The 60,948-nt window shown below is 40.0% G+C and overlaps 1 protein-coding gene across 2 annotated transcripts; it reads left to right on the forward strand.

Moving 5' to 3' along the window:
- Positions 1-27,295: 27,295 nt before the first annotated feature.
- atp10a (ATPase phospholipid transporting 10A) lies at positions 27,296-59,753 on the forward strand. Of its 2 annotated transcripts, XM_044361624.1 has the most exons (21): positions 27,296-28,245; positions 32,065-32,269; positions 33,510-33,595; positions 36,514-36,620; positions 36,710-36,841; positions 37,030-37,160; positions 38,714-38,966; positions 39,084-39,301; positions 39,382-39,576; positions 41,285-41,843; positions 46,378-46,481; positions 46,930-47,056; positions 47,234-47,418; positions 48,578-48,932; positions 52,253-52,329; positions 53,504-53,629; positions 53,799-53,999; positions 55,748-55,828; positions 55,954-56,058; positions 57,520-57,707; positions 57,893-59,753. In XM_044361624.1, the coding sequence occupies exons 1-21, from the start codon at positions 27,821-27,823 to the stop codon at positions 58,533-58,535; spliced, it is 4,503 nt and encodes a 1,500-aa protein (XP_044217559.1). In that variant the 5' UTR covers positions 27,296-27,820; the 3' UTR covers positions 58,536-59,753. The 2 variants fall into 2 exon arrangements, with proteins under 2 accessions (XP_044217559.1, XP_044217560.1); XM_044361625.1 differs by lacking the exons at positions 27,296-28,245; positions 32,065-32,269 and adding an exon at positions 33,319-33,421.
- The last annotated feature ends 1,195 nt before the right edge of the window (positions 59,754-60,948 follow it).

Below are 60,948 nucleotides of genomic sequence, written 5' to 3' on the forward strand. Positions count from 1 at the left end.
AGGCCAAAGAATAAAGATAATTGAGTACAGCTTTAATCAAGAGTAACTGCAGAGAAATAAGTGAAGGAGTTCATTTAATACATCATAATGAATTAGCTTTTTTACCAACCTCCTGTACTATTTTAATTGCCACAAGATTTCTCAAGCCTGGAGAATGGTATGGGTAAATAAAACTTATACTGTATGTTCTGAGAAAGGCATAAGTCAATGTCAGCGAGGGTCAACCATTCCTATTGGAGCACAGACATGATGTACTGTGAAAACATTAGTGTACATGTTCACAAAGCAGGAAGACGCAGATCAAAAATTGCATCTTGCTCAAAAATAGGACAGGAAACATTTTTCAGGCTTCATATTTTTTGATTTTCTGAATGTCAGATTCATAGGATTCATAATTAAATAGAATATTAATAGAAAAAAGTTCTATATCTTAAATGATGTCTTGACAATAGAAAAACTGCTCAATTCACTTAATTTGGTAGTTTATACACAAACATATTAATCTTATCTCAAATGTGATTTTTTTTCAGTAAGATTCAGACTCAAAGGTTAGCTTCTCTCTTTATACGAGCGCACTGTGAGAAACGTGGTCATTTTACTGAAAAATTCAAGCTGGAGTGAAATGGTGTGGCATTAAAAAGCGAGTGTGCAGTGCAGCGAATGTGTTATTTTGCGGAGTTAGTGTTTCATGTGCAGTCAGAGCACAAAAACAAAATATCAGTGGTTTTTGAGTTCCCCTCAGTTTCAAGCGTTGAAGTCAAAAAGGGCTGGATAAGCAGTTGGTGCGCTCCAGAAAGCTTTGCAATTAGTTCAAGGTCAGTAACCAACATAGGGAGTGGACTATGATGGTGGATGTTTCTAATGAATTTCACACACAATTCAGTGATGAGGAAACATGAATGATGATCAATTGTTGTAGGATTTAAATTGGTTTATAATAGATTAGTGGTGGTGGTCTTGTTTTTAAATGATCACAGTGTGCAAGCTGTTGTTCGGTTTCATGTGGAAGTAAGAGGAGATTATCTTAATACAAGATTTGACAGCACAAAACATCTCTCCAACTCACTGCTACTGTGATATATTTCCCCCTTTTTTCTTTACAATTGATTAGATATCTCTGAGTGGAACCTTTTTGGACTTGACTGTGCACTGTCAGCAGTCTTTGGCAAGCGCAGCAGCTTAGCTTTTCACTGCATTCTCTCTATCGCCTTCGTCTCTCTCCCACTTTTAACTATACAATCATTATTACAATCAAGACTCTTGCCCAGGTCTTTGAGACTGTTTTGCGTAGACATTTATACGTTTGTGTTTATGTGTGAGACCTGATTCTGGCAGGAGGCTGTGAATTTGATTAGTCAAGTGTTTCTAAATAACCAATCCATGCATCCAGAATTGCATACCCCCATACCTTAATGAGTTAAATTATTCACTGTATCATGTACAGTAAGAGCTGCTTCAATCATTGTGACAAAATTAACATGTCTTGTCCTACAAACATCCAGCCTATAAAGTCATTTTATTCTAGCAAGGCTCTTAGAGGCAAAAGCCTTCCACCAAAATAGAATATAGGTTCTGTATCTGCAGCGCTCTCATTACAGAGGGTGTTCTCATAAATTAAAAAAACAAAACATTTCACATACATATACACTCTTACCTCTAGCGATATCTAGCCATGCATGTTTTATGTGCCCATGTTTTGATATATTTCTAGTATTTACTTATATAATAATATAACATACAGTATAATATAATAATATTAATATGTAATTATAATAACTAGACCTGCAAGCAGGTCTACTGGGGTCCAAACACATCTCTGAACCAATGACACAGCGACTCAGGGCGAACAAGAGGCTGAGGCTTAAACAGGTGGTTCATGTGTGTTTGTATGCTTGGCCAGCCTCAGCTGCACTTAAATGTAATATCTGACACATAAACTCACTCAGCCAACAGAGTCCGTCAATAATTTAGTGTTTGTGGACCAACAAACAAAAGTGTCACCTAATGCTGTCAGCAATTTAAGCCTTGATCATCTGATTTCTGGCTGGGAGAGACAGTTGACTGAGCATAATCATTGGTTTTCCTGTCTCAAAAAATGGAATAGCATTATGTGAACTATGTTTTGGAGTGTATTTTTCCTTTAAAGTGCTCCATAGTTTAACATCTCATGCAGGCAATGTAGGTGAGGATTCTGATTCATGCTGTCTATGAGCTTGAAACATGAATTAAAACAATACATCAGTTAAAGATATGAATAAACAACACACACACACACACTAGTTTAAGTGTGTAATCTAGCTTGTCTTGTGGTCTACTTTGTGTCTGATGACTATAAAAGCTCAAAGCTCAGAGGCAGTCTACAGTCCACATCGACTGCTTAGCTGAGGCTTGCCCTGTCTATAGCCTTATTTATGTAATCCTAGGTCCAGGGAGAGGTTTTCCTACTGAAAGGTTTCCCATTCTCTCTGGTGCGGAAGAGGAAAGACTATTTAACACATCAAAGATCACAGATTTGTTCTCTTGTCTTTAAATGGCCCCATGACACCAAATAACTGGATGATATTAAACCCATGCGACCACCCTACCTGCAAATGTCAGCACTGAAAGAGTCAGCCAACTAAGCAAAGTCATCCCTGGACAACACTCACCCTTGACCCTGCATGTAATGAAGCATACTGTATATCATTGAAATATCACTAAATAATATTAGCTCTGTGACGCTCCACTACCTTGGCATACTCCATCGGAGCTGGCAGAACGCTCAGAAACCCTTTAAATTAATGAGATAACTGTACATATGCTGTGTTCACCTGATTTCCTAGGCCGGCACTGATACTGCAAGCACTCACTTCTCCTGCAGCACCACTTGGCCTCAGGGTTAACTTTGCACTTTGAGAATTTACACGTCAATTATCGGGTTGAGACTTGCATGTAGGATCAGGAACAGAGAAAGTAGGGCTTTGGGAGAGCAAGGGTGTCAAGATAAATCTGAGGGTTTGTGGGATAGGATAGAAGAGAAGCCTGCTGATGTGCTCACAATGAGACCATTAACATGCTGATACTGAGCAAGTATGTCTACCATGTTCTCCATCTTAGTTTAGTGTGTTAGCATGTTAACATTTGCTAATTAGCACTAAACACATAGTGTAGCTGGGGTTGATGGGATTTCTTTTGTTTTTATAAACCAAAGTATTAGATATATTAAAACTTTGACCTCTTAATTACCATCCAATAGCTGTTGAGACACTTCACTTAAAACCACAAATGTAAACCTCATGGTGGCACCATGCCTTGAGCCATGACGCTAGCATGGCTAAAAAATATATTTCTGCCACACAAAATTATGTTTTTATGCTCTTGTCTAATCTTTGTTTTTCTCTTGTGCCCTTCTAAAATAGGCTATAATAAGTAAAACTCTTTGAGAAGGAAGGATCACTTGTACATATATGCAACCTGTGGCAAGCAGTCACAAGTAGCTTCCTAAAATGTTGCAAACTACAGCTGCAGAGTTACCCCATATCAGGACTCAAAGGTACTAATGAGTAAAAAATATTGTACCTCCAGTAGTTTAACCTCTCACTCTCTCTCCTTGCTAAAGTGATGCACAGGTGTACTCCAGGATTAGCATGACATCAATGTTGGGTGTGGTTACAGGTGTAGAAGAGTTGCAAAGTGGGAGGCAATTGTAGGTGCCCCTAATTCTGGAAGTAAAAGTCCCATTGATTTCTCGCTTAGACAATATTCCGTTACTCACAGTTAAAGCACTTCTATGGCTTAGATTGGTATGAAACTCTCCCGGTTGAATCATCAGTACAAAGGATGAACAACTGAGTTAGAGAATAACAGATTCCTTGATAAAAAGGCAAAGTGTTTGGTTCCAACCCAATCACCAGAATAAAACGTTGGCATTGTTTCTGCAAAGCACAGATTTGTTGAATCTCTACGTTTCTATTGCTTTTCATGTGTCATTTAAAATCGCGTTAAATGGCGGTTATCAGTTGAATAATTATGTTTTATGTTGTGACAACTCTGTGGTTAAGGTCTGTTTAGGGTTAGGAAAAGATTGGGGTTGAAATACCCAGTTTTGTCGCAAGAAAAATATCTGCAAATGTCCCAATGTCTCGCTAAAACTACGCGGTTTTGTTGGTTGAAATGAGAGGTGAGTAGTGGTCTCAAACTGCGGTCTCTGCTGCTTTGATGCTTTTGCAACTTTGTGCCATGCAACCAACTTTCTAGCCAGCCACCAAATATGCCTCCTTCTAATATGAAAGTCAACTCATATAGATGTCATCTGAAGTACATCACTTTCCCAGTAATCCATATTATAGAAATGTTGACATACTAAATGTATTAAATGTATTGAAATATAGAGATTCAACGTATCCATCATTTGCAGAAAAGGTACAATGCCAACATTTTATTCTGGCCACTGGGCTGTTGGTTCCCAACTGCAAAGTTGACGCATTGTGACTTCATTACAGCTCTGATTCATGCGTCTGATCAGATGGCTCCATCTCCATTGCAACAGCAGCGGAGGCCCATACCAAACTGAGCCATTCATCAACTGACAGACCAAACGTGACTTTTCATTAGTTTCAATAATTATAACAGAGGGCCATAACATAAACACATGGGATTGTGTCATTATGCAGGAGGATACTATTTGTCTATGATAACACTGGCAATATTGTTTAAAGTAAAATTTTAAATAAGAATACAGAATGGGTAAAAACACTTCACAGTGTTCACTTCTGAGCTCAAAAAAAATGCCTGATCAGCTGAACTTTGAAAACACAATCCCTTTTATGAAATTACTTGTTTATGACTGCTTAAGCAGAGAGATCTGCAACTGGCAAAGCTTCTTTTCTCCTCTCTCCTCTGAGATGTGTCCAAGTCAAACCCAGTCTTTACAGAGGTAACTGTATCAGTAGCACAGTGCTTCCTCTGGGACAGCACAAACAGCAGAGCCAGAAACATGATGTTAGAGGTATGAGGGACCTCTAACACAGGTCTCATATAGGGAAATGGAGATACTCGCAGATGCTATTTTTCCACATTTTTCCTATGCTGCATCACTTGCTCTATGACTCTTCACATGAGGGACTTGCAGTATAAAGCTGTAACCCCCTAAGGTAAAACCCTGGCCTTTGTGTCCCCTGATAGAAGAGATTTACAGCAGAGTTTCACTGGTGTCTGAATGATTGCCTTCACAAATGAGGTACTGACATCCCTGTCCAGGGAAGCCAAGTATTAAAATTATGGATCTGCATATTTTACTGGTGATAAAACATTTTTTGTGTGTCTGTTTATCATGGAACACTTTGAATCTCTATCCTGCCATTGCATGTAAGCTTGGCCCCTGGGATTCATTGAGAAATCAGGATTACTAGATTCCCCTGAGGGTCAGGACTCTCCCTAGTGTGACACTTTGCCCTTAATATCTTTATTCATCCAGCCATGCTTCAGCTTGTGCAGGCGCTCTACATTACATGACACAACATAACACCTAGAAAATACTACATTAAATGACCCAGAGTTTGAGTTTTTCTGCTAAGTATGTCAAAACATAAAATGTTGTCTTTTCCTTTATTCCCTCACCTATTAGGAGTTGATGGAAGTGAGGTGAGCAATAGAGAAGAGGAGAACACAGTGAGGGGGAGAGAGGAACATTAATGCAGGATATGCCCTTTGGCTCATAAATCAGACATTAATTAATGACTTCATGCCAATAAATGTCCTGTAAAATGAGTTTCATTATAATTTTACTACATTATGCAGGCCTCAATACGCATACTTCCAAACATTTTGAATATACAGTTTGCCTTATCACTGATTGCTATTCAGAGAGTGTGTCTGATCAGATCAGTGTAGCAATGGACAGTTTAGACTGATGTCCCTTTAGCCGTTTTTACTGTAAAGAGAAGTTGATTCTTGCAGTTATGTCTCTTACCATAGCTGACACAGTAAATGGTGCACACTGGTTAGCAGGTAGCTTACAGTACACTACATTTAGACCAGCATGCATGTGTCCAGTTTATTAACCATGTGGACAGCTGGATAACTATGTTGCACTCCCCTTAGATTAAGGATAAATTAAGGTCTCTTCCCTCTTAGCTTGTGAATGAAATTAAAACTTTGTGAATGAAATACATGCTAGCTTTAGCGATAGAGCTGAATCAGCAGGAACAAGAAGTGGTAATGTACTGGTTACAAGGTAGGTATACCTGTTTTATACCTGTTACAAGTATTAGACAAGACACAAAATACAGGCTGCATGGTTTGGTTTGTTGTGGTGAACCAGAGATGGACATATGTGATACGCTTGTTTTAACGTTAGCTTTTAGCCTCCAGGTTATTGGTTTCTAGGATAATAGGCACTAATGCTAAAATACACATTTTTTGTTTCAGAGTGCTTTTTACTCATGAAAGCAAGCTCTGAATCACTGTGGCTCAATCTTTAATGTTATATGTACTTTAATACCATGTATGGGAAGCGTTATGTGACACTAGCTGCTGTACAGAAACGACAGATGGGGTGCAGAGCACCAGAGTTGAAGACATGCTGACTGTGGATGGAAAAAAACACACATGCAATTCGTAGCCTGACACTATGATTTATTAGTATTGCCACTGTTTCAGCAACAAAGTCTTTTTCAAGTCTTTACAGTAAGATTTTTAAAAAGAAACGTTGGCTCTACTAACATCTGCAAGGCTATTGTGCTATTGCGATTTGTAGGCTGCTATATAATTATGTTGGTTGGACTAATGGTTACAAGACTCTTGATTATATTATTGTGTGTGTTTTATCTGCATTTTGTCATTAATTGTAGAGAACAGTGGGGGCGCATATTCCTATTCCCTCCCAAAAACACTTCTATAGCCTCTTTGTTGTAGGCCTATAAAGCCGTAAGAAAACATATAAATATTATACTATTTCTGTTTCAGTGGAACTCCTTCACAAACAGCTATACTCATTCATAAATATGTAATACTTAAATATTCTCATACATACTATAATGGGATGGACAATATGACAAATATCAGGGTACAGTTGTGATTTATGATTACAGGAGCCTCTCATAGACTGTCTCCGACCAGAAACATGGATTTTCCACTCATTACACTGACATTCAAAAGGGAGAGCTTCCATCATCTGTGTGACTTATAGTGAGATTGTGCAATTTTACATTAGATTAACCATAATGACATATAAAGTGTCATTAAGTAAGAGTGACATTAAAGCCAATAAGACTGATGACCAGACAGACAAAGTAATCATCCAACCTGACTTTGGTCTGGAGAGGCTCCCACAGTATATAGCACAGTACTCCATGGAGAATATACCACAGTGACACTGAATGTTTTTGGTTTAGACATGTGACTCCTTTTGACCCCTCAAATTTCCCAAATGTGCTTAATTACTTAATTGCACTATTTTTAATGCTTTTAAGAGCACATATAGACAAGTTTTGTGAACATTTCACTTCATCTTATAAACAAGATAATATAGTTTTTTTTATAATTTAACTCTACAGGATAAGAAATTTAGGAATGAAATTAGTTTGAATTATTAATGCCACTACACAGCCAGTGGGTGAAATTCACAAACCTCATTATAAGATCAATTGTGGACTGACTTGGTGGATGTTCTTGTTGATGTCATGTTACTTCAGCATTGGTGGTGAATAATGCCATTTTTTCAGTTTTTCTGTCTTTCAGGGTCAAACATTCATGCTCTGGATGGGTGTGAATCCAGCCTTTCCCTCGCTTTCATACCTTAGCCTAGAAACAGAAAGTCACTACAGTGTCAATTACGTCCCAAATACCCTGCCCCAATGGGTCAGCAAATAATTTTTAATGATTTGTGTGCAATAACTCTTCCTCAGGCCTATAAAATCAATAGCTGCCCAAGAACAAACTGCTGTTAATTTGGAATTAAATATTGATTCAAGTTACTCAACAATGTCATGGGAATCAACAGTGCTCCTGCTATTTCTCATTTGAAAAAACAGCTAAGTAATATTTCAGTTCATCGCACCACAATGTTTATTCATTACAGGTAGTATGGGGGTCTATTGTAGATGCTGTTCATTGTATGTTTTCTTTTTCATATACAGAAAAGGTTAGTTGGGATGCTTTTGTAACAAGACAGACATGCAAGCAGTTTTGTGACACTGTACTTAGCCACAGCATTGCTTTCAGTGAAATGCTAACATCAGCATGCTAATGATGCTAACATGCTCAAACAGGTACAGTATAAGTCATGCTATGAAAAGGAGCAAGTGTTGTGACGTATTCTCAGGAGGAGGTCAAGCATGTTCTCAATGGTAGTTGTCCTTTGCCAGAGTTGTGCATTGTCACTGATTCTGTCGGTTCAGTTTCAATATCATGAACAGAATCTCCAGGTGAAGACGGGGTAGAGAGTTTACGGTATGGTGGCCTCAAGATTGCATCTCTGCTGTTCTACTGGCAATATGGACATATGAATCCAGCATGTACTGAGATGGTTTGCAGCTGGGTGTGAAGTGGCTGGGATTAGTACCAGTAAATGGAGTAGCTGCCTGAAGTTAAGGAGTTCAAGTATCTTGGAGGGTCTTGTTATTGAGTGAGGGTAAGATGTAACGCAGGATTGACAGGCAGATTATTGCTGTGTCAGTAGTAATATGGTTGTTGTACCAAAGTCTTATGGTAAAGAGGGGTGCATCTCTTGATTAGGGTTAGATCAATCTACATTCCAACCTTCATCTATAGTCATGAGCTTTGTGTAGTGACCTGAGGTATGAGATTGTGGATACAAGCAGTGAAATGAGTTTCCTTGGCCAGAAAGAGCTCATAGTGGAACCGATGCTCCTCTGCATTGAAAGGTGCCAGTTGAGGTGGTTCGGGCATCTGATATAAGTATGCTTCCTGGATGTCTCCTCTGAGAGGTTTTCAGAGCATGTTCAACTGGGAGGAGACCATGGGACAAACCCAGAATAATGCAGGGATTATATATATCCCTAGCACTATATAAACATATACCTACCTACATATATATGTATATGTATATATATATATGTGTGTGTGTGTGTGTGTGTGTGTGTGTGTGTGTGTGTGTGTTTAGCATGCTAACATTAGCTAATTAGCACTAAACACAAATACAGGTGAGGATGCATGGGAATGTCAGTTTTGTAGGTATTTGGTAATAAATCCAAACTGTTGGACAAATGTAACTCTGGGATGATGCCGTGAGAGGTAAAAGTCAGGAGATCACCAAAGTTATACAATTATTTGATAACTTTTAACCTCTGTAAAGAACATCTGAACATTTTCTAACAATCCATACAATAGTTGTTGGGACTTTTCACTAAGAATCGTAAATATCAAAATCAATGAAAGGAAAATTAACCAAAAGGAAAAGTCAGGGGATCACCAGAATCAGTATGATTCATCATTTGGAGACCATGAATATCTATACAAAATTTTATGGCAATCCATCTAATAGTTTTTGAGATATTTTAGCCATGCTACACTGATAAATGCCCTTATAATACAGAATACATATAAAAACCATTAAGCAAGCAAACAGTAACAATGAACTGTAACTATGATAAGTCCCCCACAAACCCTGCCTCTCTCATATTCTTTCTTTCTGGAGGCAATGCAAATCATTAAGTGGAGGCTGTGTGCATCTACAGTTATAATTATAAAGAAGATGCTCATTTTAGGAAAATCACATTTGAGAATGATCATTATCTGCTTGACAGGAGGTGCCGTCCATTCTCTCTCTGTTTTAATTTTCACATCTGACTGGCATGTATCCACCACTCAGTCATTAATTAAAGGGTCTTTTTGTGGCTGTAGATTCCAGTGTCTTGTAATTAAAAGTGACTTACCCCCTCTGGCACAATGTGCCAATTGTTTATGCAAGATCTTTCTCCATGTGATTTCCCCAAGCCCTACCAGCAGCACATTTCTGCAGATGTAGCAAAAATCTTTTCGTTTTGCAGGGAAATTCATCAAATCAATTATTGAGTTAATTACTTTGATTTATTTGGGCCTCTGCACAGTGAACTTCTGAGTGCATTATACATTCAAGAGGCAGTCAGCTAAATCCTTTGATAACGAGATCGTGCACGTACAGCAGAGAGTGACTGGTGTTTGTGTGCTATGGATCAACAGTAATAACAAAACAGAAACGCTGTGAATAATTAAGCAGTATGGGTTTTTGTGAGAAAAAAAACAAACCTTGTATGTGCAACTGGTAGCTCATTAGCATCTGTACCTCTAGTAACTCAAATAAACACTGAAATACTAGTTTGTTATATTTGTTTCCTTAATCTATTCTTCAATGTGTCATTTTTCTTCATTACTTTAACATGTTCAAACACAACTCAGAATGTCTCTTTTACAACATATCCATCAGGTAGCAGAATTTATCTTTCAAATTTTCCTCTTAACAAATTGTTACAGCAGTCCACATTCTCCGAGGTGCAGAAAGTAAAATTAGGATGCTCAGTCGTAGCTCAGGGAGATACTAATTTTAAACTAATCTACATCAAAATGGCAACATGTTTCTTTAATTAAGCAGACCAGTATCCACTCCATGAACTCTCAGGAGAAATGTTCATTCAATGAGCTTTCTCATTAAACACCAATCAGACCCCCACATTCTTTGTACACAAGCTTTCGCCTAATGCTGCTGCGCTTTACGTTTGCTGATAAAAGCACGCTACTACAGCTACAACACCCTGAGGAACCCGGGAGAAGTCTCTGACTTTATTAAAGTTAATGTCATGCTGTTAATCAGACTCTCCGCCAGCGCCTGAGGGTGTGCTGGTAATGCCTGGTGGAAGTCTCTGTTTGTGATGATTTCAACGCTAATTTCCAAACAAGCTTCTCCTGTTTCCCAGAGCAATTTGGGGATGATTTGGTTTAAAATGAGTAGGTGTTGGTGATGTGGCATCCTAAGAGGGTGAGGGTGGGTATCACAGATGAGGAGGTGTAGCTGACATGATGATTTGTTCTGACAGGAGGAGAAAGCTACAGCTGTTGTAGTATAGATATAAAAGCCATAGTATGGAGTTCTCCATCGTCTGGATTCTTCTTTTTGTGCTTTTACAGATAATAAAAGTTCATGGTATCTTGCTTGTCCTTTCTACATGTTTTGAGGAGGAAAAGGCCAGTGTCAAGGTCCACAATGAGGAGTCAAAAGGAGGAGTATGAGGTGCCAGAGCTGCTGCAAGCCTTTGTCTTTACATACCCCCTGTAAGAGCTCAAACGTGTTCAAATTGGGCATTAGACAGGGATGTCCCATGCCCCCGATCTATTTCATATATTTTCGTGAGAGTTTGGACACATTTAGGCATCATTCCTAAATATGGCTCATTGTCTCATTAGACTTTGAAGGATGCAACTATGCATAAAGTCACCGAATATAATAGAGATTCTGTTACAAAGACTTTTTAATTGGCTGTGAAGCTCCCTGATATAGAATGGTCTCGGAGTCACATTTTGAATGCAAGCAGCAAGGTGAGTTCCTCAAAGTGTCTTATCTGCTCTTAATTGGAAGGCACACAGGTTCCTTCTGTTTGTGGGTAGACCAGGTCCTGCCAGCTATGAGGAAAAGCTGAACCAGGTCCAGAGAGAATAGATTCTCTAGTAAGTCTCCAGTAAGGCCTGAAGAAACCCCTAAATGATATCTGAGCTTCTTGCTATGGTAAGCAGTAAAAAAAGCAATAATGGGTTAATAGCTTGTACCCAACAACACCTTTTTCCTGAGATTATGTGGTCTTTGAACAATGTGCAAAAGGACTTTAACTTGTTGTCTTGTAAATCACATCTAAATCCATATACCTGTGACGATCAATGGAGCTTGTTTTAAGAGTCAGTGCTGTCTGTAGTGTTTCTGTTTGTTTTTTTTGCTCTGGTATCTCAACATGGGCATCTGTTTCTTGTGTCACTGTTTTCCCTGGCATTGTTTTCTTCCATATAGTTTTACAAGTGAGCAAGGCATGCATTATAGTTGCTTGGGTGAATGATTGGAGTGAGGAAATACTTTTACATTCCAAAATCTGTGGTAATTCATGTAATCACTGAGCCGATGCTTTTATTGGGCTACTTAGAATTGCAAAAAGAATAACAGATAAACAAAGAAACAGTTTATGGTGCACATGTTGAGAGACTGAGGAGAAAAGGCACAATGTGTATCAAACAAAGTGTCATTGGAATAATCATCAGAAAGATCTAAATAGTCTCCTTCTCTGTTAGTTTTGTAGGAATTGTAAGCCTTTCTTCTTCTGAATCTTGATGGTCACTGACTCTTGGCACCAAAGTATAAAAGTATTAAACTTATGAAGGCTCTAGCAACTTGACTCACCTAAAATCTGCAAGGTGCTTTCTCTGTCTTTGTGACTATCGCAAGAAAAATGTGGAGAAAAAAGTGTTAAGTCAGTCAACATATCCACAAACATACAGCCAATCCATAAATACACATCTGAATGTTATTCTGCTCCAAAGGATATTATTCACATCCAATCCCCAGTCAAGCCCCAAACATTTGTGGTTGTAGGTCGTCACTCACTTCTCAGTTACGATCAACACTGCAGTTATGTGAAATCTGCCTGAAGGATTTCTAACTTTTGCTTGTTTGTGTGATGATTCTGGAGCAGTCTGGATGTTTTCCTGACATGCTAACCCTAATGTCTCCAACAATCATGATCCACAATCATTGACTGAATGATGGAGGAGGCAGAGGTACAGCCTGTGAAGGGGCAGGTTAATTTTACAGCTTTCCATTTACATGAACAGTGACTGGGTTTGGAGCTGTCAACCTGGAAGTGGTGACCTCAGCGTCTGCCAGCCAAATTTGTCTTCTTAGTGTTTTTCCAGTGTCAAAACTGATGGAGGCTCATAAAGTCCCAGGCTTATTGACTAAAATTAGAATTATCTGTTCAAATAAATGCCTTGACAAGAGGTGACATTGTCCTCTTGTCCCAGATTTAATCAATACCCAAATTAGATGTTTTCCACAGCACTTCTAATCAAAATGCACAAACCTCTAGTTTTGTCCAGCAGTCTGGTGACTGTACATGACTGACTGAAGACTACAAAACTGTCTCTTCATCAACACTCATCTGATTTAACAGATATACTTTATTCTTATTCCATTGTTCTTTATTCCTAACTGCAGCTATTTTCCAAAGTATATTATTATTTTTAGCTGTGTTACAAGCTATGACACTTTGCTAGCTAATCTGAAAATGCATGCTTATATCCAGCAAATTTCATAATTTTCATCATATGGAATTCTTTTAGAAGAAAATCATGTGAGAAGAAAATCATCTGAAATGTTGTATGTTTACATGCTCTACTCATATTAAGCAGAGCAGATTGAGAGCAGTGATAAAACTCAAGAGAACTCAAAGGTTCCCTATAGCCTAGATTTGACACACACAAATATCCTAAAAACAGATTCCAGATTGTTCACTGAATGGTATTTGTTGCATATATCACCTCTATTTATATATTTCTTTCTACAGTGAATGAATAATAATGAGTGTGTTTCTTTTTTAGTCACACTGGCAGGGTGGCTTTATGGATGGAAATGTGGGTTGATCCACTTCTTTGGTTCAGACAGAAATATCCTCACAACTATCGGATGTATTGTCATGAAAGTTGGTTCAGACTTTCACGTCCCCCTCAGGATGAAGTGACATAACTTTACTGGTCCTGAAAGTTTTCATTTGTATTTGTTGAGTTTTTTTTTTTCTTGGTTATGGATATCATCTGCAGTAACTGATCACCTTTGTTTCAACTGCCTGAAACCACCCTGCATCACTCCAGCAGACTGATCTGTAACTTCAACAGAATCAGCAGGTTAAGTCTTGGCTCACCTGGATATCAGAGCACTAGGCAGTTATTGTTTGTCTGTGTGACAAAGATCAGTGATTCTCAATTTTTTTGGCTGCAGTACCTCCTTTCCCTGATTTCTGAATCCAAGTACCCCGTTTAACCGGCTGCAACATTTTACTTAGAAAACTGCAAGAGAAAACCATTGCTGGCATACAATGAATGAATGATAACCCACATTTTGAAGAATATAACATTACAAATAAGAAATGGAGTGAAAGAGTTGCAATTAGTGCCTCCTAAGCAGATTTATTTTAACACTGTGGCCGTAACATTTCAGTAAGTCCACTTTTGATGTCAATGTGTTACAAACAAAACAGCATAACAGCAAATATATATTGCTTTCAATTCAATAACTGGCCATGTTTTCGATTTAATTTGTTTAGCACTTTACAGATCAGCAGGTTAACACAAAGTTTGTCAATTTGTTATCATTAAACATAATATTTTTTCTCCCATTCAATGGTAGTTAATTGTGTATGAACTATAACAGTCCAATCTGCAGCAGTTACAATTAAACAATCGAATAATTAAACCTAATTTTATGCAAAGTTTTGCAAGTCCAGTTTTGACCTCAATGTGCTGTGTTACAAATAACAGCATACCAGCAAACAAGTATTGTTTTCAATTCAATAATGGCTAGTTCAGTTTTAGGTTTAATTTGGTTTAAAACTATTTACAGTTCAGTATGCAGGTCCATGCAAAGGCTTATGTCAATTAATTACATGTAAAGTAATAGTTTTTTTCTATTCAGTGAGTTCATTGTGCACAGCTACAGTTTTTGTTTTGATTTGTTAAAACTATGAACAGTCCAATATGCAGCAGCTTTATGCAAGTTTTTTTTCAATAGAAGTTCATTGTGTTCCTACAGTTCTTACTTAAATGTGTTAAGTACAACTATTAGGCTAACAGTCCATTTGTCCTTTTCAGTGTCAGACATGGCCTTGTGCTTCCTGCATGATCTTTGGGATTCTTGGTGGTAGGGAAACCACTGCTGTTATGAGGCTATTTTCAAGGCCGAGGCAGAGTCTGTTTCTTTGTTTAGTTTTTATCTGAGTCATTGCCAAGAACAAAGTTTCACACAAGAATGTGGATCCGAATTGGAGTAAATTTCCATGAGCTCGTTTCCCTATCTCAGGGTGCTCCCTCCTCACACACACCCAAAGCTCAGTCAGTGAATTGTTATGAAACTTATTCTTGCAGCCCATGGTCTGAAGACATGTCCACTAACTCCTCCCTGAGGTGAACAGGTAGCAAACCACAGTTGGTTTTGGATACGTAAATGGGTTTCTGACCCAATCCAGCTGCTCTGACTTCTCTTTTAGATGGGGAAGTATGTTTTGAAGTTGGTAATTATGTTAGCCACATGGCCATCTGCAGCGGCTTTGATTGTGTCTCTCTGTGTCTGCTCACTGAGTAACAGCTGAAGTCACCTTCTGCACAAAATCTCTTCCACAATGCCTCTTTCTTGAGAAAACTATTGACTCAGTCATACAGTTTCAAAATGCTACTGCCTCTGTCTTGCAGGCTGACATTCAGGTCATTGAATTTAGCGAAAATATCCGCTGGGTATGTTAGCTTAGCAAGCTACTCACTGTGCTTAAACAAGGCAGCAAGAGGAGAGGCATTCTCTGACAAAAAGTAACATACTGTACCTCATTCTGCAGTTGCTCTATTCTACTGCCTATTCATCACTTTTCCTCAGGACAGCCACCATACTTCTGTGTGTAGGATGAGTTCTGTGTGTTCTGCTCCTATGTTTTCACATAATCTCCGGAATAGGTGTGCATTTGGCGGTCAGGACTTAATAAAGTTGATTACCTTATGTGCGTGATGAGTCCTTTGACATGTCCTGTTATTGCTGCTGCTGCATCTGAACACACACTGGTACAGGATTTCCAGTCGATCCTGTTGTCCAAGAAGAAAGAATTAACAATGTTAAAAATGACATGGCCAGTTGTTGTCCCCTCTAGGCGTTTGCAAAAAAGAATGTGTTCTCAAATGTCATTACTGTGAACATATCTTGCGAAAGCAATGAACTGTGTGTTGACTCATCCAATTGTAATGAAAACTCAGTAGCCTTGAGCTTCTGCACAACTTGCGCCATGATATCTGTCCCCATCTTGTCAACTCTCCTTGAAACCGTGTCATTTGACAGCAGTACAGTCCTGATCTTGGCAGCTGCTGCTTTGTCCACCATAGTCTCAGTGAGCACAGCCGCTGCTGGGACAATTAGTTCTTCAGCAAGGCTCAATGGTTTCTTGGCTTTTGCCAAATGTAATGACACTGCATATGATGTTTCCAGCACTTTTGTTGATTTGGTTTTGGTCTTTTGCATTTTCTCCTGTGATGACTTGAGTTCATTGAGTTTTCTCCCTCATGGCACTGTTAGCTAGCAGCTTGCCATCCTGATGTACTCATCATGGAACTGGCAGCATTTCTGTGATTCAGGTTTTTTCTTTTAACTGGTTCTTCTGGATTGTTTGCAGGAGACCCTCAGCCACCTCTTCATCTTTTACCAACTTTGTTCCCAGCTAGTCTTTGAGTTGCAAATGGGCACTTGATCATGAAACAGTTCTAATGCACAATAAATAATTATATTGTAGTGACAGCCTTCATTTCCCATCATGCCTAGTGCTGGACTGAGTAGTTTGTTAAGTTTGCTGTTTTATGTTCCAAAATGCAAATGTTACTTTTTGTTCATGTTTGTAGTGTACCTGTTAAGAACATGGTGGTTTATGTTGGTATGTTTTTGTGCTGATTTATAGTTGTAACCATTCATGAGGTGGCTGTTACATATCTTGAAACCAGCTATATATTGCTACTGTGTTTTTGAGTCCTTGTCACCTGTGTGAAAGTCACTAAAGGATTGACATCTTGATTACTTCCTGTCCCTCGTTCTTCACTGCTTGTCACAATATTTAAAAATTGGAAATATTATTTATAAATGTAGTTCTAGTTCATGTTTTAAATCTTATTATTCAAAAATATATATTATCAAAATACTGTAATATTTTCATGATTTATTCTATATTTTTCCATTTTCCACTCTCTCACATACCCCCATAGTACCTCTGTACCCCCATTTGTTGAAATGAGGACAAAGATGATATTCATGAGAGGGGAGAACACAATCTTAAGTCAGTGAGACGGATGCTTATTCACACTTTTTCCCCTGTGTGTCTGTCCTTGTCAGTCCAGCTATCAGTCTAACTTGCCCTATTTTATTTAGCTGGTAAAACTGGACTTTACTGTATATTTTTAGATGCCAACATGAATTTTTAAAAAGGCAGAATTAAACTGATGTGTAACCACTGTATGTAAATGACTTGATACTAAATTTGGAGATCTTGTTTCCACATTTTCTTCACTTTCTGTCCAGCCTGATTTTGATATTTGAGGTGCAATATAAATATGTGTCTGAGGCTACTAGTGAAAGCATGATAAATCCGATCAAGACCCATTTTGTTCTATAACCTCTTCAATGTGTAATTTTGACATTTTAACCCTGATTCAAATAGGACAGCAGCTAGACAGATATTAGAATCAGATTTCCCAGCTGTAGGCATGGTGAGCCTCTTTACTGCCCAAAAAGTTGGTTTACTGTGCTATCAGACATGAAAGACGTTGGAGGTAATATCTGTCTTTGCATTTACATTTATGGCTTCCTCATGGTTTTGTAACACCTACAGATCACTTCAGAGAAACTGGGGTGCCAAACATCTCGCTGTCTCTAGGCAACAGGAGTATGCTGTTCTCAGTATAGACATTGTCTGATTTCAGAGCCCTTTCTGTCAAATAATTCATGTCCAAGCTTCTTTATTTGTCATGGTTAAATGTTCCATGAGTGAGGAGCGCCCTGGTAGCCAAATGGTCACTGTGTATGCCACATAAGAACATCCCTGGTTTGATTCCAGCCAGTGACCTTTGTTACATGTTGCACCCATCCCTCTCCCCTTGTTTCCTGTCTGCCACTTCACTATCCTCTATCCAATAAAGGCAAAAATGCCAAAAAAAAAAAAAAAAAAAAAAAGTTCCATGAGTGAAGAAATGTGAATTCTCTCTTTTCTGATAACCTGTGGGTGTGATCTGAACACTCTCAGGCAATTTGATCAAATTCATTCTTTAGTTCATGCTCACAATGTTGTCATTAGATAGTCCTCTCACTGACGTTATTGAGGTTTGACATAATACAATCTGGGAATGAAAAACAATTAAAGGAAGACCTATGATGGAAGATGTCATGTTTGTCATATAACACCTACTGTAGGCCCATTTATAACATTTCCTTCTCTGCACCCACCCACTCACACACACACACACAAACACACACACATGCATGTGTCCACAGACACATACAGTAGTTAAGACATTGCACTGGGAGCAGTGAAGCACAAAGTGTGTGTACTGATTGGAGTATCATGCCCTCTTCTGGCAGGTTGCTTGCTGTCTTTGAAACAGGATGAATTGCAGCTCTGTCTCTCTGTTAACCTCCAGTCTGCTCAGTGTATATTTCACATGTGAGCCCTCTCTTTTCAGTCTTGTTGTGAGTTTTTTTTTTTTTTTTTTTTTTTTTTTTTTTTATTGCCGAGGGCAGTTTATTTTCCTATATTTAACGCACAACCCCAACATTTTAAAAAGGCTACTGTACAACTTAAAAAGACTTACACAGTTTGTTTTTTTGATGTTTTCACTGACAGATTATATTTGTTTTACAGGCCATTTTTTCAAACAGCTCTGATTGATTGATAAGACTGAACACAATCTGATGTTTTGAAGCATACGATCAATTTTTGAAGAAATTAAATCTAAGTTACTTTTATAGGCAAAATATTTTTATATATGATTGTGTTATATATGATAGTTGTCTTTGCACAAAGAGATTCAAATTCAAAGACTTTGGGAGGATATTGAAACCTCCTGAAGATGTTATTGCAGACCTCTCACACTTCATACGGTGTCTGAGCAGGGCCATAGCCAGGAATCTAGAAATATCTTAGAAAGGTTCCCCTAATGCACCCACCAAGTCCACAGAAAAATTTGAACAGAAACCAAAAATGGGGTCTCCCAAAATGCTTTTTTCCCCAGTTACTGTATGTTAATTTTTGTAAATAATGTTCTATATTTATTTTCTAACATGAATGTTTAAATGCAGTTTCAAAGCTGTGAAGAATAAAATTCTGAATCGTGAATTCTGACATGCTGAAACACTTATTTACTATTTTGTTGAACAATGAACATTTAAACATATCAGGTCTAAAAGTACTGGAATGAACTTCTCAAATACCAAAGATGTGTAAGTTCTTCATTGAAGAATGTAATGTGGCAGTGTCAGTGTCACCACCTGTTTAACCACTTTGGGATCCAAAAACAGAAAGGCCACACAGGCTCAAAAACACTGGACTGAGACGTGACTCCAAAAAATAATTTAACAGTATATTTTTTTAAAATGACAGTCAGTAATCAAGACTTTTAAAATACCAAAAATAAACACTGCGACTAATTCATACCATGCTATTTATAAATGCCTACCCAATGGTAAGCTGTACTAAAACCACCACAAACACACACACACACACACACACATGCACACCCAGCTGACCAAAGAGAAGGCACTCCAAAAAAGGAAAAAAAACCCATAAGAATAACAATAATAATAATAATAATAATAATTATTATTATTATTATTATTATTACATAAAAGAATGAAACACAGGACACACAAAAATAAACAAACTTTCAATTAAACTACCAAAACAAACTGAAAAGGAACTTAAGTTAACTAAACAATAAATAGGACCATATAAAGCAGTCCACTTATTCAATTAAACGTTAAGGGAAAAGAGAAAAAAAAAGAAAAAAACAAGATACACTGCTTATATCATGGCAGTGAAACCAATGGCATTCCCAGTGTCCTACATGGGCAGCTTGGTTCACTCCTGACTGATCTGAGCGTGGGCCAAAACCGCAGAGCTGAACTAGTGGTGGTGCAAAACAAAACACACACACAAAAAAGGCAATAGACTGTGGAAAATTGATAAGAAGAATAAACAATACAATTGCTCACATTCGTTGAATGTTTTGCCCCCATGTTCATGATCAGACAAGAATTTATCCAATATTTTAAGGTATTTTTATTGCTTTGAATCACAAAGAATTATGGGAAATCCCTATTTCAAGGCCAGTTCCATGACAGAGAGGATAGTGGAGGGGCAGACAAACTAATTGAACTCAATCTCTGCGGGAGAAACTTGGTCTAAAACTTTGGAAATATGTTTGAGCATATTTCCACCTATTATTGTAACACCAAGTATTGTTATCAGCCTACATGTGGCAGTCTCATACTATAGACAGCCTTCTTCACTGTGACATTTGCCCTTCAGAAAAGAAATTGAACTGGATCACAAAACTGTTTTCCAAAAAGGAGCAAAAGTATGGGATGATCTTATTTTCTGTTGAGAAGACACAACCTGATTTTGTTTTTTTCTTCTTATTTACGCAGTGCAATAGCTGGCTTTTTCAGGCCAGAGCCGGCCTGTTGTCTCAGATCCACCTCACTCTGGTCATTCATCATGGGGAAATTGAATTGTTCTCCATGCCAAGATGCCACAGTGTGCAATCAGCCATTAGTTTTTAGCCCAACAGCTGGATGCTCCTGTAGCAAATTGCTGTAGACTGCTCGGGGATAGGTCTTTGATTTATCTCCTATGGGAAACCCGCTGGCTAAGTGGCCAGTCTCTCTCTGGAGGTATTATTTCAGAGCTATGAGTCTCATGTTCATTCAGTGTAGTACCAGGCTCATGAGTCCATGTTGTCTTTACGAATGTCTTCTCACAACATACTACTGCACTGTATAATGAGATTGGGCAGCAAGACTGAATGGGACTTTCCTGGAAATGGTGACTTTAAGGTCACCATGTAATAATAGCAGCAACTGTGAGCACATGCTGGAAATGATGCTGCTGACATGCTGCAGTAAGCGTATTGTCTCATTTCCAGTTGCCGACTGTGTTTACTGATAGTGTTTTTGCTGCTGTCAACTCAGTTAATTTTGCTTTATTCTTCATTACTGCAGATAATTGCTCGCTGTACATTTAAACTTATGCTAGTTCTGCTCAAGCACTCTTAGCTCTCTCCTTCTTTTCTCGCTAATCCCACAGTTGTTAGTTACTTTAGCTCAGCAGTTAGTGATGGCTTCTCTCTATCCTCCTGGCTCTCCTGCTCTCTCTCGCTCAGTGTGTCATATGTTTAGCCATTCCTCTGCCTCCTTTAGTGATAATGGTACATGTAATAAATGTAGTTTATTTGCATTGCTCCACACCATGGAAAACCAATCATTAGCTACTGTAGTTAGCCAGCCCCTGGTAGCCGGTGCGGGCCAACCCAGCGTAGTTCCTACTCCCCTGGTAGTTCCCGAGCAGCTGGGAAGCCAGGGTGGTTGGGTGACTATCCAAAGGAAGCATAGCCCTAAGCAGAAGTCCATGGTTCACCATCAACCATTTCACGTTTCTAACAGGTTCTCCCCCCTCAGTGACACACCCTCTGAGAAACCAACACTGATTATTGGCAGCTCCATAGTGAGAAATGTGAAGTTAGCAACAAATGTACTCCTGGGCCAACATAGAATCAAATTCAAAACTGCTGGCTAAGGACAAGCATTAATATGGTATAATTGTTATTCAAGTCGGCGGCAATGACTCCCGATTACACCAATCGCAGGTCACTAAAATTAATGTTGAGTCAGTGTGTAGGCCCACATATGCAAAGACAATGTCGGACTCTGTAGTTTTCTCTGGGCCCCTGCCTAATCTGACCAGTGATGACATGTATAGCAGCATGTCATCATTCAACCGCTGGCTGTCGAGGTGGTGTCCAGCAAATGACATGGGCATCATAGACAACTGGCGGATTTTCTGGGGAAGACCTGGTCTGATTAGGAGAGACCGCATACATCCCACTTTCCATGGAGCTGCTCTCATATCTAGAAATATGGAGTTTATTAGTAGACCAAAACCATGACAACCCAGAGTTGAGACCAGGAGGTAGAGCTCTGCGCTTCCATTAGAGCAGTTACCCACACAAAACCACATAAAAACTGTGCCTGCCTCCTAACTGCTTAAATCAATTAAATCTAAAGTAAACAGAAGAGGGGTTATTCATAAAAATCTAATAAAAATTAACACCACCACTGCAATAGTATAACAAAATAGGAGAATTAAATGTGGACTCTTAAACATGAGATCTCTGTCATCTAAAGCCGTATTAATAAACAATCTAATCTCAGATTATTATATTGATTTATTTTGTCTTACTGAAACTTGGCTGTGTCGTGAAGAATATGTCAGCCTAAATGAATCCACTCTCCCCCAGTCATATTAATGCTCACATTCCTCGAGACACTGGCCGAGGAGGTGGAGTTGCAGCCATTTTCAACACAAGCTTAATTATCAACCCTCGACCTAAACTTAATTATAACTCATTGTAAAGCCTTGTTCTTAGTCTCTCACACCCAACCTGAAAAACTTTATGGCCAGTTCTATTTGTTATAGATGTCTATCTGATAGTGCTGTGGCTAAATTTGAAGAAAGCAATTCCATCAGCAATGAATTCAATGCTATGTCTCAATACAACAGAGGACTCTTATGCCAATTTTAGTCCCTCTCAAATTGATAATCTTGTTGACAGTGCTGCAGGCTCGTTGCGAAAGACATTTGACTCCATTGCCCCTTTAAAAAAGAGGATAATAAAACATAAGAGGTTAGCTTCATGGTATAACTCCCAAACCTACAAATTAAAGCAAACATTGCGAAAACTTGAAAGGATATGGCATTCCACCAAACTGGAAGAATCTCGCTTAGTCTGGCAAGATAGTCTTAAAACATATAGGAAGGTCCTATGTAATGCCAGAGCTGCCTAGTACTCATCATTAATAGAGGAGAATAAAAACAGCCCTAGGTTCCTTTTTAGCACTCTGGCCAAACTGACAAAGAGTCATAACTCTATTGGTCAATGTATTCCTACAGCTCTCGGTAGTAACAACTTCATGAGTTTCTTTAATGATAAAATTCTAACTATTAGAGACAAAATTCATCACCTCCTGCCCTCAATAGGCACTGGTTTATCCCCAAACACAGAAATCTTAGGAACAGTTGTAAAATCGGATATATATTTAGACTGTTTTTCTCCAATTGACCTTCCTGAACTAACTTTTCTAACGATTTCTTCATCTAAACCATCAACCTGTCTCTTAGACCCCATCCCAACTAGGCTGCTTAAGGAAGTCTTACTCTTAGTTAGCATTTTACAAGATATATTCAATCTGTCTTTAGTAACAGGCTATGTACCACAGTCATTTAAAGTATCTGTAGTTAAAACTCTTTTTTAAAAGCCTACTCTTGATTCAGGCATTTTACCCAACTACAGACCTATATTTAACCTTTCCTTTCTCTCTAAGATCCTTGAGAAAGCAGTCACCAATCAATTGTGTAACTTTCTACGTAACAATAGTTTATTAGAGGATTTTCAGTCAGGATTTAGAGTGCATGATAGCACGGAGACAGCACTGGTGAAGTTACAAATGACCTCCTAATTGCATCAGACAAAGGACTTCTCTCTGTCCTTGTCTTGTTAGATCTTAGTGCTGCATTGACCATCACATCCTATTACAGAGACTGGAACATTTAATTGGCATTACAGGAACTGCATTAAGCTGGTTTAAATCCTTTTTATCAGATCAATTTCAGTTTGTACACGATGAATCCTCCATGCACGCAAAAGTTAGGCACGGAGTTCCACAAGGTTCTGTGCTTGAACCAGTGCCATTCACCTTATATATGCTTCCTTTAGGTAATATTGTTTGGAAACACTCCATAAATTTTCATTGTTATGCAGATGATATCTGATTATATTTATCAATGAAGCCTGATGAATCCAACCAGTTCACTAAACTCCAGGCATGCCCTAAAGACATAAAGACCTGCATGACCTGCAATTTTCTGCTACTAAACTCAGACAAAACTGAAGTTATTGTGCTCGGCCCTAAACACCTTAGAAACACATTATCTAATGACATAGCTACTCTAGATGGCATTACCCTGGCCTCCAGCACCACCGTAAGGAATCTAGGAGTTATCTTTGATCAGGATATGTCCTTCAACTCCCACATAAAACAAATTTCAAGGACTGCTTCTCACCTGTGCATATTGCAAAAATCAAGCACATGCTGTCTCAAAAAGATGCAGAAAAACTAGTCCATGCATTTTTTACTTTTAGGCTGGATTATTCCTTATTATCAGGCTGCCCTAACAAGTCTCTAAAGACTCTCCAGGTGGTCCATAATGCAGCAGCACGTATACTGACAAAAACTAGGAAACAAGATCAATCCCTGTCCTTACCTACAAAGCCCTTAATGGTCTGGCACCATCATATCTTAAAGAGCTCATAGTACCCCCCACTAGAACACTGCGCTCCCAGAGTGCAGGCTTACTTGTGGTTCCTAGAGTCTCCAAAAGTAGAATGGGAGGCAGAGCCTTCAGCTATCAGGCTCCTCTTCTGTGGAACCATCTTCCATTTTGGATCCAGGAGACAGACACTCTCTCTATGTTTAAGAGTAGTTTTTGATAAAGCTTATAGTTAGGACCTGCCAGGCTTGCCTTGGACCAGCCCCTAGTTATGCTGCTATAGGCCTGGACTGCTGAGGGACTCCTCCCCCTCTCCATCTGTATGCATTCAAGTACAATTAATTCATCTTACTAACTTGGCTTCCTCCCCCGGAGTTTTTGTGCTTTCTCATCTCACAGGTTCCTATGGATCATGGTCGGCGGGCTTCCATGGACCATGGCTACAGGAACCCCGTGCTGACAAGGTCCTGCTTCAAGGATTCAAGGAAATTTATTGTCATTCCAGAAAATGTTGGTACATGAAAGGGAACAAAATTAGGTATTGAGGTCCCGGTTCAGAAAATAGCAATTATAAAACAATAAAAATCAATAATAAAACAATAAAATCAGGAAAGGCACATGATAAACACATTATAATATATAGTCAATAAATATATAAATATGAATAAGTGTGAGGGGGAGATAAACAGTTAGCCAAGTGGCCTCAATTGTACATACCCATTATTAACAGTGGTAATAAGCAACATCACTCAGTAAGGTGCAGCAGTTAAACTGCAAGATAATATCAGTGTGATGCAGAGTTTATCAGACTCACAGCTACTGGGAAGAAGCTGTTCTTTAGCCTGGTGGTAACTGGCCCCAATGCTGTGCAACCTCCTGCCTGAGGAGAGGGGGGCAAACAGTCCCTTTGCAGGGTGGGTGTAGTCCTTCATGATGCAAGAAGCCTTATTCCTGCACCTGTTGATGTAAATGTCACTGATAGTGGGTAGGCTGCTGTCAATGATCTTCTGTGCAGACTTCACTACCCGCTGTAGTGCCTTTCTGTCTGCAGCAGAGCAGTTGCCGTACCACAAGGTGCAGGAAGTGAGGACACTCTCCAACATAACACCTGCAGAAGGAAGTAAGGACTGAAATGCCAAGGCCAGCGCGCTTCAGCTTCCTCAGGAAGTAGAGGCATCGGTGGGCCGTCTTTACTATGCCGGCTGTGTTGTTGCTCCAGGTGAGGTCGTCAGCAATGTGAACCCCCAGGTATTTGAAGCTGGAGACCACCTCAACAGCTGCACCTCTGATGTAGAGGGGAGGGGGGATGTTGCCACCCTTCCTGAAGTCCACAATCATCTCCTTTGTTTTCTTCACATTAAGACAGAGGTTGTTTGCTCTGCACCAAGTCTCCAGTTGTTCCACCTCCTGCCTGTACTCTTACTCATCGTTGTGAGTGATGATTGCCACAACTGCTGTGTCGTCTGCAATCTTCACAAAATGATTGCTTGGATGCTTGGCTGAGCAGTCATAGGTCAGTAGGGTGTACTTGACGCCCACGTCTGCTAATACTATTATTATTAGTCATATTTCTATTATTATCACTGTTATTGTGCCTCTCTGTGTGTCTCTCTCCTATCTCCCCCTCCCTCCTTTTTTCTCTCTCAACCCAACCGGTCAAGGCAGATGGCCGCCCGCCTAGAGCCCGGTTCTGCTTGAAGTTTCTTCCCGTTAAAGGGGAGTTTTTCCTTTCTGCTGTCGCCAAGTGCTTGCTCATGGGGGAAAGTTGGGTCTCTGTAAAATAAAGAGTACGATCTAGACCTGCTCTATGTGAAAAGTGCCCTGAGATAACTTCTGTGGTGATTTGGCGTCACATAAATGAAATTGAATTTTTAAAAAATTGAAGTTTAAAGGCGGCAGTGTAAGATTCTCATCACACTTTAACTTTATTGGGGTAGAGGTATGTGTACTGTAATTAAATGGCCGCTGTACATAACATCAAAAAGACAAGTGTTCAAGTGACTTACTTAAAAACAAATGTGTATTGTGGTAGGTAATCCACAAATACATACCACAATTCACATCTGTACAGTACAGTACGGACATACAGTATATACCTCTAAAAACCAGTGTTAGTAATGGCCTATATCCTACATTCACCCACCCTTCATTAAAGTCCTACATCCTCAGCTTATACAAAAGTTGAACCTGACTCAGTGTTTGCCACACAAGCAGTCACACAGCAACATTAGGATTAATTTAAAGTCAAGTTTTTAGCAACCTAACAATGTAAGTGCTATATTCTGTGTCATTTTAATTGTTTTGTTTCTCCTCTAACTCAAAAATTTGGGTCTTTGGTAGCACGCTAAAGATGGAGAAGCAACTTTCATCACTAGCTAGCAGCTCACTGGTAGTTTACAGTTCATGCAGGTTTAAGCTCTAAGAATATGTATAAAATGCTGTTTTTGTGTAAATTACTGATGTTTAGCTCTCAGTTAGCCAATTTTGGTGAGCTAGCAGAGAAAATTAACATGGCTGATGTTTTTTCACAAAGTGTGCATAACCTCATCAGCTAAAACCTTACTACTTATCGCTTGTTTTTCTTTATTTTTATCAAGCTACTGAGATACATCAAGTGATATCAATAAGACAATCATAAGCCTCCACTGAACTTAAGTTGGATATGCTACAAACAAACAAGTGCTCACTGTCTTGTTTAAAATTCATTAAAAAAAAACAAAAAATAAATTAAAAATGAAACACAGACAAAACAACACGAAACTGATTAAACTATTTTTAAATTTTTATTTCATAACAAATAATTATTAATACTTGCAATAATTACTTAAAATATGTTGTTGTTGTTGTTGTTGTTGTTGTTACTGAACTTCTACGTCATAAAATAGTCCACATTCCAGACAGGCAATACTCCAAAAAAAAAGAAAACTATTTAAATGAGTCATTCCTTCTCGCTCACCATATTGTTTTACTCATGTAAAACTTTTACATTTCTCAGTGTGGCTGCTTCCTGTGTGGACTGCATAAACTCCAATAACACCGCGTGGCACTTGGAGGCACAAAAAAAAACCCCAGGTTGGATCGAGGAGGGGCCCCGTTCATAGGAGGGGCCAGCGGGTCAGATTTCCAGGGGAGTGCGACCCCTGACCCGCTGACGGACGTCCTGTCTTTGCTGAAACTGCGCGCATCCGCTGCTCCACGTACGCAACAGCAGGCTGCGACCACTGGCGGAGGCCTCTCCACATGATTTATAAATCATCTGCCCAGCTGTGGGGGACTGTCCTCCTACCTCAGCATCCTTCCCAGCAGTAGGAAAAAAAAGGGAGAAGCTAAACAAGCAGAAGTTTTCCTCAGACTGGCGAAAAGAGGAGTCGACATGGATGAAAATGAGCAGTTTGTGTGACTAAACGAAAAGACTGATGAAATTCTTCTCCGTACGCTGAAAGAATGATAACATAGCTCGCACTTTGTGTTGTGTTGTGTGAGAGGACACGAAAACCTAAAGTGTGGGGAAGTTTGAAGCGGGGCTGGCTATGGCGCGCCAGGGCGAAGACGCCGGGATGGCCAAAGCTGCAAAAGTCAAAAGGCAAAGAAAGAAGAAAACCAAGGAGAACAAAACCAGGACTGTCCACGCAAACATACTGTATGATCACGCCAAAGGAGAGGAAAACCCAAACCGACACTATGCAAACAATAAGATTAAGACGACCAAGTACACTGTGCTGTCTTTCCTGCCAAAGAATCTTTTTGAACAGTTTCATAGGTTTGCCAATGTTTACTTTGTGTTTATCGCCTTGCTGAATTTTGTTCCAGTTGTCAATGCATTTCAGCCAGAACTTGCTCTGGCTCCTGTAGTTTTCATTTTATCTGTCACTGCCATCAAAGACTTATGGGAGGACTACAGAAGACACAGGTCGGATAAAGAAATCAATCACATGGATTGTCTGGTCTACAGCAGGTAAGTTGGGCCTAAACACTCTTAGCCAGCAGTGTCCAGATGTTGCTGAAACCTTGTGTGTTCAGTTGTTTTTCCATTAGTGTTCAAAGTACACACTGTCCTTCTCTAATGCATCTTGCACACATTCACATCAGCTGTTCCAGGCTAAAAGAAAACAATCAGGACACATTTTCTTTACTTTCCTGCCAGACCATGCAGACTGGGCCTTCATGCATGAACCCAGCTGTCAGTCTCTTTGTAGGATTTATTCATCATTTGTGGCTTCAGGATGTGAACATACAGGCCTTAAAGCTAAACCTGGCTAACACATGAGGAAGATGACATGTGGAATCCAAAAGTCCAGAAAACCTTTAGTTTGTCGCCCACCACCGCGCTCACCTATCTGTCAGAGAGGCGTGTGAAACAGAGAATACAGATGTTCCCGTCTTGTCATACGCTACCTGACGACCTGTCTCTCCCCTAAGCTTTCTGTACTACTAACTATTTGACCCTATGTGCGCAGAGTGTATTTTGCTAATGAAAAGCAGCACTGTCGTTCACGTACAGAGCATAATTCATGGTAATCAAAAGGCTCAGTGTTTAGTGGCTCCACAGTTTTAGTTGAAGTCTTGACCCAAGTTGTTCTGTCAAGGTTGGACATAATTGAATTTTCTTCTGCTGTGGCAATATTGTACAAAACATTCCCTTTCTGAACCTGGCAACAGCTGATTTGACTTAACCTACGTGCTGCATTTTTTTTTTTTTTGTTTTCTCAAGGTTAGATACACAGTCACTTAAACTCTGCATTGATTTATTTCTCTGGAGAACTTCTAACTGCAGGTGAACCACATCTAGATACATTTCATCTTCAGACAGGCACTTTTTCACGTGGCAAAGTACAGGGAGGTTTTATTTATGTTACGGGAAATTCCAGTTTTATCAGAAATGCTAATATTTACAAAGTCTGAATAATGGAAACATGATGTTTCTTCCTGTTTGTCATGACAGATTTACTCCAGAATTTTCCTACTAAATGAAGACGTAGCCATGACCAGTCAAATCACACATTAGCTCTAGTGAATTTAGTTTGTTGAAAACTAAATACTTGGCTCTCATATGTTTTCCAGAGTGCTAACAACATCTGCTGCCCACAAAAAATCCGGACTACAGGTCACTGAACGTCCAGTTTATCATGTTGTTGTCCGTCCGTATCTGGATAATTAATTAGTGATGTGTGTGGGCCACTTTTTCACTGCTCTATTTACTGTACTTGTTTTGTTGTCTTGCACAAAGAATTGACAAGAAAGGAAGATTAATTTCACACTCAAGCAACACTCAAGGACAGACTTTTGACAGCCAGTAGACTGCAGAAATAATGAATTTTCATCACGCTGCCCTCGTTTCACTTTTTATGTTTGTTCCAGAAAAAAAAAGTATAAGTAGGTTTTAAAAACACTACTGTTGTGCAGATTTGATTTTCTATTTTTATCTATACAAAGTAATGAGGCATATTATAGCAGTTAGAAATCCTTAAATACAAATATAACAGGACTGTTGTGAATTTTCTCTATTTAAGACTATTGAGTTCCTCTTACAACAGCAGTACCTTTAACCTTTTAAACAAAGTTCACCAGTAAGAAGAGCGCGAGGAGTATTTCCAACAGCCATAGTATTCATAGACACACTATACTGGTTATGGTTGCAGTGGGCTGTGTACATTTAATAAGGTGTGAAGACAAAGATAACAAAAACCGTTTGCTCTTTAGATTCACGCATATAAAATGTAAATTTACCCGTCAGGGAGTCTGCATATATTAACATTTTTAGGATTTATATGTGTTTTTATTTGTGTTTTAGCTGTTGGTGATTATTTATGGCAACATGTAGGCTTCTGTATCTCTACCTTTTTGTAAGAAATATCTTCTGTCTTCCTTTCACCGGAGTAGCGGCACATGCACTCAGCACAAAAGTAGAAAACTGAAGACAATGTCTAAGAGAAGCTTATTTAAAGTTCCCTCCACTCAAGCATGTGTTTTATTTATTGTCACTTCAGTTGGATGTTTGAGCTTCACTGTGCAGAATGATGTATGTGCAAAGTTTGACACTAGAAGGCTGTTTTCACATTCATCTGCTGAAGGAGGAAAGTTTCTCTGTTCTCATCTTCAATCTGAGTTAAAGCCAACAAGCAGGATTATTGACATCACAACTAGTTTGGAGCCAATAACGGTCCAATATGCAACTCACACAAGTGTGATGTGGAAACGTGAAGCCTCCAGTGCACAAACGCATACTCTAATGGACTTTTCAGTGAGGTAGGAGACGTATTGTGTCCAGCGGCTAAACTTTAGAAATGAGTAATATTTGAATATTTGTAGATTCTGGATGTTTCAATGAGAGAGAAGGAGGAGATGACATATTTGGGATTTTAATGATGTAATTAGACTTGTTTTGTGGAAAAAAAACATATCAGACACATGTTATTATTTCAAGCAGAGTATTTTTACATATCATAAAACATGTCTGGAGGGGTCTTAAAGCTTATCTATTCCAAATAGAGCATCTGTTACACTGCTTGCAAACTAGCAAGAGGGCATTTTAATATAAACTCCTTTTATTTAGTAAACCATATTATACTTCAGAGTCTTATACGGCCACTTCCACCCAACAGATGAAATCCTTGGCCTTGGTCTCTTGCAGTTGTAGACTCTTGTCTAGTCACCTCACACCTTGCATTGAAGATACTTTTTATGTAATAGCAAACTTCAAGCACTTACTTGTCCTCAGGATATTGGTTCATTTTCAGGTAACGGCAGAGAAGGAAACGTTACCAACATGTTTTTAGTTCAGTCCTGCGTGTTATATGTTCCGCGTCAATGTCGTTTTTTTTTTTTTTTTTTGTTCCGCTCACCATCGGTTTGTCCAGTCTGGAATATAGCGTGCATGGAAAAACTCTGATTTTCATGCTGACACCACGTGCATTTCAGTGACAAAATTCAAGGAAAGGAATGTTTTTATGTACTCGGATGCAAGTCATTAATGTCAGTGGGGGGTTGTTATGAATAAATAAGTGTTTTTCTTTACAGTTGTGGACTGTTCTTTATAGCGTGCAAGATATGTATTATTTAACATATTTGCTACCGGGAATATCAAATTGGTCAGAAATGAACCCTGGTTACCATTAGCAAAGTCTCAGAGTTATTATCCATCCATGAGTGATTTTGCACGTTAATGGCTGAGAGTGCAGCGAGTCCTGCACAGAATAGTGACATCACATACAGTGTCCTACCGAGACAGCATTGACTCATTTTGTGGTGAGAAGAACAACTCGGTCGACTAAAAATAGAAAATCCTGGTGAGACTTTCTTCAAACAGTGTCCGCCATGTAACAGAGATAATATTGTGTCATATGAATGGGATTGTTCATCAGTTGTTTAACCATCCGAAAAGGTCCAAATCTCATCCACCTACACCCCAAAACTGTTATCCTATGAATGTGCAGTGTCACATTATGCTTGACATCAGACTGTGGTTGGACAGGTTGTGCTAGATGTGTGTGTGTGTGTGTGTCTTTGCCTGGAGATTTTAGTATGTTGATGGACATGTTGAGCAGGACGTCTAGAGAAATATGTTTGACTATGCAGAATTCGGGAGTTGGTTTAGTTTCAGCATCAACAAACAGGCTGTCTTTTCTTATGCATGACATGTTTGCTGTCCCATACAAACTTATGTAAGTCGAGCTGACGTTTCTGTTTATAGAACCACCAATTATTGAAAACAATAGCTCCGTGTCTCTTATCCCGCGGCTTACACCAGCTGTTTGCCCTCTCATTGTTCTGGCAGAGCCGAGAGACGTTATGTGGAGAAGTACTGGAAGGAGGTGAGGGTGGGAGACTTCATCAGGCTGCGATGTAACGAGATCCTTCCGGCCGACGTTCTGCTGCTGAGCTCCAGTGACCCGGACCGCCTGTGCCACATCGAGACTGCCACACTGGACGGAGAGACCAACCTCAAGCAGAGGCAGGTCGTCCGCAGCTTCTTCGACCTGGTGAGATGGCTACTCAGCTACTACTAAATTTTGATAGCAAAAAAAAAAAAATCACCTTTCCCAAAACTGTGAGTGTTACTATGGTTACACAAGTTACATAAAAACATTCCGACCAGCATATGAACTATATTCTCAACCTTCAGCCAATCAGAAACGAGTATATCCCCGAGTAATGAACATTTACCCATATTGTGGTGTGCTTTTTTTTTTTTTTTTTTTTTTTTTCACAGTTCTGGTGACAAAAAATCGTTGATTAATTGATTGTTGAAATTTGGATAATTTACTAATCATTTGATAATTTATTAATTTATTTATTTTAGTGAAAAGCTGTAGATTGAACAGCTCCTCTCATAAAAAAATACCCTGTAGGGCTGAGTATTGTTTGAAAAATAACGATACCAGTAACAATGCCAGTACCCTTAAAGTGATACTGATACAAATAGAGTACTTCATTCCATATCTTTTTTTTTTCTACTTCATTTGATTTGCATTATATGAATGGAAGCATTCAGCTGCGTAAAACATCACCACTGCTCCCCATCCAAATGATTTTTACATGAAGACATTTTGAAAGTGTTGTAATTATTGAAATGCTGATTAAATAACTGTACAAAACTGTACAATGAAGTATTATCACCACAGACTGTATGGGTTGTAGCTGCTGCATTAGTGGGCCAATCACACGTTGCATTACATCGAAGAATGCTTGAGGTGATTGGCTGCAAGCAAAACCATACAAACAGTTATGTTCTTCTAGATCTGGGTACAAAAAGGATTGAATGCAGGTATCATTTGACTGGAGAAGTTTTGATGCTCCTTGGTACTGGGTTATTTTCGGTCGATACCTTAAAGGAATCAAGTACAAATACCCAGCTCTAGTAGCCTGTGCAGGTTTTTACCTATAGTAGCGCTATAGAGCAGTTTTTTTTACAAGTGTTTTGTTTGTCTCATGCATGCGTAGGAGGACTCGCACAGGAGGACAAACACATTTGTACCAATGGTCTCACATGATTCAACTGATCTACAGGCAGCAGTAACGTACCAATAAACGTAGCAACATACCAGCAAAGGCAGGGAAGAAGAAGAGTGCAAACTTGTAAACGTGGATGTAAACAATGCAGGTTTCAGAAAAAAAAATCAAAAATCAGCTTTGTAAGTGATTTACGAGGCAGGAAATGAGTATGATGCGTTCAGGATCTGTCACCGCCTGAATAACCAGCTGTTTGTTGTCTGTTTGCAGGATTGTGATTTTGACCCTTCGAAGTACAACAGCATAATTGAATGTGAAAAGCCCAACAATGACCTGAACAGATTCAGAGGCTACATGTGAGTATTATCCTGTCTGCTCAGTTCTGTATGGTATGTGGTGGTGGTGATCAGATGATCAGCTTTCTTATTTGTTAACTCACATTACATGTCTCACGTTTCATTTTCATGTCACTGTAGGTTAATGGCTGCAGTGAGTAATGAATAATGTTTAGCTCCAATATGGAAATTATGCGAAAGTGCGGTTTTGTTTACAAGCCAGGATTTTCCAACTTATAATTATGATTTGAACAGTTTTTCCAGGTCAGGATTACAATTTGCCTTCTTGGGATGTGGTCGCAACTGGGTTTGCCCTGATTACTGAAGCTGTAGTTCCTTGGTCTGCACCAGAACCTGAGTATTGACCAACAACATGCTTCCCTTCCTGTGTAACACCTTACGTCCCTTTTTGTTTACAGTAGAAAAGCTGCAGGTTGCAAGATATGTTTTCTCAAGATTTGCAGACATGATTGGTGGGTTCAGTATTGTAGAAGATGAGAAGGATTGATGAAGTTTTACTCCATGATTCAGTTCATCATGTTGTATTAATCTGTTTGTCTACTTCATTAACCACATTTGAGCTAATTGCTATTTAGATTGTGGTTATTGTTGACATAACTGGTGACTAACCAGTGTGTGACCAGTGACATCTGTTCACCCACATGTAGCACTATATACTGGTGTATCAGCCCTGAAACACTTAACAGCGTCGAACACTTAATAGGCAACTCCACCTATCCTACAGACAAAGGTCAGTCATGAGGAGAACTACCCAGCCTGTGAAAACATGTTTTGTAATGTCTTCTGTTGCTCCGGAGGAGATTTTTCAAGTCTTAGATAATAACCCTAATGATGTCATCAGCCTTATCTCACCCATGGATTTGGATACACATGTTTTTGAAAGGGGATATATCATGCTTGTTATGATTTGCTGTTATTTTTGAAGTCAGATGTCAAACATATGATGTTAAAGATAGTCAAAAGTTTCAAAACTTGAGGCGAATGTCTGTAAAAATGCTCCCGAAAGTCAAAAGCCCAGGCTTCAGTCTGCTCTGAAGGGCTATGTTTGCAATGTGACCTCTATTTCCTCCTGGTGATGACATCAGATTGTTTCGCACATTCCCATAAAGGCCGGCCGTTCCGTAGCCTTCATCGCTAAGGTTGTTCCACGGGTTGTTCATTTCACACTTCACACTCGCATATTTCGAATTAGATTCAGGCTCAAACGTGTACAGATGCATTTGAGAAGTTTATATTTCATGTGAAGAACAGAAAGAAGAAGTGAAATCCTACTACTACTTCTTTTTGTTTACATAGCCTCCGGGAACCAATCAGAACAGAGTGGCCTCATCAGGAGACAGGAGCTATAACGGCCTGTTTCAGACAGAGGCTGAACTGAGGGGCTGCATAAAGAGTCAGTACGAGATAAATAAGGAGTTATTTGAACTGTAAATCATGCAGAGATAATCCATTAGAGTCTTAGAATATAAATATAGACCTGGAGATGTGCGTGATACTTAAATAGAAAGCCTGGGTTACAAACTGGGAGATGGAGTGTGAAAGATGTGGAAGGATTTTCCAGGAAGGGAGGATCTAATAAATAAAACTATCCAGTTACAGTATAGGAAGTGTAGGATTCAGGGTTTGACCCACACTGGGGACTTAATCACCGGAGTACTCCTTTAACATATTTATGTTCATGTTTATCAGTGATAGGCACTGTGTTTGCATTGGCCACTTCTCAACTGTTGCTAATTTTACAGCAAGCTGGATTTGTGCCAAGTGTGTCTCCACGGTCTTTTCATCGAGTCTCCGCAGTGAAATGTGTTGGATAAGTTTGTGTGAGGTAAAAAGATGAGAAACCTCCTCTGAGCTTACAGTATAGCGGCCAAGCTGACCTGCACTCGCATGATTATGACATTTATTCTTTGCTCAGAAGGAGACCAGATGCTGCAGGTATTCGGTTGCCAGGCTACAGTGGAGCACTGGGCACAGCGGCGAAGGTGAGGGTAGAGGGTTGGGGAGGAGGGGGGGGGGGGGCTTGTCTCAGTAGTGTTTTATTACATTATGGCCAATGGCACTGAGTCTAATCTCTCTACCTTCCAGGGAGAGAAAGCACTCTGCGTCTCAGAGTGTTATCAATTTCTCGAACAGCGTGAGCTATGAACTAGGACGAGCTGTGTGTGAACTACGGCCGCCCGGAGCTCAGGGACACTGTTATTAATCTATAATGGTGGTGACGTGTCAGCCTGCCTGCTGTCAGAGGCCAAAGGATGACCATTCCTGTTGGTAAACATGCTGACAGTTGCGTGACTTTGAAAGAAGCTACAACAGAGATGATTAAGAGCTGCTTCTGGCTAAAGGTTGTGAGCTGTTTAACCAACACTCTTGTAATCCTTGATTTAGTAATGGGATTAAGGCTGACGTTAAAAGCTCTGCTCTCCCCCACAACAGGCACATTTGCCCGTCGTTTAATACATCTCAACATGCTGAAAGGCTTTTTCTGAGAGGGGTTTGAACTTCTTTGGTAGGCTGACTCAGAGCATGAATGCAGTCTTTGTATGACATCTACACCCTAGATGAGCCTGACAAGCTTTAAACGTAAGAGTCTGAAGTCTGAGGGTCCGCGATGAAGCGGTGAATTGCCTGATTGACTCTAAACCCGAGGGGTTTGTGTGGAGCGGTAGCACGGTCAGTGCCTCTATATCAGAGGGAATTTGTGCTGAGATAAGGGCTCCTGGTGAGGGAAGACCATGATGCTTTAGAGCGTGATCGATTGAGGTGCTCAGCAGAATAAACTGATGTTGTCTTCAGTGGGACTCTGCTATCAGGGATACTGTATTTCTTTCAGTGCTATCAGTATTTTATTTATGTTTTATTTTGCCTTGGACCAGCACTTCCAGTAATTTTTCAAGTATTTTGTAACCCACTTTTGACAGAATCCATCGAAGTGGCAGAAGAGATGCACTTTACAAAGAAAACCTGCTGCTGAGAGGCTGCACCATCCGCAACACAGAGGAGGCTGTGGGAATAGTCATTTACGCAGGTTGGCCCCCCAAAATAAGCATGTTGTCAGCTGCCACACTCCATATTTGACCCCTGAGCAGTTGCTGCTAATGCCGTGTGTCTTTGCAGGTCACGAGACCAAAGCCATGCTGAACAACAACGGCCCGCGCTACAAGCGCAGTAAACTGGAGAGACAGATGAATGTAGATGTGTTCTGGTGTGTCATCATCCTGCTGGTCATGTGCCTGTTTGCTGCTGTTGGTGCGTAGCAGTTTAAGAGTTAAACAGTTAATGTTGGAAATCCTTGTGATCCAGTGGAGAAATTTCAATTTTATTTCTTTGGATTTATTGAGAAAAAGAAAATAAAATCTCCTTTTTGGATTGAGTTGTATTTCTATCTCCTCCTTCCAGTGTTTATATGAGTTGACCTTGTGGTGTTGCTGTTCCAGGTCATGGGCTGTGGATGTTTCAGTACGGAGATAAGAGGCCTGTGTTTGACGTTCTCAGTCCGGAGGGGACAGACTTATCACCCATCATGTCAGCTATTTATCTCTTCCTCACTATGATCATCGTCTTTCAGGTACGAAACAGGGAGAAACTGAATGAAACACGGTGACGTGAAGATATGAACAAGGCATATCACTAAGTTTGAAATGTTTTACGCCACTGTATACAAGCATTGCTATGAATCAAAGTATTGACTGTAGTTACTGCAGCCCTCAGGATGTGTGACCTCTAGATCTGTATCTTCATATGATATCTGGAAAAGCAGTGAGGAAGAAAATGCTTCATGCTGCAAAATCATCTTTCTAATAAAGAATCAAAATAAGAACAAGTGACTGACACCTGACAGCTATTGATTCTTTTTTTATTTCTTTTCCTCGCATGCAAAAATGTCAGAGAAAATGTCGCCCTGTCCTGTATCAGATGTTGCTTCCAGTTGACCTGGTATCAGGTCACACTTGAAATAAATGGAAAGTTAGTGAAGATAGCAGTTTGGTTTCACTGTACAAATAGTAACTGTTTGTGGTTGGAGACCTTCCAGTATTGCCAGACATTTCTTGATACACTTTCAAATAAACACATGACTCTGTTGGCTCCCAGGCACAGAGAGAGTGTGCGGGCTGAATTGTCCTCCCAAAAGCTATGACTCATTTCTCCAAACTACTTTCCAGAAATGTTGTTTGGAAATGTCCCACTTGGGGATACACCAACATTTTTTAAACAATCAAACCTATACCCAATACACCTATATATCATTACTTGCACTGTGAATATTTTTGACCTTTTTAAAAAGTGAATGAAAAGCTGTAAAACTCCAAAACATTGGTTATTTCCAACAGTGTTTTAAATAAACAGTGGTGTAGTTGGAGGTGTACCTCATCAACACTACCATTTATTTCAGCTGGTTTATCCATTACTATTAGACAAGTATTTCAACTGTTTCATTCATTTTAGGGTTAGGGTATTTTAACCATTTATCCATTGCTTTTAGCGAACTATTTCAGCCATTTATCCATTACTTCTAACTATTTCCACTGTTTCTCCATTAATTATAGCTATTTTAACCATTTATCCATTACTTTTAGCTAATTATTTTAACCATTCAACCACCTTTTAGCTAATTATTTTAACCATTCAACCACCTTTTAGCTAATTATTTTAACCATTTATCTGTTACTTTTAGCCATCTTATTTTAACTGTTAATACATACATTTTAGCTGTCTTTAGTTGAAGGCCAGCTATGTATTTTGTTTCTCTATTTTAACCATTTAAACCATCTACCCATCAGTTGTTTGGCTAATGGTTTCAACTCCTCTGCTTGCTTGCTAGTTTTCACACACTGGCAACACATGGTGTTCAGGTGTTAAAGATGACTCAATATGTGGATTTTTTTTCTTTTTTTTTCATCAATTCAAATCATAATTTCTATTTTTTGAGATTAGGTGAGCTACTCCACAGTCCTTCCATGCACCCTCAAGCGACTGCAGAAGTACCCCCAAGAGGAACAAGGGGGTACAAGGGGAATCACTGCTGTAAAATGTATTTACTGCAAATGCTTCACAAAATAGGCCGGGGAAACTGATAACCAGCTGTACCTCCTTTCTAATAAACACTCTGTCCTCTCCCAGGTGCTGATACCCATCTCCCTCTTCGTGTCGATTGAGATTGTAAAGATCTGCCAAGTGTACTTCATCCATCAGGACATGGATCTGTACGACGAGGAGACAGACTCTCACCTGCAGTGCAGAGCTCTTAATATCACTGAGGATCTCGGCCAGATGCAATACATCTTTTCTGACAAGACAGGCACGCTGACGGAGAACAAGATGGTGTTTCGACGTTGCACTGTGGCAGGAGTGGAGTACTCCCATGATGCCAATGGTGAGACAAGCCAGCAGTACTGTACAGCATAAACATCCTCCATCCCCGTTCAAAAACAATTAGCAGCTATTGCCTTTTTAAGTCACTCTCAATGATATGTGTCTGTGTGTTATCCAGCTAGAAGACTTGCTATGTACCAGGAGATGGATTCTGAGGAAGAAGAGTGTACATCCCACGGTGGTACCCTGCCCAGACGGGACAGTGTGACCAGCCACCAGAGCGCCCGGGTGGTGCTGCGCTCCCAGAGCACAAAGTCCCACCGCAGGACAGGCAGCAGGGCGGAGGCAAAGCGAGCCAGCATCCTGTCTAAACATACGGCCTTTAGCAGCCCTATGGTCAGTGCTCTTCACTGTCCCGATGTCCTCATACTCTCTGCTGTCTGCTCTCCACTGATAAACTCTCATCTGTCATGCAGGAGAAAGATATCACCCCCGACCCTCAGCTCCTAGACAAAGTCAATGAATGCAGCAGTCAGATGGACTTCATGCGCTTCCACAGCCAGCCTATGTCCCAGCTGCCCTCTGATCTCTCTGACATCATTGATTTCTTCATCGCTCTAACCATCTGCAACACGGTGGTTGTGTCCTCTCCAAACCAGCCCAGGCAAAAAGTAAGAGTCACCTCAACAAAATCTCACACCTCCTTCGGGTCAATATGGGACGACTTTGTCCCAATGTAGAAATTAATGAGATTGTTGATTTGGTCCGATTGACTGACAGAGAAGTGTTTTTGTTGTTTTACACTGAATTTGAATGTAACTGTAAGAGCTGACAGTTGAAATTGTCTGTTTTTTCACTGGTTCTGCTTTGACTCTTGCCTTTCTTACCCGTGTGTGTTCTGTTTGTGTGAAAGTAGACTGTCACGTCTAACTAGCAGTTAAAGCAGGCCTTGTGTTTAATTACTTTAATAGACATGTCTCTTGGATCAGTGAAGCAGCTAAACTTATAATATTGTGCCGACAACATATCAATGCATCGGAGCTCTCTTGCTAAAATAAATCGAGCTCACAAGAGGCTCTGTGGCCTTCTGAGTCGTTTTTAGTTGTTGACGAGCTTGCTACTGTATTTACTGCACAGGATGCCATACTGTGCAGAGATATTGTATGACAGGATACATTCATTAGTTCATTATAATGGGTCACAAGCAAAAAAAAAAGTTGGGAACTGCTGCCCCAAGCCACCAGGACACCCCATATTTCTCATTTATGACCTAATTTTGTGAGAAAAACATGGTATCATATCTTTTGAGGATTCCTACAGATGTCGGTGCACTGTCTCCTAGAAAATCACATTAATAACTTTAGTCTAAGTCTATATTTTTTTGCTGTTGTTGTTTTTTCTGTTCGTTTGCAGTCTTTGAACTAGTTTCTTTGTGTCAGCATGCTCCTGAGATTGGCTGTAAAACAAGATTAATGTCTAGAAAGCTGGGAGGTATGATAGGGAGCATCAGTGGGAGATCCAGTAGGGGCTAATTCTACTGATATCCTTCCAAAACGCTAATGCAAGGGCCTCTCTAATCTTGCACGCATTTTGTTTTTCTTTTTTTGAACAACATGGATGTAGTTTCCATCTTTTGACAAAAAGAATTAAGTGTGTTTTACTAGTTATCCAAGAAAAACACTCTCAATAGCACAAAAACCTTTCAAAAATACTCACAAAGTCTCCTTCTGCACGTAGCTTTCACTGTTCTGTTGCCTGCATCTTTGATGTGTGTATCCGTGTTTTGTGTTTTTGTGTGAGCCTGGGTGTGGTTGTCCTGTTCAGAGGTGATATCCTCTCCTCGCCACACTGTGCAGTAGCTCGCTTGTGCTGCCACTCAGATGCACAAATCTGTTCAGATTACGCCTTAGGCTGTGACACATTATTTATGTTCTTTGTTCTTCTGTTTGAAGGTTATCTGATAAGACAAAATCTGCACAGAACAATGTACCTTCTGTTTTTTTCCTTCTTCTTTTTGTATTGTTTGTGCTTTTTTGTTCTCTGTGCCAGTGTAATTGTTCACATTTTATTATGATGCCCTTGTGGCTAATCTAGCACCTGAATGATTTATATATACATATATACAGTATGCGTGAGAACTGAGGTTCCTGCTGCCAGCAGACCTCAAAGTGAGTCACTCGCTCTGCTATTGTCCTGCACCACCTTGGGATAAAGAATTGGCTAAAGGAATGAATCCAGGAGGTGCATTTTCATCAGAGCAGAAGTCTTCTGTACAACAGGAACTGACCTGTAGAATTTGCACAATTTGCAAAATGTAATGATGTTTGAATTAGTATGATTGACTCAGTCTGCTCATTTGTGTCTCTTCATGTCCTCCAGGTCCGGATGAGGTTTGAGCTGAAGTCCCCAGTCAAGACCATCGAGGACTTCATCAAACGCTTCACCCCCAGCCGTCTGACCTCTGGCTCCAACAGCAGCAGCTCCTCCAGCCTCATCACCAACCGCTCTTCAAACAAGGGCTGCTCCAGCATGCTGTCCTCCCCCTCGGCAGAGAGCACGCTCACCAAGCTGGACGAGGAGCGTTCTCCCAGAGGCCTGGAGCACGCCTTCAGCCCTGTGCCGCCCTGCTACGACGGGAGGGCCTGGGCCCTGGAGGAGGGCGAGCTGCGCTACGAGGCCGAGTCGCCTGACGAGGCAGCGCTGGTCTACGCTGCCCGGGCCTACAAGTGCTCCCTCGTCGGACGCCTCCCTGACCAGGTGACGGTGGAACTGCCCCACCTGGGGAAGTTGAGCTTTGAGCTGCTGCACACACTGGGCTTCGACTCCACCAGGAAACGCATGTCTGTGGTCGTGAGACACCCTCTGACGGACCAGATCACTGTCTATACCAAAGGAGCGGACTCTGTCATCATGGACCTTATCAAACCTCCTGACACAGGTAGGAAAACGCTCATTTATACTGTCACTGTAGCTGCAGTTTGTCAGATTGTGGTGTCCAGTTAGGAATTTATCATAATGTTAAGGTCAATTAAGAGATGGTACTCTCTTGGTAAATGACGACACTGCTGTTGGGTTGAAGTGCTGTGTGGCTAGCGCTGTATCACGTCCGCAGACGTCTCCAACAGAATTGATGAATGGTGGCTGTGGACCGGAGATTGGCCACAAATCATTTGATGCAATCTTCACTTGGCACATGGGCTCACTGGACATGTCAACAAATTAAGAATATTTTCACTTGACACTGGTCAATTCTAAATGATTGATTGCCTTTTGTTGTAGCTGCTTTGGGTTTTGTGAAAAACAGTGATTACACAGTGAAAACACGTTTTCTTGAGCCTGCTCTTTTCCTGAGTGCTTGCACTGTCTGTGGACCAACATGCCTGCACAGGGTGGTGGTCTTTATCTTTATAGAGCACTCAAGGTTTCACTGCCCACCTCTCACCCCAAACCTTCATGTTTTCCACTGATGTAAAGTTATAAACAAGCACGTTACGTAAGTAGTATTTTTAGAGCAAGTCACTGCTGCAGAATTCAATGCTACTTTGATTGGTCCTTTTAAAAAAAAAAACAAATAAACTTCCGGGCTTCCTTGTGTATTTTTTCCTCTCTGATCTTCCGTACGCTTCAAGTTCTTTAACATCCTAATGGCAAAGGTGTACCAGCTTGTTAGTATTCCAGGCACACTAAGAGCTACACAGGCACTTTTCACTAATGCTCTGTACACAATCTGTCCAGAGGTGCTTAGTACAACTGTTTCAGCACAACCATTGAACACTTAACACAGCACACAGTAGTGTAGTGCTGCGAGTAATGGCTATTTTCATTGTTTGTTATTTTGTTGTTTTTTTTATTACACGATTAAGGGTCTATAGTCTATAAAATAGTGACATCAAATTGCTTGTCTTACCCGACCAACAGCCCAAGACACAAATATATTCAGTTTACATAATATAAGACAGAGAGAAGCAACAAACACTCACATTTCAGAAGCTGACTTAATCAATCAATCAACTATTATCTACTATTTTTTGGAAAAGCTGCAACAGAATTACTGAAGCAGCGCTCTGTGGCCACACATTAACAGAGCGGTCCATCGATTATACTACCGCTCAGCCTAGAAAAGCGTTGTATTGTGTCCTCTGTGGCTGTGGAAGGAGGTTTTTAAAGTCTGAGAAAATAACCCTGATGATGTCATCAGGGCTTGAGACAAATTTTTAACAGAGAGCCTGTGTTATGAACTGGGCACGTGGAGTTGAAGGGTGATGTCTAATCTGTTTGGTTGGGTTTTGTACTCTGGTACAGTTACTGTTTGGTTCGTTTTGATGCTGGTGTGAAAGCTGTCAATCTTTCTTTTTTGTGATGATGAATATGTAATTTTAGTATGAATTCAAAAGATAAACTACTATTAAATCTATCTGCTGATCATGATTTGTTAATAAAATCCCCACAACTTTCTAAGCAACATATAGCTTTGTTAGTTTTTGGTAACCATGGTAACATGTATGCGCATCAGCACGTGAGCGCAGAGATTTTCTCTGATACCTCAGAATGTGAAAGGCAGTTTAAACAGAGGTGTGTTGACCTTGTTTCCTGCTCTTTATTTTTGAGCATTTCCCTAATAGAAAGTGAGTGAAACATAGCGACCACACATTAACTACCTCCTTTTTGTCCCTTTTAAGGTCCAGTTGCAGTCTCCACTAATAATGCTCTTCATCACTTAGGCCTAGATAGAGTTTGCACAATTTAATTTCCCCAAGTGGGTCCTTGTAGTGCTTGTACTGATTCACCAAACTGTCCAATCAGTGAGTTACCTGTCATCCAGTATGACTTCATGCTTACAGTTGTTGGTTCATTCATAATAAGTCAGTGTAAATTTATGAAAGTGTAATACTAAATCACCAGAGAGCTCCTCACAAGATATCTCAATGTGTTTTTTTTTCTCCACACACAGCTCATGATTTAGTAAGATCTAGACTTATTTTCAGAACGTGATGCGGTACTGGGTGTAAAAGCCCCATGACTTGGTGATATATATTCCACATATTTATATTTTGATGGGCTGCATCAACCTGCGCAGCAACTCGTCTTGACTTCCTTTCAGTAAAAGCATGCTGTCATGTGGTGTGGGTATTTCATTTATTTCAGATGCCTGGTTAGTGGCTCCCTCCCGCTCATTAGAGGCAAGCAGTTCATCTCGACAAGGCATCTCGGCTTTGTGGTAAAATGGTTTCCAGCTAAATTATCCCCTTACGCTGAATCAAGACAGCAACACATCAATGGAGGAAAGCACTCCCATCTTGTTTTGGCATGTTTTCCAGCTGAGGTGCAGTCCTATTCTTTGGAGGAATTCTGAATTACAATATGATTTATTGTATCGATTTTCCATTACGAGGACCACGCAGGTCCCTTTGCATTTAGGTACCGTGGGAGTGCTGATTGTTCATCATTTTTATTGCCTTCTATTGAGCAAAGCCTGAGCTGGCACAGTATGCCATTTTCAGAAGTTTTTCACTTACTTAAAATTCACAAAGCTGTGCTGATCGCTAGAGGAGAGGCTCCATCGAGGCAGTTCTCACCCCACCCCACCCTTCCTCCACCATGTGCTCTAATGGCTGGCTGGGTGTGTCCTCGCAGAGACAGCTCACTACTTTGTTTTACCATTGGGTAAAACCAGCCAATTAGAGCTCAGAATGAGTTGAGACTCCTCATAACACAGACCTCCATAATGGCTCCATTCAGGCGACACGGGAGTTGTTCAGTGTCACTAATAACAGTGCGCATGGAGGTGCTGGAGGTTCACTGTAGACCCTTGGGGCTTAGAAGTTGGAGCGTGGGCCATGACGTAACTGCAGTCTCGCTCCTGCTGCAGGCTCCTGTTTTAAAGAGAATTCCACCTTAAAACAGAATTTTAATTGTAATGTTATTTATCTCAATGCACCATTTTCACTGAAAGTCTTCCACTGAAGATATTAGATCTTGATGACAAGCAGTCCTTTAGATTATAAGCTTGGGTCTGTGTGCTCACAGTTCTTGCATTTGCAACTTATTTGAATGTAAAAAAAATACCATTAAAGCTGCCATAATCGATATTTTCATAATAACAACAGATCAAATGCGTAAGGGGTCATTCATAGTGGCGAACTCACAGATAATTATTGCCTGACTCTGAGGATCTCCTCGGTTCTATAGAGCTTTTTAGCGTCTTTCAGCTCATTGTTTTGGTTCATTCTCACCCCTTCTCATGCTGTCGTTTTTGACTACAACAGGCAGCTGAATTCAGAAAGAAACCCGCTGTACACTACTGCCCCATAACAAACCGGCAAGCAAAGTTAAGAGCAAGTAGGTGAACACAGTGGAGCATTTAGCGGCTGAAGAGGCAGGAGTTGTTGGAAACCAAAGCAGAACTATAAAGAGAGTGAATATTTGTCTGCTGGATGATCAAATAAGCAACCGTTTGCTGACACGTTACTTAAAAGCTGAGAAAATGTTAGTGTTGTGTTTACAGCTTGTTTCCCCTGCCAAGTGACCAAAGCAATCTGTGAATACAGGTTTTACATACAGGATATGAATACTTTTTTAGGTGGATTTTCCCTTTTTCATGGGTAGGAAAAATAAACATTATGCGTAGTTCCACCTGCGTCTGTAAGGCTGTCTGGTCCCAGCAGCTATTTGTCAAAAAAAGGAAAACTCCTGCTGTCCTTGGAAATGCTTTTTTTTTCACAGCCAAAGAGGAAAGAGAGTTTCTGTCACAAACAACAAAAATCCTACTGAAAGTAGAGTTGTCAGTCAGAATCATTAGCGAGCAAAACTGAACATTTTACTTTTAAATGGGACAATCTTAAGTCTTTTATCACGGTGAAGAAAACAAGTCAGCCTGTCAGTGTTTGAATTCCTTAGATTACTGACAGTTTTTTGTTAATTTGCTCCCTTCAGTGAAAATGATTTTGCGTGGCGGTGCATGTGTAGCGGTGCCTGCCAAGCTGGTGTGTTATTAGTGAGATTACAAGGCTGGCAATCCGAGTGTTGGCTGGTGCATCTGTGTCAGGAGACTGATAAGGCCAATCTGTTTATGTACTGTCCCCCTGCCAGAAAGATGCCAAAGATGCTACACCAGAGACACACTTAAGCAAGACTAACAAAACATGATACTTCAAAACATGTATATGTCATATGTAATCATATGAAAGTAGAATAGATCAGTTATGTTTGTAAAAATCTTTCTTCAATGAGCTTTAAAGTCTTATTTTGCTCAGTATTGTCCAGTCTCAGCTCGATGAGTAATATGAAGACTTGGTGAAATATACTGAGGCGCAGCATACATGGTTAATTTAGGCGTGAAGACAGATGGCTTTCATGTGCCTCTTGGAAGAAGCCCTTGGCAATCTGGAACCAAAATGCTAAACTACTTATGCCAGTTCCCTGAAAACAAGGATATTTAATCTTTCTCTTCTGTCCTTTTCTATTTTTTCCAGGTAACTCCAAAGGGAAACGCCAGAAAAAGATTGTCTACAGGACCCAGAACTACCTAAACCTGTACGCTGCAGATGGCCTCCGCACACTGTGCATTGCAAAAAAGGTAACAGGGATCCATAAACCTTTTAAGAAGTGCTGAACAAATGCCCTCTCTCATTAAAGTGCTTTAGAAGAGAGGAGCTGATGCATCTCAGTGGCTATTTGGCAGCTTGTGTTTGTAGTCCAGCGCAGATGATCACATGGGCCGGCCTTTCCAAAGTGACATTCTTCGTGACTCAGCTGCAATCTGTGCCACTTTCCCAGGCTGTTAATTTATGCTCTCACAAGTCAGGCTCATTATATCCCTGCTTGTGCAAAGCCCGTCACCAAAGCAATGTGATAAAACACCTTCTCAAGGTCTCACATTCTCCCATGGATCCTCTGCCATGTAGGCAGAGAATGAGAAGCTGCTCCACTGTGAAATTTCCCCTTAATGTTTTAACAAACGATGGTGCGTATGGATGTGTGTGTGTGTGTCTGTGTTTGTATAAACTTTTATGTGTTTGTCTCAGATTCTGAGCAAGGAGGAATATGCCTGCTGGCTGCAGCGTCACCTGGAGGCTGAGACGGCCATCCAGGGGAGAGAGGAGCTGCTTTTTGAGTCAGCCCTGCGTCTGGAGACAAACCTCCAGCTTTTAGGTAATAGTTATATTTGTTTATTCATTTTTAGGCCTCCCAAGAAGATGCCATGTCAATGCTACATTTGACGCTGGGATTAAACCCTAATATCCATGGTAATTTGTGTAGTATATTAATGTTGACTCATCTTGCAGATGTTTTGGGGGGTTTGTCACAGTCGTGTATCTTCACCCACAGGAGCAACAGGCATTGAGGACCGGCTGCAGGACGGCGTTCCTGAAACTATAGCCTCCCTGCGGAAGGCCGGCCTGCAGATATGGGTGCTTACTGGCGACAAACAGGAAACTGCTGTCAATATCGCGTATGCCTGCAAACTGCTGGATCCCGAGGAGGAAATCCTGACACTGAATGCTGACTCTCAGGTGAATGGCGGCTTCTAGGATTTTATTAAGCCAGACTTGCTTCACTGAGGAGACAGAACAATAGCTTCACAAAAGAAATATAACACAAAAAATTCTTTTAATGTTTTTATCCTTAAAGGAATAGTTTGACATTCCGGGAAATATGTGTACTCCCTTTCTTGCTGAGAGTTAAAGGAGAAGATTAAATACCACTCGCATGAGTGTGTCTGTTGACCAAGAAGCTACAACCAGCAGCCAGTTAGCTAAGCTTAGCAGAGACTGTAAAAGGAGGGAATCAACTAGCCTGGTTCCACCTCTAAAGCTCAAGTGACAGTAAGACTCCAGGAAGGTTTTGTGCCAATTAAACAAAATAAATATAACATGTTAATTGGTGAGCTTTAGAGGTAGCATGTAGAGTTGGTTGGCTATAGCAGCTGTTTCAGTCATAATGCTACGCTAAGCTCAGCAGCTGCTAGCGGTAGCTTCATACTGGTATAAATCTTCTGGTACTGTACAACTCTCAGCAAGAAGGCAAGAAAGCAAAAAAAATATTTCTCCAAACTATTCCTTTAACATAATGTATTGTATGTGCTCATTGATAACCACCTTTATTAAAAAATGAGGTTATTTAGTCTATTTTTATTTCAAACATGTAAAAATTAAAAAACAGATAAAAACAAAACAAGAATAACAATAAAGTGAAATAAACCTATACAACAAACTCAATTAACAAATTCTCATTAACAACACAAATTAAATATTACATGTTCAAAAAGGAGTAGGAAGAAGTTTACACTTATTTCTTCTACCCCTGTCCAAACTCCTCATCCATAAACTCATATATACAATTTATAAACAACTATCCCAATTCTATGTACAAATTAAACATCCATCCGGTGTCAATAAAATGAAACTTATACAGTTAACACAACCCTTCCTCATCCTCATATCTCTGAAAAATATTTGTTTTGTATATCTTCTTGAACTGATTTATGTTTGTACTTTATTTTAGCTCCACATCCAGACCATTCCACAAATTCAGGTCATTTTAGGACCGGCAATGTTTAATTCTGTGCTGTTGACACATCTGGTTGCCAGATGTGAACCAGGTCAGGCAGTTTGATATTAAACAATTTACTGTCCTGAACTCCAACGCATTCTGTGTCTGTCTCTGAACCAGGAGGCGTGCGCATTGTTGCTGGAGGAGAGTTTACACTACATCCAGGCCAAATTCCTCTGCAGCTCTGCAGACCAGGCTGCCAAGACCTTCCACACTAACTTTGCGCCCTTCGAGATCTATCCCTCTTCATCTCCGTCCTCATCCTCCCACACTGCGCCCTTCATGGTGCACCGGTTGGGTCTGGTAATTGATGGGCGGACCTTGGCCTATGCCCTGGACAAGAGCTTGGAGGATAAGTTTCTGGCTGTTGCCAGAAGCTGCCGCTCGGTGCTCTGCTGCCGCTCCACACCGCTGCAGAAGAGCATGGTGGTCAAACTGGTGCGGAACAAGTTGAAGGTCATGACGCTGGCAATAGGTAAGTCACAGGTCAACAAGATCCACTTTGACACACATTCATATGGGTAATGTCCCTTTTTCTTTGAGCTCTACATGAGATCACAATAAGACTTTTGCAATTAATACACATATTTTGATATATCTGTTAAAAAAAAAGGAAATCATAATGTTCCATCAGTGAACAAATAATTGGCCCTAGAAGTGAAATACATTCCAGTCTTGTTCTTCGCGGCTTCAGAGCTGAATTTGGGATGAAGCATTCCTTATTACCTTATTGATTTTAAACTAAAAGCTGTACTCTTGCACCTTTAGGCTATCACCAGGTGGTTACATCCAATAGCATCCAGACAGATCAAAACACGCCTGAGCAAACAGCTGCTGACAGGTGAAAAGATCAGTGTGAAGAAAAGCTCAAAACTCTTATTAATTCAAACAAAGAGATTATTACTTAAGTAGACTCATTTAATTCTTAAAATAGTTTATCATAAAATTTCAATTATTTTCCTTTTATATAAGAAACAGGTTTGGTATGGATTTGTACACTGGTGTTCAAATGTGAAAAGTTAACATGGTTCTATACATCCTTAATGTGTTAGAAATCAGTCTACAGATTGTTTGGTTTGTTTGGTCAAAACTCAGGTTTAGTAACTGATGATTCTGGGAACACTGAGTAACGACCAGGTGTCGAGCCTCAAGTCTGAAACTTTCACCTCAGCAGTGACTTCTTTAGACAGTTTATTGCCTTTTTTTAAGTGTTAACTAGTTTGCTTTTCACACCCTAACGTGAACTAATGCCAAGCCTCATTTACACTGCACAAGTATTAAACATCCTGCATTTGGGCTCCTGCAGATTGGACTTGAGACTTTGAACGCTGGAGTACCCCTTTAAAGCAAACTCTATATTGAGACTGGACTCACAAATTTCAGGTTTTGGTAAGTGACTGTAGAGATACTGTAAGATCTAAGGCTACATGTCATCTACCAAACTTTACTAAAGCCTGCACTGGAACTTATCATCCCTGTGTGAACAACCTGAAGGTGTTTCACACAGTCTGATATTTTTGCTCAAACACATTTATATCTCGCCCACAGAATCTGAAACTAAGTGACGAATAAATAAAAGAAAAAGTGAGTGCTCCAGTGTGTTCTTCCTTCTATGGGGTCAATATGAGTTTGCTTTGAAATTTAGGTTAGAGAGGAGTGCACTCTCATACTTACTGCATCCTTGCTGTGACCACTGAGTCAAAACAATGTTATTTTAAGGCACCTTAGTAATTACGCATTTTGGCTTAACGAAGCAGCAGCATAATGGAGGTGACAAGTGAATGTGACTTATGACTCTTTTCACTGTTTGCCATTTATTTGTTCCTGCTGTACTCAGGAGGATCCGGTTTTTTGCCAGGCAAGCATTTTTCTGTCATTGCTATGTTAGCAGTAATGTGGAGGAAACACTGTAGCTCCTCACACTCTTTGATTTTACATCTCTGTGAGGACCGCAGGCGATGGTGAAGCTCTATCAACCATCAGAACAGCTTTACAACAGCAGGTTATCAGACCTCATCCGCCTTATGTATATATGTATATATATATATATATATATATATATATATATATATATATATATATATATATATATATATATATATATATATATATATATATATATATATATATATATATATAGACTCCTGTAGTCTATATGTTGATTGTATTTTACCTCATGTAGAACATTTTAATGTGTAATTGCATATCTTTCTATTACAGCAATTGAAAAAGTTTACAATAAGCAAGATGTTAATCAGTAATGATGTTAATGCACGTCAGAAGTGCTGAGATAATTAAATTGATTTGTCAATGTGCAGAAAATGAATTATATATAACAATTTCATGTAATGCCATTTATCAAGGAAAATACTGACATCTGCTGACTCCAGCTCCTCAAATGTGAGGATTTTCAGATTATTAAATTGAATATTTCTATGTAAAGTTGAACAATTGGCCGATTAATCCAATAGTCAATCAACCGAAAAATTTTCAGCAACTGTTTTGATTATGGATCAATCATTGAAGTAATTTTTTCAAGCAGAACTGCAAAATATTACCGTGTTCCAGCTTCTTAATTGCAAAGATTTGCTGTTATTCTTTGTCTTATGTGAAACAGTAGTAAACAGTTCACCTCTGGAAATTAGGATGGGTGTTTTTCACAGTTTGTGACATTTTATAAACCAAGCAATTGATTAATTGAGAAAATAATTGTCAGATTAATTGATAGTGAAAAGAATTGTTGCAGCCTTATTGGTCAGACAAAGCAAGCAATGACGATGTTACCTGGGGCTCTGGGAAATTGTGATAGACATTTTCAATATTTTATGCTATTTTATATACTAAACAATTAAAACTTATCAACAGATTGGCAGCGTCTTTTAGTTTTGACAGTTCAGAAAAGCAGCAACTTTGTTAGATTTGCTCCTTGCTTCAGCACCACGACGTTACTCCACCCTGCTTAGGAACTGTTAATCACTTAACCCCACATAAAACAACAACATGACATTTTTACACTTCAGTTTCTGTATGGGTTGATTTTCACAGTCATCATGCTAAGCTAAACTAACTGGCTAGCTAGTTTTACATTAATCACATAAATATGAATTTGGTATAGTTCTTCTCGGCTCATTCTCAGCAAAATGTATCATCAAAAATATCAAACTATTCTTTTAATTAATTTATTACCAATACCCAATTACTTACATTTTTTGATATTTTGTAATAGAAGACATTATACTGTTAGACATCTGAGTCCTCATTTGAAATCTATTGTGAAGCTGTTTACATTAGTAAAACACTGCCAGTAAAACACTGCTGCAGTAACAATATTTGGATAGATTTTGGTGCATTGCAACAATATAACACCCACCTCACATATTCAACCTGTGCTGCCACTCCAGCGCTGTTTACTATCGCAACAACAAAACCCTCTCTGCCCACCAGCACTTCACCTCCCACTCTACCACCTGTGGTGACAAAAAAACTATCCGCAGCCCACAAAGTGTAGCAGAAACAAATAAAAAATAAAAATGCAGCAGGTCTGGCAGCTTTCACAGTGCTGCCTCAACCAGAGGAGCTGGTGAGGGGCACCTGGTGAACAGCGGAGGATAATAAACTCACACAGCCAATATACAGTAACAGCTGATGGACCCGACAGTTATATGAATTCTTGATGTCCCTCCCACATATAAAGCAATATAGCACATGAAGGCATGTCTTGCCATCACCACGCTCAATAAAGTTCCCTCCTTTTGTCACTTCTATTCTCTTTCTCTCTTACTACATTAATCTCAGGTGATGGAGCGAATGATGTCAGTATGATCCAGGTCGCTGATGTGGGCGTGGGGATCTCTGGACAGGAGGGCATGCAGGTAAGGAGAAATCTAGGCGGGACTGTCCAGGAATGTGAGTGACAGATGAAGAGAGTGACACGGAGAAGGGGGAGTGGATGAGTCTTAAAAAAAAGAAAAAAGACGAATGAAAGGAGCTAAGGGAGAGAAGATAAGGGAAGACACTGGCATTCTTTTGCATGGTTAATGGGTTTTAATTACTTTTAAGTGTGTGTTTTAGTCATCCGTACACATCCTCTAAATAGGATTGCCTGTGTGTTGCTGACTCAGGCAGCTTGCTCTGTGTCCTGCAGAGAAGCAGTACACTTTATGGCTGCTTCAGAGTCGAATCCATCCACACCAGCGTCTCTCCCTGCTCTGAGGTCACGGCCAATGCAACAGCCAAGGTAGCATCTTTGGAAATGGCAGCAGAAAAAAAAAAAAAAAAAAAAACCTCCCCCCCCGGCTCATTTCATTCGAGCACCCTGTTCCGGGAAGGTGATCTTGCATAGCGATGATGGAGATTCCCAATTAACTTCCAGGGGAGGCTTTGCAGGAGCGCTGCTGTGTAGCACATCTGTTAAAGTCTCAGTATCCTGTCCTTAACTGAGCCGCCAGATTAATCATTGTTAATCAAACGTGGTCTTAATGAGACAGCGGTCACTCCTCGGGGTTCCTTGGTGTGCTGAGATGCACATTTCCGTGCTCAGGCCAGCACACTCTGCATTATGATTAACAGACCTTTCTGCCGTTAGGACCGCACTCCCCATGTAGTCGTTTAGAACTCGTTATTAGAGCGCAGCAGAAATCAAGGAGCTGCACAACGAGGTATCTGCTGTTATTTTTCTTGTTGACGGATAATGTTGACTTTTGAGATGTGTTATAAAAGGTTAGCATGCCGTTTAAAAAGGAAGTTATAAACCTGACTTCACCCCAGGGAGGGTTTTGTTTTAGATGTTGATGGATGAGACTGACAGACTCTCACTGCTTGTAACGATGAATCCCAAAAGCCGGACAAACCAATTAAGGGTTATTGCTTTGGAAAGATTATTTTATTATTTCCCACTGAAGATTCATCAAAAAGAAAGTGCAGCGGTGTGGGCCATTCGCAACAGTTGTTTTCCTAATAACTGCCTGTGTCAGGCGTGTTGATGATGTGAGAGAGGAGGTGGAGGATGGAGGAGATTGAATGTTGGATCCCTCTGGTGTTTCGCAGGCGGTGATGGCGAGCGACTTTGCTCTCCCACGTTTCCGGTATCTCCAGAAGCTCCTGCTGGTCCACGGACACTGGTGCTACTCCCGCCTGGCTAACATGATTCTGTATTTCTTCTACAAAAATGCTGTAAGCTCTTTTTTAAATATTGTAATCCAAATGTGAAAGTGAACATAGCTAATATCATGACACAAATATGCGGTTTGGGTGAGAATTGACCAGTTGGGAAACAGTTTCGCTGAAATGATGCGTCATGCCTCTTCATGTGAATCCATCCTGTTATCTTTTGTTCCCACAGATGTTTGTAGCGCTCATCTTCTGGTATCAGTTCTACTGTGGATTCTCAGGTTCAGCCATGATTGACCAGTGGTATCTTATCTTCTTCAACCTGATGTTCTCCGCTTTCCCACAACTCATCACTGGCACGCTGGACAAAGACGTGTCAGCAGAGACTCTCCAACAACTACCTCAGCTCTATGCAAACGGCCAGAACTCTGAGGTCTGGTTCACATGTCGTATTTGTCCCTTTTTCTTTGTCCCTCTGCTTTTATATATGTTAAAATATGTGTTTAATGAAGCTAGTAGTGTAAAGGAAGATGTGTTTTTACTCAACTGATGCAGCTTGTCCAATATCTTTGCTTTATGGAAACTAAATGACAAATTCTATACCTATTGACTTGACATTTACATTCATCTCATTACAGGAAATCTAATGTGTGTTTTTAAATGGTACACAAGTTTGAAACTATAAAGACTAAACTATATACTGTATACAAATCAAAAAAATGCAAAAGTATTACTCACAAGATTTTGAGAAGGTGTTGTTGAAGTTTTTGGGTTTTTTTGTTGTTCATTTATCAAAAAATTCTGAATTCAAGGTCCTCTTAATAGATTTCTTCTGGACCTTTCAGCCAAAACATGTGAATTTCATCAGGAGTTGGATTTTGCTCAGTTGTTATAAAGATGGTTCGACCGTCATCATGACGCAACACATCTCTCTGCAGATGAAGGCCATGAGATTTGGCTGAAAACTCCAGAGAAAATCTAGTGTACGGATGTTATGTTAAGAATTTGTTATGTCAAACTATTTTTTCCAACCCTCAAGCTCAACCTTTCTTTTTTTACATTTTATAAGATTTATGGACCTTGTGTAGGGTTTTGAGCAAATGAGGTTTGCTTGGAGAAAAAGTGTCTAAAATTAGACATAAAATTACCACTTTGGTTCAGACTGAAATATGTCCTCAATAACTATTGGATAGATTGCCATGAAATTTTCTACAGACATTCACGATTCCCAGAGGATGTTTTCTAATGACTTTGGTGACCCTGACTTTTCTAGCGCTAGCATGAAGTTCACATTTGTGGTTTGAAGTGAAATACATCACCAGTCAAAAGTCTGGACACACTTTCTCATTCAAGTGAATGGGAAAGTGTTGCCAAACTTTTGACTGCTACTGTATCTAAACAACTATTGAATGGATTGTCATTAACTTTAATACAGATATTCATGTCCCCTCAGGATCAATTGAAATAATATTAACTTTTCCTCTAGTGCTATCATCAGGTCAAAATTTAATGTGTCAAATTAAGTGCCAGCAAAATTAATTACATTTCTATCACCCTTACCTCTACTTTGTGCTTAGTGCTAATTAGCAAATGTTAACATGCTAACATGCTTAACACTGATGGGAACACAGTGAACATTATACCTGCTGAACATCAGCATGTCAGCATTGTCTTTGTGAGCATGTTAGCATTTAGCTTAAAGCACCACATTGCCAAGTACAGCCTCAGAGAGCTGGCTGTAAGCATGAATGTAGACTCTTAGTCTTCTTATCATTATTACTTACTACAAACACCTTTCTTGTATTAATATAAATTTTGCAAAATGACAAGTCAGCTTTTTTGTGAGTTCATGAATTTTGCACGTGTAGATTGGATTTTTTTGTGCGTGTCTAAAAAGCACCATAAATGTACACTTATCAAGGATTTTGAGGTTTTCAATGGCCGTGTTGAACTGAATTGGGAAAACCTTTAACATTGCAGAATTACTCTCCTTCAAATATGTTACTAATCATTAGTGTTTACTACACAGAGCTCCAAAAGCTCAGCTCTCAGCTTAGCTTTTTTTAGTTTTACGACATGTTTTATATCATGTTGTCCAGCTGCTGTGATGTGGACCTCTGCTCTGTTGCTCTGTCACATTGATGAAGCATGTGACTGTGAATCTCTGGTTTTATCTTACAGGAATATAAGCCATATATGTTTTGGATGAACATGATTGATGCCTTCTACCAAAGTCTGATCTGCTTCTTCATTCCTTATTTTGTGAGTCTGGCTTTAATTTCCATCAGCTCATCTTTACTCAGTAATTCCATGTTGATCTCAGTTACTCATCATTTCCCGTCTTTCCATGCTGTCTCCTCCCGTTCTTCTTCTTCTTCATCCTCCAGGCCTATGCTGACTCTGACGTGGATCTGTTTACATGGGGAACTCCCATCACCACACTCGCCTTATTCACCATTCTGCTGCACTTGGGCATTGAGACCAAAACCTGGGTGAGAAGCCTAATTGTAGACTTGTTGATGACAATACATAAGATTTTTTTTACTTCAGCCCAGTACAAAGAAATGCCTCATCTCTCTCAGTGCTGCTTTTGTCTCAGCATCTTGGCTTTGCGAGGGCACTGGTGTGAAGGCTGACAGGCACATGGATGTTTAACTCTGGCTGATTAGATTGAACTAGAAAGCACTGCAGCATCAGGGCCTATATATCAGCTTGACAGTGTGTCTGCCTCCGTCCAGGCCCTCTGCAAACAGTCTATACTACATTACAACACACCAGTACTTCACACTGCCACACAGGTACCCCCCCCACCTCCCCCTGCGCCCGCACACACACCCCCATCTTCACACACACACACACACACACACACACACATCTCACTACCTTGGTTTTATTCTCGGGTAATATACGTATGGTTCTCGTAAACGGCAGTCTTGGTCATGAGTCATTTTAAATTTATGACCCTGCATTGAATCAGTCTTTTCCATTATGCCGAGGCTGTAAATTTAGCCTGACAAGTTTTGTACATGAAAAATGTCCTTTTCACTAACTACCTTCCTGGACATGATGGGCCCTCGTGCAGAGAAGTATTCACACTGAACAGCACCGACTGAAGGTAAACATTTCCAAACGCTCATCTGGCAGGTGCTTCATTCTCTAGCTGCTCCAGAACATAATGCATGCAGGATTGGTAAACGGCTGTGAAAGTCAGTTAAAGGTATTTGAGGTGACAGCAGGCAGCGCTCTTTCTCCTCCCGCATACAGTAGCTGTGAGGCCGTTAATTATCTGCTTCTGTGTGTGTGTCAGGAGGGGATAAATTAAAGCTGCACTTAAAATATTTCATATTAATGATCTATTAAATGACTGCAAGTAATGGGAAAGATGTCACTCACAGAGGCAAATACACAGAGAAATATCACCCGACTCAGCAGTTTCTCTCAGCTTCATGTAGTCTTTTAGCGTCTTTCAGCTCATTGTTTTGGTTTTACAACTGTAACTTCATTTTTGGGTTTCTAGCTGCAACAGGCAGCTTTTTTGTTTGTTTGTTTTTACAAAATGACAGACAGACAACATTAGCAACTAGTTGGTGAACATAGTGGAGCATTTAACAGCAAGAAGCCTGGAAGATAATCTGTGCATTGCACTATAAACACTTGCTGTGAAGCAACTTTGCTAACCACTGCACCACCGTGCCGCCAATACACATGTTGTACATAATGTAGTATGTGTACAACAGTATGTGTCTATTGTAGATAAATCATGTCCACCTTCACTTAATAGGAATCTTAAATATGAAAACTGTTTTCTTCCTTGGGAATCTTATTTTCTTCTTTGTTATGATTTAGACCTTTACAAAGTTATTTGTATGTTCACTCTGTTCTGTCGTAGTTATTTTAGAAAACTGAACAAAGTAAATAATCCTAACACTTCTCATTGTCTTCTTTCACTGTAGACCTGGATGAACTGGCTGTCTATCGGCTTCAGTACAGCTTTATTCTTCACTGTGGCTCTGTGCTACAACGCCTCATGCCCCACCTGCTACTCCCCATCTAACCCCTACTGGACCATGCAGCGGCTGCTCCAGGACCCCCTCTTCTACCTGCTCTGTGTCATCACACCTGTAGCAGCGCTGCTGCCCAGGTACACTGCTTGATTTGTGGTTGACTGAATATACAAGCTCCTTTCACAAATATTTATGATCCGTGTCATGAATTATACGTGTTATTAACACCAGATGCCTTTCATGTTTATCCCATGAGCCTGGCATTCATTTCTGGAATAGTGCTGAAGTGTGTCCTGATGTCTGGCTCTGCTTTCCTTTCCAGATATTTCTACAGGGCGTGTCAAGGCACGCTGTTTCCCAGCCCAGTCCAAGTTGGAAGGCAGTTGGATAAACTCCCCTCTGAAACCCGCAAGAACATCCTCAGTCTGAGCAGGGTCAAGGTGGGGTCACCGCTCAGCCCCAAACCTCCCTTCCTGTCCCTCACAAAGCCCACCCCCAAAAGCTGCAATAAAAAAGACCAGAGGAGCTTCCCCAGCTCCAAGACATCACAGGGGTCTGCCTTACAAACAGATGAAAAGAGGGGCCAGAGAAGCCCCCTGGGGCCAACAGACAGTGAGAAGGGCCTCTCAGATCTCTGCACATTAGTTCCTACAGAAATAGACACTCTCCCTTACACCAAAGACGCTCCTCCGCTTTCAGGGGAGCAACAGCCTCCTCCCACCAAAGACTCCGGGAGTCTCGATAAGACTTTAGAGCCGTCAGATCTGAGTCTGTCCAGCTGGATCACCTCCACGCCTCTGCTCACACAGACAGACAGCATCGAGCTGAACCTGCCCCCTGACGGCGGCTCGCAGTGTGTCAAATACACAAGAAACTCAGAGGAAATACTCAAGTCTGACCACACCGCTCATCCGGCACACAGGACGGAGCAGGTGGCAGAACAGTTGCTGCACACCACCCTGTGATGTGTTCCAGTCTTAAAGTATGTTATACTACAATTTGCACGATAGTTTTTTAAAATCTAATTTTATTGTATTTTTCAAGGAGATTCTTTTATAAAAGATACAAATAGGTACTTTATATTATGGATGTATAAAGCTAAAGTTATTTTTGAGGTTTTGGAGATGGAAGAACTGGAAAGTCTCCTGTCTGTTTGTTTTTTATAATCCTGGGAAACTTTTATTTTCACAAAGATGCATCTCAGTACTTGATCAGGTTTTTAATGTAAGGAAGAGCAGAGTAGAGACATTCCACTGCTGGGTTACATGGGAGTATGTTTTCTCTCTGATATGGTACCCTGCTCATTCTTTCAGCTTTGCCTGTAAGTGACTTGTATCAGATGCCGCTGTGGCCTTAAATCAGTGTTGGTTATTCCTAAGAAGAGATGTTTTATATATGTTTTAAGTCCCCACGGAAACATGTTTGATTTTGTGTGTGAGGATTTCCCAGTGGCATTGGTTTAGTGCATATTTCAGTCTCTTTGCTGGATTTGCAGGCATTTCTTTCTTTCTTGAGGCTGTTTATAGCTGTTCTGTAGTACAGTACATTCCACTGAGTAATTATGAGAGCTGTTGACTTATATATGATGATATAATCACGTGTTAGGAGCATATACCAAGAAATTTCAATTTTATAGTCTTTATACAGCAAGAATCTACCAGAAATTATGCTCTTTTCAAGTGTGTGTGTATGTGTATGTATGTGTGTGTGTGTGTGTGTGTGTATGTGTGTATGTGTATGTGTGTGTGTGTGTGTGTGTGTGTGTGTGTGAATTGACTCATTGGATCAGTTTTAACAGTGCTAGCCATTTTCATATTAAAGAACAGTCAGAAATTTTGGGAAATACGCTTATTTGTTGTCTTGGTGAGAGTTAGATAAGAAGATTGATACCATTTTCATGTTTTTCCATTCAGTATTAAGCTAGAGCCAACAGACAGTTAGCTTAGCGTAATGACTAGAAACATGAGGAAACAGCTGCTTGGCTCAGTCCAAAAATAAGAAATCTGCCTGCCAGCACCTCTAAAGCTCACTAACAAAAATGTTATATCTTGATTTTTCATACTAAGTCTAAGTGTGAAAAGGCGATGTTGTAGTTTTATGGGGAGTTACGCTGTTTCTTGGCCAGGTGCAGTGACTTCCTGGAGACTCCACTGGTTGCAACCTCACAGTATTGACAAGACTCCAGGAAGTCAGTGCACCCGGCCAAGAAATAGTTCAACACATACAACATGTAATTTTTGTTACTTTTGGACAGAGCCAAGCTAACAGTTTCCCTGTTTCCTGTCTTTATGCTAAGCTAAGCTAACTCCTGGCTGTAGCTTCTTATTTAAGGGACATACATTGGAAAGGTATCAATCTAATCCGTTTAAGTCTCTGTAAGAAAGCAAATAATTTCCCAAAATTTCAAACCATTCCTTTAAGCACTGTACAGTAGGTTGACAACAAGCTACCTTCACGTGTTTCTCATTTTTACTTGAAGGTCTTTTTTTTAACAGTTTATATATTTCATGTGCTGAGCTTATTTTACCCCAGTCCAGTTGTTTTTTTCTGCTGATGTTCAGCTGTAAACCAAAAGCTCAGTGGTGAAAGAAGGTCTTTCCCAAAGTAAAAGATGTGGCTTTAAGATTTAAATTTGCACTTTGAAAGCATTAGTTTAGAACTGCAGATGAGTGTGTTGGTGCTGGTGACAAGTTAATTGTTCAGATACAGTAATGAAAAAGATGGAAAGTGTTGTTGTTCACACTTCTGCAAACATCATGATGTTCTTTTCGTCATGCACAAACTAACTAGTAAAGGTATAGAAAATTGGACAGATTTGATGAATCGTTCAGCATTTAAAGCGGCTGCACCTTGAATATGTTGATTGTTTTCTTCTTGTTCATCTATTGCCTCATTGCAGTGCATTTTTGTAAAGTGTATCATTTACCAAAGATCATTTATATTTCTGTATTTTCTAAGCAATAGTATGTGCCTTAACACTGGATAAGAAATTACAAATCTAAGAGTTGTTGCTCTTGAAGCTGTTATTTGTTTAAAGATGACGGTGCATCTTTGTTCAGTGAGGAGCATTTTGTGTTCATGTCGATGATATTTAAGAGGCTACATGCTATGTGGTTTCTTTTCCTCCTGTCTGTTTTTGCACACGGTGCTTTTCTCTGGCATTTTGTTCAGATTCTGACTCCACAATCTGTCCACTTTGTTTTATAGGTTCTGTCTGTTCTGTGCTTTTGGCGTTGCACTTTGTGTGCCAGAATGAAGCTCGAGCGTATTCACTTGCTGCATTCCAACATAGCCACTTTCACAAATTCCTCACAGGAACATTCACTCTGTCTGCACACGGCCTTGAACATATCTTGAGCTCTGTTTATGGGTTTTTCA

Source organism: Thunnus albacares, chromosome 9 (genome assembly GCF_914725855.1).
Source record: "Thunnus albacares chromosome 9, fThuAlb1.1, whole genome shotgun sequence".
Lineage (NCBI taxonomy): Eukaryota > Metazoa > Chordata > Actinopteri > Scombriformes > Scombridae > Thunnus > Thunnus albacares.

Bases quoted from the DNA above. Each gene is read 5' to 3' on its own strand.
- atp10a (XM_044361624.1), top strand. From the start codon at position 27,821: ATGGCGCGCCAGGGCGAAGACGCCGGGATGGCCAAAGCTGCAAAAGTC. The intron at 47,419-48,577 runs GTGAATGGCGGC...TCTCTGAACCAG, and splicing joins CACTGAATGCTGACTCTCAG to GAGGCGTGCGCATTGTTGCT. The intron at 54,000-55,747 runs GTCTGGTTCACA...TTTATCTTACAG, and splicing joins CAAACGGCCAGAACTCTGAG to GAATATAAGCCATATATGTT.